At 40.3% G+C, this 60481-nt stretch overlaps 6 protein-coding genes across 10 annotated transcripts; 3 read left to right on the top strand and 3 right to left on the bottom strand.

Annotated features, from left to right (window-relative positions):
* Positions 1–3268: 3268 nt before the first annotated feature.
* wdr55 (WD repeat domain 55) lies at positions 3269–6274 on the top strand. Its single transcript, XM_059542142.1, has 8 exons — positions 3269–3349; positions 3484–3626; positions 4589–4689; positions 4778–4865; positions 4962–5141; positions 5224–5323; positions 5518–5687; positions 5821–6274. Exons 1-8 carry the CDS (start codon positions 3311–3313, stop codon positions 6152–6154), a joined length of 1155 nt encoding a protein of 384 aa, XP_059398125.1. The 5' UTR covers positions 3269–3310; the 3' UTR covers positions 6155–6274.
* Positions 6275–6912: 638 nt separating this feature from the next.
* LOC132130343 (15-hydroxyprostaglandin dehydrogenase [NAD(+)]-like) lies at positions 6913–12466 on the bottom strand. The gene is made up of 7 exons (XM_059542027.1): positions 12349–12466; positions 11686–11809; positions 11047–11153; positions 9411–9507; positions 7401–7477; positions 7157–7320; positions 6913–7067 (listed from the first exon to the last, which is right to left on the bottom strand). Exons 1-7 carry the CDS (start codon positions 12439–12441, stop codon positions 6917–6919), a joined length of 813 nt encoding a protein of 270 aa, XP_059398010.1. The 5' UTR covers positions 12442–12466; the 3' UTR covers positions 6913–6916.
* A 2535-nt stretch (positions 12467–15001) lies between these two features.
* Positions 15002–22899, bottom strand: kif20a (kinesin family member 20A). Its single transcript, XM_059542073.1, has 19 exons — positions 22735–22899; positions 22271–22455; positions 20845–20958; positions 20637–20756; positions 20420–20558; positions 20173–20348; positions 19494–19599; positions 19118–19330; positions 18929–19040; positions 18704–18778; positions 18474–18617; positions 18231–18399; positions 17983–18129; positions 17724–17863; positions 17548–17650; positions 16837–17086; positions 16677–16768; positions 16322–16459; positions 15002–15499 (listed from the first exon to the last, which is right to left on the bottom strand). The coding sequence occupies exons 2-19, from the start codon at positions 22442–22444 to the stop codon at positions 15173–15175; spliced, it is 2739 nt and encodes a 912-aa protein (XP_059398056.1). The 5' UTR covers positions 22445–22455; positions 22735–22899; the 3' UTR covers positions 15002–15172.
* Positions 22900–29799: 6900 nt separating this feature from the next.
* Positions 29800–34507, top strand: si:dkey-71d15.2 (SH3 domain-containing kinase-binding protein 1). Of its 4 annotated transcripts, none has more exons than XM_059542345.1 (6): positions 29800–30105; positions 30371–30457; positions 30779–30886; positions 33246–33421; positions 33485–33548; positions 33869–34507. In XM_059542345.1, exons 2-6 carry the CDS (start codon positions 30452–30454, stop codon positions 33905–33907), a joined length of 393 nt encoding a protein of 130 aa, XP_059398328.1. In that variant the 5' UTR covers positions 29800–30105; positions 30371–30451; the 3' UTR covers positions 33908–34507. The 4 variants fall into 4 exon arrangements, with proteins under 4 accessions (XP_059398328.1, XP_059398327.1, XP_059398325.1 ...); XM_059542344.1 differs by having other exon boundaries at positions 29801–30105; positions 30325–30457; XM_059542342.1 differs by having other exon boundaries at positions 29804–30105; positions 30371–30453.
* Positions 34442–47216, bottom strand: lipia (lipase, member Ia). The gene is made up of 11 exons (XM_059542341.1): positions 47083–47216; positions 45066–45114; positions 43537–43907; positions 37890–37998; positions 37700–37801; positions 37448–37537; positions 36406–36573; positions 36238–36327; positions 36034–36142; positions 35781–35954; positions 34442–35010 (listed from the first exon to the last, which is right to left on the bottom strand). The coding sequence occupies exons 1-11, from the start codon at positions 47083–47085 to the stop codon at positions 34923–34925; spliced, it is 1353 nt and encodes a 450-aa protein (XP_059398324.1). The 5' UTR covers positions 47086–47216; the 3' UTR covers positions 34442–34922.
* Positions 47217–48497: 1281 nt separating this feature from the next.
* Positions 48498–58428, top strand: rbm11 (RNA binding motif protein 11). 2 transcript variants are annotated; one of them, XM_059542633.1, is made up of 6 exons: positions 48498–48790; positions 54293–54449; positions 54536–54599; positions 57830–57926; positions 58066–58197; positions 58286–58428. In XM_059542633.1, exons 1-6 carry the CDS (start codon positions 48650–48652, stop codon positions 58382–58384), a joined length of 690 nt encoding a protein of 229 aa, XP_059398616.1. In that variant the 5' UTR covers positions 48498–48649; the 3' UTR covers positions 58385–58428. The 2 variants fall into 2 exon arrangements, with proteins under 2 accessions (XP_059398616.1, XP_059398617.1); XM_059542634.1 differs by lacking the exon at positions 54536–54599 and having other exon boundaries at positions 48499–48790; positions 57835–57926.
* The last annotated feature ends 2053 nt before the right edge of the window (positions 58429–60481 follow it).

Raw genomic sequence — 60481 nt, 5'->3', positions numbered from 1 at the left:
GTCAGATATGGATTGTATACTGCATGTTTGCTTAATTTATTTTCTTCGAGTTAGAGAAAGCTGTCCTTCTAAACACCGGTCCAGAGTTCAAGCACAACACCTCCAGTGCTGTTTATGAATGTTCATTCAAACTGTGCTTTCAAAACATTGGCTACTTTTGAACCTGAAATTTGCTCATGTCTGCTCCAGAGAAGACATATTCAACATACATGATGATTGAAACACAGTATTAGTGATTTAGTGAATGATAAGATGTAAACTTCTCAATTCTCAGTAAAACTTTAGCTGGATCTTCCATTGGAAGCTTTTATTATGGATGAATTATGGATCAAAAGGAAATGAAGTAGGAAACTGTGGAGTTTCTAATGATGGTGTGACTCTGCAGCTCTTCTCTGAAAGCTCTGTATTGTTGAAGCTCTTCAGCGGTGAATCGGCTCCCAGCTCCAGAATAAAAACTCAACTCAGCAGCTTGTCAGCAAATCACAGCCTGGCGCGTTTACCGTTGATTTGCTTGATAAGCAGTGCATGCTGGGAAGGGCAGCTTCAATCCATTCAGCCAACAAACACCAGCATGTCTCACTTCTCTTGAGTCTTATTGCTGTTTGTTTCAGACTCCCTGACATGTTTTTTCCTATAATTATGGCCTGAGCCCCGAGGGTGCTGTAACTCTGTTTTCTTCATTATTATTCTCCCTCTTGTCTTCCCGAAGGGGAGTCTACGGCAGCCCTCTATGAACGGACCATAGGAAAATGATGAAAATTGTCACACTTGGGTGTTTCTCAACAGAACCATGGCCACATTTGGGGTCTCTAGGACCAACTATATCGCGCCACTGCCAGTTCAACATTTCACATTTCCAACAGTTATAACTTTAAAGGGTTAGTTCACCCAAATATTAAAAGTATGTCATTAATGACACTCATGTCGTTCCAAACCCGTGAGACCTCCGTTTATCTTCAGAACACAGTTTAAGATATTTTAGATTTAGTCCGAGAGCTCTCAGTCCCTCCATTGAAGCTGTGTGTACGGTCTACTGTCCATGTCCAGAAAGGTCAGAAAAACATCATCAAAGTAGTCCATGTGACATCAGAGGGTCAGTTAGAATTTGCTGAAGCATCGAAAATACATTTTGCTCCAAAAATAGCAAAAACTACGACTTTATTCAGCATTGTCTTTTCTTCCGTGTCTGTTGTTAGACAGTTCAAAACACAACAGTTTGTGATATCTGGTTCGCGAACAAATCATTCGATGTAACCGGATCTTCTTGAACCAGGTCACCAAATCGAACTGAATCGAACGGTTCGCGTCTCCAATACGCATTAATCCACAAATGACTTAAGCTGTTAACTTGTTTAATGTGTCTGACACTCCCTCTGAGTTCAAACAAACCAATATCCCGGAGTAATTCATTTACTCAAACAGTACACTGACTGAACTGCTGTGAAGAGAGAACTGAAGATGAACACTGAGTTATTAATGACATAATTTTAATATTTGGGTGAACTAACCTTTTAAGTTAATCGTACGTCTGATTACTCTCATTACGATCAGTTTATATGCTTCATCAGCACCGTGATCTGAGGGCAAATTTAGAAGTTGGGAACAGTGTCACCTACAGGTCACGAGAAACCACAAACGGACATTTGCTCATGAGTTTTGACCAGTTTTTCGTATGATCTTGGTTTCTGTGGATTTCTTGGGATGCACTGGCTGTCCAACATTTTAAACTTTGTCATATACTGTAATATCTTTTGAACCATTTGATATTTTGGCAGAAAAATTGGTAGGGATCCTTGAAAATAGGTCCAGAAGGTACCTGAGAAGTTTGAACACAGCGCCACCTAGTGTTCCAACGATTTAAGGGTTTTTGCATAAAAGCTTACAGTGTTGAGGAACATAATGTAATTGCACAATAAATGTAACTGTAATCTGTTACAGTTACAGTTACTGAAAAAAAACGTATAATGAAATTACGGTTACTTATGAAAATGTTAACAATTACAAAGTTGGGTTAAATCTGAATATTTTAATCCAATCTTTTTTTCTATCTTTGTGAGGACATTGCTTCCATTGATTTTATATCAGGGTAATGCTATTTTATATCAGCTAACCCAACTCTTACCCCTAAACCCCTCACAGAATCATCTGCAGAGCACTAGATTCAAATAAAGACATATTTTGGCTGATTCAGAAGCCTTTTTAATCAGTCAAATGTCCTCACTGGTGGGTTGTAATGATCGTTTACTACGTAAGTGAGAACATTTGGTCCTCACAAGTATATTTAAACCAGTATACACAACGAGACTCTCTCACACACACACACACACACATATTCAAAAACTTTTTTATTTTCTATTTGGGTTTATGTATATGCTTTATTTAATTTTTTTAGATTGACTGTTTTTTTTTCAAGCTATTGTTTGATGGCAGTGTTCCGACATTTTTGCTATGCAAAGATTTGATTTCAAAAACAGAATCATTGTTATTAAACTACACCTGGTTATGATTTTAAATCCGTATTTAACCTCTTAAAGTAAAAGAGGTGCTAAAGACTGATTTTGTGGTGGCTGTGTTTTAAAATTAGATTATTATAATCTTAATTCAAGTGGATTCATGAGGATTTTTGATACTAATCAGTGCTGAGGTTTACTCTGCTGGGTTTAAATGTTTGAAAATGATTAACAGTTGAAAATATTCATTAGAAATTCAGAAAAGTAATCAAATGCAATACATTAATAAATGTAATAAAAGTAGTTTCACTACTTATTACATTTTAAATTGGGTAACTTGTACTCTGTGGCCTATCATATTTCCAAAGTGGCCTTCCCAACACTGAAAGCTTATAATTCAAACAGTTTTGGTTACGACTCATGGACTTGTCCATATGGACAAAAATACAGTGGAAGTCAACAGGAACCAAATCTGTTTGTTTACCATCATTCTTCAAAATATCTGTCATACAGGTTTTATGATTGAGTTCGGTATGCTGCATTGCATATCTTCTGTCTAAACTAAATGTATTATTATTATGACTAGTCTAAACATAGTGTTATATATTATTACACACACACAACACAATTATTATAATTCTTAAATATAGAAGCATAACTATATAAACCTCTAGAGTAGGTTCTGCATTTTAATAAATCATTTTGATTGTTAATGTCTTCTTGTAACCATATATTAGGGAAAACTACATTATTATTTGAAATATTTCATGTGTAAGAGCGACTCTCCTGCGGTTCGTGCACTCTCCAGTCTAGCAGCGACCAGAAGGCGGAAGTGTGACTTAACTCCGCCCACATCAAAGATGGCGTCTCCCACGGAACACGAGGATTCATGTGAACAAGTACGTTTTCTTTTTTATACAATATCGAGTGTTGAAGGTCCATCATTTATCTGAATCTGTCTTAAGATACATTTATGATAATCTGTGTAGAAGGCTAAAAGGCAGTGCTGTGTCGCTGTTTGTGTGGGTTACAGGAGGAGGCTGCAGATGAGCCCAAAACACCGAAGATCCGGGACACTCCTGAGGATATCAAACTAGAGGCCATCGCCAACACGATCGCCTTTCACCCGAGCCGAGACATCCTGGCAGCGGGAGACATCGACGGAGACATCTACCTGTGAGACTCTGAGATCCACTGTGTTCATGTTCTACAGACAAACACATTCATCTGATCTAATCTAAACACACTAGACAGATACTTACGTTATACAAAATAATACAAAATCTTCTTGTTTTTAAAGATGTTTTGCAAGACTCTTCTGCTTACCATTGGTACATTAATTTGATTAAAAAAAACAGCAACTGTAACAGCAAAATTTTAAAATATTATTCTAATGTAAAACAGCTGTTTTCTGTGTGAATCTGTGTTAAAGTGTAATGTATTTCTGTGATGCTCCGCTGTATTTTCAGCATCATTCCTCCAGTCTTCAGTGTCACATGATCTTCAGAAATCAGAATAATATGATGATTTACTGCTCAAGAAACATTTCTGATTATTATCACTGTTGAACACAGTTGTGCTGCACAATATTTTTGTGGAAACTGATTTGTTTTATATTTTTAAGAATCACAGATGAACAGAAAGTTCAAAAGAACAACATTTATTTGATCTTTTGTGAGATTATCAATGTCTTTACAGTCACTTTTGATCAATTTAATGCGTCCTTGATGAATAAAAGCATTATTGTTATTTTGTAAAAATCGCACTTAGCCAAAAGTTTTGATTGATAATAATAATAAATGTTTCTAGAGCAGTAAAGCATCATATTTTCATGATTTCTGAAGATCATGTGACACTGAAGACTGGAGGAATGATGCTGAAAATACAGCGGAGCATCACAGAAATACATTACACTTTAACAGAGAACCACACATAAAACAGCTGTTTTACGTTCTTAAAACATTTAACAATTTTACTGTATTTTTGAACAAATAAAAGCAGCGTTGATGAGCAGAAGAGACAAAAAAAATCAGAACTATTTGAAGCTTTTGACCAGTAGTGTGTGGAACTGAAATGTAGAAGGATTGGAGAGTGTTAATGCTCTCAGTCTGATCTGAGTCTGACTCTGTGGTTTCCAGATTCTCATACTCCTGCACCGAAGGAGAAAACAGAGAGCTGTGGTCATCAGGACATCACCTGAAGTCGTGCAGGAAAGTGCTGTTCTCCGCCGATGGACAGAGTCAGTGTTCGTCTCCTTTCATTGCTTCATCATCGTTCACTTCTCTACTGCAGCAGGTCGCACTGATTCTCTCCTCTGTGCTCCTCAGAGCTCTTCAGCGTGTCTAAAGACAAGTCCGTTCACATCCTGGACGTGGAGGCTGGGAAACTGCTGACACGCATCCCCAAAGCTCACAAGTACCTGACGCTCCACTTTATTTCTTAGAAAGTCAGGAGGAGTTATAAGAGGAGAGCTGATGAAACGTGACTGGTGTTTTTGATCTTTCTTTCCAGCGCCCCCATCAACGCCCTGCTGCTGGTGGATGAGAATGTCTTTGCGACGGGTGACGACGAGGGGACGCTGAAGGTCTGGGACGTGAGGAGAGGAACCTCGTTCATGGATCTGAAGCAGCATGAGGATTATATCAGTGATATCACCATCGACGAGAACAAACGCACCCTGCTCACCTCCAGGTCTCCAGCTCACGCTCTCCTTCTGTACTAGAAACGCTTGCGTTGACATCTTGTGATGTGATGTTTGTGACTGTATTTGCAGTGGCGATGGCACTATGGGTGTGTTCAACATAAAAAGACGGAGATTTGAGCTGCTTTCCGAGTTCCAGAATGGAGATCTCAACTCTGTTTGCATCATGAAAGTGAGTCTAAACATAGTCACCGAACCATTTCACACACAATCAGACTTCACAAGCGCTAACAATAAAGAGCAGTGAATGGTAAAGCATTGCTGCTACAAGCCATGTTTATGATAATGAGGTTATATAATACGATTAGACTGTTTTAGAGTAACTGGAAGGCTGATAATCATGAAAAACCTCTGTTTGTCACACAGAGAGGCCGTAAAGTCGTTTGTGGATCCGGCGAGGGCAAAATATACATTTTTAACTGGAATGGCTTTGGTGCCACGAGCGACAGGTTTGCGGTTCAGGCCGAGTCTGTGGACTGCATCGTGCCGATCACTGACAGCATTCTGTGTGCCGCGTCCACCGACGGCGTGATCAGGTGACACGCTCTCATTTTAATAAACCTTAAACTGTCATTTATTCCTGTGATGCACAGCTGTATTTTCAGCATCACTCCTCCAGTCTCTGAGTCTCTTCTCTCCGAGACTGACGCTTCAGTGGTGTGTCCACAGGGCTGTGAGTGTCCTGCCGAACCGTGTCCTGGGCAGCGTCGGGCAGCACGTGGGCGAGTCCATCGAGGAGATCGCTCGGTCCAGAGACACACGCTTCCTGGCCAGCTGCGCTCACGACCAGCTCGTCAAGTTCTGGGACATCTCCAGCTTACCGGACACCAGGGTCAGCGACTACCGGCGGAGAAAGAAGAAAGACAGACGCCTCAAAGCTCTGAGCAACAAAGCTTTCGACACTGGACAGGACTTCTTCTCTGGCCTTTTAGACTCGACTGAAGAGAACAGGAAAGAAGAAGAAGATGAAGAAGATGAAGATGAGGACAGTGGGAGCGACTGAAATACTCCTACAATACTGTGTTGTATAGTTCATGTATGTTTTCTGAATCGGGTTCATTAAATTATATGCTATTACACATGTATTTATGTAATTTTATAATACATGCAGTGCTGTCATGAACTTTGTTACATTCTTTGCCCAAGAAACAACAAATAATATGTTCAAAGTGTTTGAAACTGAAGTTTATATCATGTTTCGTTTTCTACTCGTCTAAGGAGCACAGCACTAGTCACTAAAATACTTTCTTCTGCAATTGAGGTGCGAGATTTCATTGTAATTGTATTTCAACACACAAATGTAGCTTGTTGTTGTTGAAAGCAAACCACGTATTCAGAATATTTTTGCACATGTAAATGTATAAATGCATGAATATAGAGTACAGAGTAGTCCTAGGATGTGATGTTTCCTTTTATATTTGAACATTACCGAACTATTTTCAGATGCTGCGCTGTTTCTGGAACAGTCTCGGATCGATCTGAATAACTGAAATGCTGAAATTCATAGTTGTTACAATTACAAAGAAATAATCTCAGATCTTTAATGTCTGTTTAATCTTTATTCTGTCTGATTTAGTCAAAGTTGTCTTTATATGAAGCCTTTCTTTGTGGAAGCTCTCTGGTTGACGTCGTGTCTAGATCTCCAGGGTTTGGTTGGATTTTCTTTAAAAACTTCTTTTAAGATCTCTGATGAAACCTTTAATCCCAAACTCATATCCATCCACATACACAGATGCTCAGACAGGAACGCCGGCCAGCGGATCGGCTACTGGAGACTGACCGGAGTACATGGCATGTTCTTGCCCTGTTCAGGGAAAGAGACAAAAGCTGCCCCCTCGGGATCAATCATCAGAACATCTCCATTCTTACTCTCATCTTTCACAAGAACAAGAAAGGCCTTGGCAACCACATCAGCCCTGCGATGAAAACACAATTAAATGACCGAACAAAGCTTCCTCAGTTTTGGTGTTCAACTCAGACGTGATATGAAGGATTGTTAACTCACTCCAGACAGCCGCGGCTCTCAATCATCATCTCTGCAAAACCCTTCAGTGGAAAGAAACTTCCAGTATGCTCTTCTGAACTCATGACGGACAGAAAACTGGTCTTCACAAACCACGGACAGAGAATGTTGATCCTCACCCCATAGTTAGCCAGCTTGGAAACGGCCTGTTGATGAGCAATTAAATCAAATCTAAGATTTTCTCTTTCACAAAAGAAACAAATGGCTTTAGATATGAGATACGTACTGCCATGGCACGACTGAATCCCACCACGCCGTGTTTAGTTGCTGTGTAGATGGGTGCCATCGGCAAAGGCCCCAGACCTGCGGCCGACAGGTGAAGATTCAGTCACATTTACCTCAAAAATGTTCTCAGTGTTTTTTGGGGATCAAAAACATCTTTGGACCCCATTGACTTACTTTGCAAGGACAAAAGCAGTGGAAACATTCTTTAAAGTATCTTCATTTGTGCACAACAGATAAAAGTCAGTCATATTGGTTGAATCATAGGTTTACGAAGGACTTTACCGTTTTTCTCAACTGCTTTGACTCAATTCTCGAATGAGAGGTTTTCTTCCTGATGTCTTCTTGTTCACATCAGATTTGAATTTCTAACAGATTTATGCAAATGTGTTTTTTTGCACGTGTGCAAAAAAAGTACAATTGTATACACCAACTAAATGCACATGGGTTGCTGATAAAAACTGATGAGCTGATTCTCAGTGGAATTGTCAAACTCTTCACAATTTCTAAACTTTTTTTTTTCATTGCGTGAGCCATCAGATGCAAACTGATCCATTCAGTTATCAATAACCAATTTTTGACAAGGGATGGTTGTAATGTCTGCTAATGGCATGCCACTAGGGTTACAAAAGGACAGAAATTTTCCAGAAACTTTGCAGGATCTTTTGGAAACATTTTCTGAAACTTTTCCACCCCTTTGCAAACCTACTTGCCATTGTAATGAAATAGGAATCACAATCTTGCCCATCACTCAAGTTTAGATGCATATACATGGAGCTTTGCACAATCACTACTATTTCAGAACAAGGAGGAACTTCACAACAGCACCACTGTATGAATACATTTATATTTGTACGGTACATTTATCTGTTTAAATGGTTCATGTAAACTGTGAAAATTCATCCTTGCTTGTCTTGAAAGAGGAAGACATGTAAGACCGTGCAGTGGAGCTCTTAGGGGAAGCAATGGTGAATTTTCAGTTTACATGTAACACATGATACACACAAAAATAAATGTACTGTATAATTAAAAATCTGGATGGGATGTAGATTTGATGGAGTGGAGGTAGGCAGGTGCTGTGGCTGTTCTTTCTTTATGCCATCATTAATGTCTTGAACTTTAAAGTGTTTGAAGTGTTCTTGTAGCTCAATTGGTAGAGCATTGCGCTTTGTTGGGGGTTCGATTCCCCGGGAACAAATGATAGGTAAAAATTGATAGCCTGAATGCACTGTAAGTCGCTTTGGATAAAAGTGTCTGATAAATGCATAAATGTAATTTAATTTAACTTGATGTGAGCCTCAACCAGCAGCTAGTGCAGGGAGATAAAGAGAGGTGTGACGTGGGCCCTTTTGGATTCAGTCCAGTCGTGCCGCTGCATTCTGACTCATTTGTAGAGGTTTGAATGTGCTTGATGGAAGTCAAGCCAGATGAGCATTGCAGTAGTCCAGCCTAGAAATGAACATGGCCTGGACAAGAAGTTGTGCAGCATACTCTGTTAGAAAGGACCTCATCTTTCTGATGGTGTGCAATGCAACCTGCGGTTTATGCAATGTGGTCTTTGAAGGTCAGCTGGTCATCAAAGATTACACCAAGATTTCTGACTGAACTTGATGGTGTAATTGTTGAGTAACACAGCTGTCTGGATGGTGAAATCATGCTGTAGAGTCAGAGTGGCACAGACAAAACTGACACTCTTGTATAGAATAGAAAGCAGTCTGTCAACAAATCAGTTTTAAAAAAAATGGACGTAACAAGATTGAATTTGCATATACCATGGAATGAAAGTTGTATGTAACAAATATGTCCATCCTGAAAAAAATCTGTGCCTCACCATGACAAAAATCATTAATCATGACCATTTAAATCATTAGGCGTGAATTAAACGTTTTGGGTGAGTTACTACATCTTGCAGGCATTCAATACGTTAAGACTGTTTCAAAAAATATATTGAGCGATTGAAAAAAAACAGTAATTGTTTAATCTATGTTTATTTTAAACAGAGACAGTATCAAACCTGCCATAGATGAGATGTTGACAATGACTCCTCCATTACGACTGTTTTCCTTCTTCATATGGTCTAGAGCGAGATACGTTCCTCTGACCACTCCACCCTGAAATGAGCACAAACACCTTCAGCTGAAAACACAGACCGACAGATGGAAGGACGGACGGACAGACAGAAAAACACAGAAAGATGGACAGAGAGACAGAAAAAGCCAGAGATGCACAGAGAGACAGAAAAAGACAGAAAGATGGACAGAGACAAAAAGATGGACACAGAGACAGACAGAGAGAGAGAGAGACAGACACAGACAGACGGACAGAGAGAGAGACAGACAGACAGATGGACAGACAGAGAGAGAGATAGACAGACAGACAGACAGAGGGAGAGACAAACAGACAGAAAGATAGACAGACAGACAGAGAGAGAGAGACATACAGAGGGACAGACAAACAGACAGAGAGACCGACAGAGAGAAAGACAGACAGAGGGACGGACAGAGAGACAGACAGACAGAGAGAGAGACGGACAGAGAGAGAGACAGAGACAGACAGAGAGAGAGAGACATACAGAGGGACAGACAAACAGACAGAGAGACAGAGGGAGAGACAGACAGACAGAGAGAGAGACAGGGACAGACAGAGAGAAAGACAGACAGAGGGACGGACAGAGAGACAGACGGAGGGACAGACAGAGAGAAAGACAGACAGAGAGAAAGACAGACAGAGGGACGGACAGAGAGACAGACAGACAGAGAGAGAGACAGACAGAGAGAGAGAGACATACAGAGGGACAGACAAACAGACAGAGGGAGAGACAGACAGACAGACAGAGAGACAGGGACAGACAGAGAGAAAGACAGACAGAGGGACGGACAGAGAGACAGACGGAGGGACAGACAGAGAGAAAGACAGACAGAGGGACGGACAGAGAGACAGACGGAGGGACAGACAGACAGAGAGAAAGACAGACAGAGGGACGGACAGAGAGACAGACGGAGGGACAGACAGAGAGAAAGACAGACAGAGGGACGGACAGAGAGACAGACGGAGGGACAGACAGACAGAGAGAAAGACAGACAGAGGGACGGACAGAGAGACAGACGGAGGGACAGACAGAGAGAAAGACAGACAGAGGGACGGACAGAGAGACAGACGGAGGGACAGACAGAGAGAAAGACAGACAGAGGGACGGACAGAGAGACAGACGGAGGGACAGACAGAGAGAAAGACAGACAAAGGGACGGACAGAGAGACAGACGGAGGGACAGACAGAGAGAAAGACAGACAGAGAGAAAGACAGACAGAGGGACGGACAGAGAGACAGACAGACAGAGAGAGAGACAGAGACAGACAGAGAGAGAGAGACATACAGAGGGACAGACAAACAGACAGAGAGACAGAGGGAGAGACAGACAGACAGAGAGAGAGACAGGGACAGACAGAGAGAAAGACAGACAGAGGGACGGACAGAGAGACAGACGGAGGGACAGACAGAGAGAAAGACAGACAGAGGGACGGACAGAGAGACAGACGGAGGGACAGACAGAGAGAAAGACAGACAGAGAGAAAGACAGACAGAGGGACGGACAGAGAGACAGACAGACAGAGAGAGAGACGGACAGAGAGACAAGCAGTCTCACTCATACCAGGTTGATTGCTATAGTCTTTTCCCAGTGCTTTTCATTGATGATCCCTGCGTTGTTGCAAAAAATGTCTATGCGGCCAAATGTTTCAATAATTTTTCCCATAACACCTGAAAGGAAAAACAAAAAACATTCAGACCATATCCACACTCTCTTTTCAAGCTCTTATAATTCACTTGAGTAATAGTTCGGACTCATGCACACTCCAAAAACGCATCGTGGTGCATCCCAAAGAGGCACAAAATCCCTCTCACAGACCTTTTTCTGGACTGTTCCCAGCTGGTGGAATGACCTGCCGATCTAAATTCCAGCAGCAGTCTTTAGCCATTTTCAAAAAACAACTAAAGACACATCGTCAGCACCTGACCAATTAATACTAGCACTATTCATTTCTATTCACTCTAATTTATTTTAGAAAATAATAATAATTAAAAACGTTTATGTGTAGTGTGCTAGACTAAACAAGACTCATCACATCACTTTGGTGTTGGTATGACTGCTTCTGTTGTTCTCCTAATTTGTAAGTCGCTTTGGATAAAAGTGAGTAATAGAGCATTGTGACACTGTAAGCCATATCAGTCAGAGGCACGTGTAATCATCCCCAGTCCCAGACAATAAAACATCTCTGAATTTTGTAAAGACCTTTGAAGTCTTCCTCTGATGAGACGTCAGCCGTGTAGAACTCAGTCCGGTCACATCCATGTTCCTGATCAAGTGTGCTCTTCAGTTCCTCTCCCAGAGATGTATTCACATCGATTAAAGCCACCTGTCATCACATGTATCAGTGTGAGCTAAGATAGTACAGGACTGCGAAATACACAACAGGTCCCTGACGCGTTTTTAAATTCCTCAATTAGGATGACTTTGAAATATCATTAATAAGCAACTAGTGTAAAGACTTCGTATTGACTAAATGAACTAAAACTAAAAAACACAATCAGATCTGAACAGTTCCGTTCTTCAAAACGTTCTTATCTCTGCCAGTTCTTCACTTATGTCTGAATTTTGATGAACAGAAATTATTTAGCCTGTTTACTTAATTTATTTTTCAGAATTTTGTATTTATTTATCTATTTTTATTTATGTCATCGCAACCAGACTTTTAAACGGTTAAACGTTTCGAAGATGCTTCACATTTTTAAATAATTTAATAACTTTTTCCAATTTTTCCTAGGATAGTATTAAACTATCCAGTTTTGCATATGTGGATAATTCTGTCTATAGATGCTTTTTTTTGTACGCTCGTTTATTTGTCATAATATAATATAATCGAAAGGGTTATTTGTTTAAATGTATTTACTTTACCTTCGCTCCGTTTTTCAGGAGTATTTCGACAAAGCTCCTGCCCAAACCCTGAGCTGCTCCGGTCACTACAGCCACTTTCTCCTTCAGATCCATCCCAGCACACACCTGTCACACAAACAGCGATACTCGGTGTTTACACCGGCAGCGTGACGAGCTCCGAGAGGGAGGAGCTACAGAGCTCTGTGCACGCGCCGAACTGCGTCATCAGGTGTCTGCATGTAGCGTTCTTATAAAAGCACACTAGACCAGGGTTCCTCAGTTAGTTTTCTCCGGGGGCCGAATTCCGCCAAGGGCCACTGACCTATATATATATAGACTATATATAATTATAATTATTTTTATTAAAATTATTATATTATTGTTGCTTTTGTTAAAATAATCAAAAGATGGACCCCCCCCCCCCCCCCGTAGTCTCTTTTTATCCAAACAATTATGAACACTTTTGCATTTAGATACAGAAGAGCTTTGCCTGTTAAATAGGCTATTAAAAACATATGAACAAACAAAAGATCTGGATCTTTTCACACACACACACATACACACACTCTCTCACAGCAGTTGGGGGTTCAGTGCCTTGCTCAAGAGCACCTCAGTCATGTTATTGCCAGCCCAAGACTCGAACCCACAACCTGGGTTAGGAGTCAAACTGTAACCACTAGGCCACAACTTCCCCCAGTGCTGACACACTACAGCAAAACATTGAAATAACTGACTTAAAACTATTTTTGTTGGTGAAAATACTAAGTCTTTTGCACAATACTGTATATTCATTTTGCTCTCGAGATCATCTGTCTGCTGCAAAGCCCTATGTAACGCATGGCCCTGTAATGATCATTTCACAATCTGGTAAACCATCATTTCCAAACAGATATGATCATGACATTTATAAAGTCTACAAGACCCTATAAGAACTTCTTCTGAAACTGAGCTCAAGCACATCTGATCCAGGAGGATGAAGCTGCTTGGAGTTTGGTTTGTAGGCTCTCTTTAAAGCCCAGATTTGAGGGATGTGTGCTGTATGAGCTGGACTATATTCACATCAAGTGCTTCTCATGATGTGACAGAAGCTGAGCAACAGTAATTATGCTCCACTTCCAGGAAAGAGAGCAAAACAAGGAGCTTGCTGCTGATGTTTAACCCTCTGTTCCTCTGCGTTCAGGAGTCACACTTGGCTCCTTCACCATCAAAAGGGATTCAAGCCTTGAAATGTAACTTCTTTTTTTTTAAATAAAAAATTAATACATTTTTATTCAGTAATATTTTCTGATTATTATTTAGAATTTTTGGGGATGATACTATGCAATATTGATACAATTTTAATAAATGGTGATCTTTGGATCTTTCTGTTCATCAAAGAACCCTGGAAAAATGCAGCACAACTGTGTTCAACACTGATAATAATCAGAAATGTGTCTTGAGCAGTAAATCATCATATTATTCTGATTTCTGAAGATCATGTGACACTGAAGACTGGAGGAATGATGCTGAAAATACAGCGGAGCATCACAGAAATAAATAAGTATACTGAAATGAGAGATATAGGTATATTGATATAGGAAACCATAATTTTATATTTGTTTTTCCATAAATTCTTAAAACTAAAAATGTTCAATAACAAAGTACCCTTCCAATCCTTTGAATGGTATTGTTTATAATTAAAACTAACATTAGTCATGAGTAACATTATTGTCTTTATTCCTAAAATTAAATCTTGTTCCTTTAATTATCGAGACATTAACCGTTACCTGACCATACATTTCTGTGTGTGTTTAGACACTAGTTTATTGGTAGATCGGTCCAGGAAGCTGTGGTTGGGATGTAACCTACAGCAAAGACTACAGACCCCACGTTCAGAGAAGGAAACGCTTTGGTTTCACGTTAAACAATTCTTCTTTGTAGTGGTTTGGTAGGATCTCTGCACTGTGGACCTAAACAGCAAGCTGAATTAAACCTGTAACACGTGTTTGCAAATGCTTGTGTTTCAGGCGCGAGAGGAAGGCAAGGCTTTGAGACAGATCTCTGTGGTTAGAGAGCAAGGAGAGCCGTCATCCACAGACCTGTCTTTACCTGTGTCTTAAACCCACTGAACACCAACACCACATCCATCAGGAGACAGTGTCCACTCGCCCTGTCCTCAGTCTCTCTCTCTCACACACACACACACGCCTTCCTGTAAGCACACTGTTAATAACCCTGTACAGACAATGGAGCCTGTCAAATAAACTGATGAAGCTTTAACAGTGGAGTGTTTTATTACATTCACACTCGTTTCAGTTGAGATTATACAGTGGAAAGACATTTAAAAGTGACAAACATACATCTCTAACCTTCCCAAACTAATGCAAAATGTGCAAAAGAGGAGCCAGAGCAAGAATGTAGTGATAAAATCTGCATTAGGAAACTTAAACACACGGCACAAAGACAAAAAAAAAGGCTAGCGAGTGCATTCGGTGACAGTAACACTGAACTCCTAAAGCATCACACACTCAAACTCTGAAACAAAGCAGCAACCCATGAAAGATTTACGGTCAGCTTCATGTACAACACACATTTGGAAGACAAGTTACGATTTGGAATCTATATTGCTTTTACATTTCGATTTGGTTTGCATAATATACCACATCAAAAAAAGAAAAACTCATGTATGAAAAAATAAAATGTGTAATAGTCTTTTAAAATGTTATCAAAATGACAAACATAAAATGAAACAAAAAAAGGGGGGAAATTCCCATTAAAATAAATCCCATTCATGCATCAAACGTCCACCTGATCATGTTAAAGACAGAAATATAAACCTGTCAGAGATGAAGCTGGTGTCTGTCTGCTAGTATTGGACTCGGCGCTGTAAGGGAGTGGACGGAGGGGACGGCTGGCGCGAGCGCAGCACACGCGTGTACGGCGTGCCCACCTCAGGACGCTGACGCGAGGGCGTGCGAGACGGGAAGAGCGAGCGGAAGAAGGGACGCTTCTCAGGAGGCTGGTTCTCCACATGAGTCACGGCCACACCACAGCCTCTCTTCTTACAGGAGCCGGACGCTGCAGGCGCTGGAGGAGGCTGGCTGCGCTGGAGCTGCGACAGAAGATCCTCCTTCTTACGCAGCTCTGCTTTGACCAGCTGCAGACTCGTGTGCAGCTCCACCAGCATCTGATCCTACAAACACAGCAGACGGGAGGCAGCCAGCAGGGTTAGAGCCCACAGCCAACCAGCACATGCTTCATTTAGTCCTTATGAAACCAGGGACGTCAAAACAGGGTTTAGAACGGACCAAATGTTAATAAAATTAATAAAAGCAAGTAGTTTAGAGGAAGGGATGCATGTGAATCTTGTGCATCATCATCATCTGGATTTTGCTAGTAAATGTATTTAATCTAAATTAGTGTGAAAGGAGTAAAAGAGAGAACAGGAAGAGACGTTGGTGTGGAACAAACCAGCTAGACACTGTTGAATATCAGTAATAGCTCAACTAAACGTGCTTATTACATAAAGGATAATCCACGGCTAGTTGTGCATTCAATGATTTTAATGTGGAGGCACAGAACCACCTGACGCGAAGCACGTTAAAATCATATAATGCACGGCTACCTGTGGATTATTCGGATTATACAATGGTCATTACCAGCATTAATGTTTGTAACGCAGTATTACACAGGAAGGGTAAAAATGACAGTTATTTTCATCAGTTAAGGCCCGTTCACACCAAGCACGATAACCATAAAGATATAGCTATAAAAATCTCTCTCGATATAAAATAGCAGAGTGCACACTACAACTAAATGAAATCATTGGAATCATTTTCGGAACAATCAGAACAATTAGACAGCCAATCAGAATCTGAGCTCGAGAATTTGAAGACGCAGACACGTGAATAAACACGATCTTGTTCTCGGTGTGAACGGGGCTTTAGAGCTGCATTCTGTATGTTAAGATCCCAGCTCAGACTGCAGTGTTGTAGTTCTGTTGAAGTGTGGTCACCTGTTTGGCGAGTTTGCCGTCTGCGGAGGACAGAGCGTTTCTGAGCTTCTCTCCGTCGGTGTTACGACAGCAAGCTCTTTCTCCAGACTGCAGCTTCACACCCAGCATCTGGAGCTCCATCCGCAGCTGCTTCAGGTTCTACAACACACACACGTCCCATGAGACACTGCAGATCCGCCTTCAGTGTGAGCCAGACACACATCAGCTCATACTGGAAATCACGTCAATCAGCGGAGGAGGATTAATCACACTGGTTCACATTCAAGACCTTGTGTCACGTTCATCTAAACCTTCACATTACAAGCCCTCCTCGTGTTCACTGGATGATCAGTCACTGTAAATGAGAAGCACTGACCCGCTGGCCCTCCTGCAGCTTGCGCTCGGCTGTAGAGGTCAGGGTTCCTGTGGTGCTCGTCACAGGCAGGTTCTCCTGGAGACGCTTCAGTTCTGAACGAGAGTGAGGCTTTAGTTGATGAACGATCTCTGGATCCTGAGACGGTTGTTTCTGCTCTTACCCAGAGTCTTCAGACGCAGCTCTGTGTGTGTGAGGTCCAGCTCCGCTCGGCACTGCTCCAGCTCAGCTTTACACTGCGTCAGCTCCACGCTCTCGTGGTCCGGGTCTCTCTTGTGTGTGGACGCCAGGCGCCGCGAGCGCCGAGGACCACTGACGTCACTCAGAGGAGGGAAGATGGGCGCTGGGGCGGCGTGACCCTCGTCCTTCTCCTTCAGAGCAGCAGCCAGCTCTCGGATCTCCTCGTCTCGCTCCTTCAAGACCAGAGAAAAACACTGAAACATCACATCCTCTAACAGAGATTACAGGAGCTCTGGACACAAGGGTTCACTCGTTCGGTTTATTATATTTTAATAATTATCTTTATAGAAAACGCTGTCCTTTTGAACTTTGTTCATCTGTGACTCCTGAAATACATCAATATTGAGCAGCACAAGTGTTTTCAACATTGATAATAATCAGAAATGTTTCTTGAGCAGTAAACCATCATATCAGAAAGATTTCTAAAGATCACGTGACACTGAAGATGCTGCAAATTCAGCTTTGATCACAGAAGTCAATGATATTTGAACAGACAATCACACAGAAAACAGCTGTTTTATATTGTAATATTTCACAGTTGTTACCATACTTTAATCAAATAAATCAAGCCTTGGTGAGAAGAAGAGACGTTTCAAACAGTGTTCAGAGCAGGTCGAATGGTCCGATGACTGACCTCCAGCTCCTGGCTGTAGTATTTCTTCAGGCTGCTCTTCAGGTTGTTGAGTTTGTTCTCACATCTCTTCTCCATCAGGTCCCTCTCGGTCTCCAGCGTCTCGCTGCACACAGAAGGAAGTTAAATCATGCACCACATCTCTCTCTTCTCCACACTCACACAGCAGTGGTCAGTACCTGAAGTCGTCCTGCATGCGGCTGATGACCTCCATCATCTCCGCACAGACCTGCTCTCGCACAGAAGCCTCCAGCTCCTCTTTCTCCTGCCGCTGACGCAGCACTTCACGCTTCAGAACATCGATGGCCTTCAGCAGCGCCTGCACAACACAGACATACAGAGGAAACCGCTTTAACCTTCAGAACAATCACATGAGAATATACAGCGGTCACATGTGAACTAGATGACAGTATCAGACTCAAGTGAAGCTGTATTTACTTCAGGATCAAACATGGTGATGTCTCCTTCCTCATCACTGTCGTCCTCCTCTTCCTCCTGCTCCAGTACAGTGGTGTTGGGATGCTGCTCTCGGAGCAGGGACAGGATGTAGGCCACTCGTGTCTTACTGCACGGCCCGTGCACCAGCTGACACACACACACACACACACACACACACACACAGAGAGAGATGTGTGAGTGGAGAACGTTCTCCAGAGAGGAGAGATTGAGCAGTGTGTCATATTTACCTGTGTGGCGATGGCAGAGAACTTGAGCGCCTGCAGCGTCTCGTCGTATGTGGAGGTGCAGGGGTTAATGTTGACCAGCATGCAGGAGCGGCCGTGACCACAGAAGAAGCTCTGCAGGACCCTGGTTAACTTGCTGTCTCTGAAGGGCACCACCAGCGGAGGCCGTGACCTGTGATGGTGACCGAGTCAGTGGATCAGGTCCCAGCGAGCCTCCTGCTCCTCGTATGGTGAAGCAGCACTCACCTATTGTTCTGGTTGTGTCTCAGAGCAGTGATGCAGCGGCCCAGCGTCAGCAGAGACGTGTTGATGTTGTTCGCCTCCTTCATTCTCTCGCCGTTCTGCTGGGCTTTACAGCGCTCAGATCCTGCCAAGTCACACACCGAGAGCCTGCCGGACCAAACAGGGGACAGCTCCACATTAAATCTACAATACCACAACTACAGAAGATACCACTAATGAAGCGAACGACTCACTCGCTGATTCTGGTCACCTGTCCCAGCTCCGCTTGAGGCTTGACATGTAGAACACGGATGGTAAAGATACTATGGCTAGAAATGTCAAGAACACACATCATTGTTATATTATAGTTTAAATGACTTTAAGCTCAAGTGTTACAATGCTTCATCCTATTGTAACGAGACGCATGATTGGATGAACTGCTCACAGTAAGACACGTGTAAAGAAGCAGTGTTTCGTACCTGCGGCTGGAGTTGTGGTTTAGGTGAGTGCTGGCAAAACTTTGGTTGCGTTGTCCAACTTTCAGCACTTTCCAGGCCTCTTCTGCACTTTGAACCTGGATCCAGGTCAGATCTGATGCAAGGACACACACAGTTCAGTCTCATGAAAACATATTTAAATGTCATTTCTGTTCGGTTTGTGATTCTCACCCTTCACGTAAGGGTTTCCATGTTTGTCGTCGCTGAGGCGTAGCGTGGCTCTCTTGTGGGACTGAAGTGAAGGTAACGTGTCCAGGAGATCGTAAAGAAACTCGTTGTAGATCTCATAAAACGAGACCCAGATGGAGAACTGCACACCCTCCTCAAGATCCTCTCCACCGCTGAGACACAAACCATTCGTCTCCAGACACACTCCGTCCGAGTCTGGAGGACAAACACACACCGCGCAGAAGCAGCGTCACGTTAGCATCTCAAACACATCTAGCAAGCAAAGCTGGAGTCTTTAAGTGGCCTAACATCAGCACTCATCAAACCCAAGTCTGTGCTGAGAGTGACGTAGCTCTGGGTGGATGTGAGAGCGGCTCACCCTCCAGCTGTGTTGTGATGTGACTGGTCACTGAGAGTCCACTGACGCCACTGTCCCAGGACAAACCCGCTCGCAGCCGGGACGGAGCTCCAGCGCTGCTCTCCACCTGAACAACACTCACACATTACATGTAGCTGCCATGTTTTCATTCCAATTTCTAGTTTTATCATAATATATGTTAGCGTGTGTCGTGGTACTCTCGTGAATGGCGGGGGAGACCGACACAAGAGAACAAACTGTTGAATAAAGTTATTTTGGTTTTATTTGCATACCATTACCGTTGAACCTCATGGACTGTGACCTTGAACACAGTCGGCAAGCTCTCAGATTTCATCAGAAATATCTTAATTTGTGAATCAAGAATGACATGAAGGTGAATTACTAATGACCGAATTTTCATTTTTGGGTGATGTGTCCCTTTAATAAAAAGCGGGGTACTGCAAACCATGCATGGAGTTGGGTTCTCAACTTTAAAATGTAAAAAGGCATGAGTCAATATTGTAAACTCCACTTGATCAAATCTGGTTTTAAGGGGGATTTAAAGTGTTCAGGATGGGTTTCATATCACTAATCGTTCATTCGCACATGTATCCCACAGTGAGGATTTGACACTCTTCGGAGGGTTGTTTAAACACACAGCTCTAGTTATGAGTGAAACAAGCCTGTAGATGTGTGTCACCTCTCTCAGCAGAGCGTCCCGCCGCATCTCCTCAGCGCGGACCTCTCGTGCGTCCAGTTTGCGCACCTCCTGGCTCAACACGGGCTTGAGGTCCATGGCGGAGTACAGCCGTCCAGACAGCTTCAGGAAGACGGAGACGAGCGCTCGCGGCAGCAGACCCACCTCTCCACCCGCACCTGCTCAAACACACACTCTTAACACCCGTCCAGCTGAACACATACACACACCGTGCTGGAGGCCGTCTCACCCTGTATGGTGTAGGTTTTGCCCGAGTTGGTCACGCCGTACGTGTAGAGGAGCCGGTTCTCTCCACGCAGAACGTCTCGCACCATCTCCCGTACGGTGTGATCGTAGACCTCCTGCTGAGAGCTCTGCGGCCCAAAGATCTGCACGAAGGAGGAGAGTCGTGTGATCCAGGGGGAAGCTTGCCTTTGTGAGGATTTCCTCAAGGGTGGATGCCTTACCTTGGTGAAGCTGAACTTGTGCAGGCTCTGAGCGACGCCTCTCTCGGCACTCTTCATGTTACGGGAGTCTTTCGGCGCTCGGAGAAGCAGACTGTCCTCAGACTGAACATTCACACAACCCTGAAGAGCACAACAAAGACTTCACTGTCAGCCAAACAAGCCCTTCCTCACTTCTAGTGCTTCAGAAGAGTGTGCCTCGCTCCTTCACCTGCTCCTCTCCTCGCTCCTTCTCTGCGTCAGTAAGAGGACGGATCCGCAGGAAAACCTTCAGCTTCTCGGAGCCGTCGTCAGCGCTGCCTTGTCTACTGACATCAGCCGTGATCTGCACAGACCAACAGATCCATCAACATCTGAGCCCCTGAGCTACTGACCATTAATACAGCAGGAAACATCTCTTACAGCGGTCTCTAATGAATACAATCACTGTGAGGGAGCTGCTTCTGGCAATCTGATAATGTGAGACACGAGAGCCCACTAAACAAACATTCAGAAATCAACAGTAGTGCAGTACAATACATCACATTATATACTAGACTGGTGTCTAGGAGTATTAAACTGAAAGAAAAAATGCTATTTTAATAGTATGTATTTCACAATTTCATTTGATAACTCTTGTCAAGTCATATACACACAGAAACTCAAAAGGTCTTCACAACACCCCACCAAAATAAAGTGAAGAAACCAAAATAGTAGTGATAACACAACTAAAACATTTTTTCATCCATGTTTTCATTTCAACAAACTTGTGTTGCACTTAAAAGAAACTGTTTAAGTTTTATGTGTTCATTAAATTACTTTAATTTTAGATAATACATATTAAATAATAAGATAACAAATATAAAACATTTTATAGGGCCCCATTATTGTTCATTTTAATGATGCTTTTGATTATTTAAACATAACAGAGTCATTAAAACATAATTCTGTAATAAAACTGAGTTCATAGCACTATTTTCTGTTTATAATACTATAAGGTGTAGTAAGCAGGTATTGTTTTGTGCTGTCTGTAGCTCGCTAGTGATCTGGAGGAGCTTGATCAACTGGTTCAGGTGTGTTGAAATAAAATAAACAGTTAATGCAAATAAACAGTTAGGTTTATTTGCAGTAAAACCAAGGTTAATTTCCAAAAGGGACTTCTACTTTTAATTAATTGTTAAATAATGTAAATCTAAATCTTGGATTGGTCAAAATAAAAACAAAAAAAGTAGTCAGAGTGTCTACCAGCAGAGGATAAGTCCAGCTAGTGAATGATGAACATTTGTATTTTTTAAAGAAAATTACCAGTGTTTTTTCTAGATAAGACTCTTATTCGTCGGCTGGGATCATGTAGTTAGAGCCCTTTAAAGCTGCACTAAAACTGTGATCTGAACCTTCAGCCCGTTGGTCCCCACTGAAGTCCATTATATAACGTTAGTGAAAAATCCTGGAATGTTTTCCTCAAAAACCTTCTTCATTTCTCTGCGCTGAAGACACGACATATTGGATGACATGTGGGTGAGTAAATTACCAGGAGATTTCTATTCTGTAAGTGAACTACTCCTTTAAGGGACAACACTATGGAAGTCACTGGGGACCAGCAGCTGAAGATGAAACATCCCTTTATAAACCCTAAAGAGTCCAGGAGTCAGTCGTACCTCTGTGGGGTGTGTACGGGGGTCTGCATCGGGGCTGATGACGGAGATCTCCGGGAGAACAGACACAAAGCGCTGAGATCTCATCACAGATCCCAGATCAGCAGCGGTGGACTCAAACACAGCCCCGCACTCTTCCTCATCAGACAGGAGCGCGCACGGAGAAGCCAGAGCCATGATGACACACACTAGACACGAGAACGCGCACAAAACAACTAACGTTAATATTAACGTCACTGTCAGGACGGTAATGCACGGGTAGATAAAGTTAACTAACGAAACACTAGTCACTCGGCTCAAAGACTGACTGGGGAACAATGATACATTATAGCTAACAACAAAATACAAGAATAACCGATAAACATTTCGACAGAGTAGCAGGATTTATTTTAGTAAGCTAACGCTGTGTTTGCTCTTAGCAGTTAGCATCGTATATTCGCAAATACTTGGCAAATACATTTTCGTACCTTGATTTATGACGTCCTCCGGATCCAACCGTAATTTTACAGTGATATAAGTGACTCCTACAGTTAAGCTAGGATCAGAACACCTAACCTGGACACAATTACTACTGTAAGTAAGCTAACCTAAACTCGTCCGTCCACCTGCACGGCTCACTAACGGCTGTCTAACAAATTCGAACGCCGCGGTAAGCGCGCTCCACCAATCACCGCGCACCGGGGGCAACTCCAACTGGCCAATCAGACACGCCGGAATAAAATCCTTTCCTTTTGATTGGTCAGTATTTCATAAAGCGCTTCCCCTCCCTTCGGAGCAGGCGTGGCAGCTAGCTTGAAAACGGAGTCTCTTATTTAAAATGTAATTATTTTTAATTGGGTAGAGTTACTACATGGTGAACGTATAAAGTGTGAAACGAAGCGCTGTTGCCAACTAATTTTCACTGGAAAATGCAGGTCGATTTGTTGCTAAAAGTCGTTAAATTACGTTGTGACGTCGTAGCGCGATGACGCTAAAACTGCCATTGCATAGAATTATACAAAATGTGGTATGTAATATGCTTCGACTTGCGTACTGATTAAAATATCCATTGCTAGCTGTGTATGAGCACATGCAAGTGGATGTATATGGATAGGTTTATTTATATAATAAGAATGTTTTTGTGTGTGTTTGTGTGCACTGGTTTGCAGAGGTGGAAAGTAACGAATTACATTTACTCGCGTTACTGTAATTGAGTAGCTTTTTTGTGTACTTCTACTTTTTTAAGTATTTTTTTTAATCTGTAATTTTACTTTTACTTAAGTATATTTTGTTTGAAGTATTGTACTTCGCTACATTTTAAAACACATTAATTACTGAGTAAAAAAAAAAATCGCTCCCTGGAAGGTATGGCAAACTGGCGCTAAAATCACAAGAAAGATGCAGACGGACAAAACAGGCGTTAGTGGTGCAGACACCGCTGAAAACGAAACCCCGTCATATTCTGAAGTTGAACTCAAGGAAATGAAGTGAACCCCTGGCCATATGTATGCTCTATTATGCTGTGTATGCTGTGCTTGCCTAGGGAGACCAAACTAGCAGTTTATAAAATCTCGACAAGACATCAACCCCACGTAAGCATATAGAGGTGAGCTAAATAATTGCGTCATTGCATTGGTGGTTAAAATGATGCTTTGACATTTTAGCAAGAGGTTTTGCACAAATTAGCCAAAAAGACTGGTGCGGAGTGTGCGATATATATTGTCTGCGATAATATCATAATTGTTGTTTTAATGATGTACGCGCGCATTTAGAGTGTTCTTTCACTGTGTGATTCAGTCTGTTGAAATGCATTTAGAATGAAATCAATCAAAATCATTTAGAATCAAAATCACACAAAGAATACTGTCTTTTCCTCTAAAAATCATAATCACACACACACACACACACACACACACACATATATATATATATATATATATATATATATATATATATATATATATATATATATATATATATATATATATATATATATATATATATATATATATATATATAGATCAGTGGGGATTTCTTTAAGACTGCAAGGGAAGCTCAGCTTCCCCTCTAATGTAAAAAAAAACCCAACGGTCAAATATGTACTATTGTGTATTATGTATTGTGTTAATCAGCTACATGTCGGCTGAGTCGATTTTCTTCTCATACATTCCCGTAGCGTCACAGTGCATTTCCCTGTTGAAGCCGAGCGTCCATTGACTTCGATGGGGCTGCTTTGAACAGTTTTTTTCAGTGCTCCGAAGCTAGACGGTCATTGGATAAATGCTGCGATTATGTCCCGCCCACGGACGCTCAGCGTCTCTGGAGGTGAATGAAGACTGGGCTTCCGCGTGATGATTGGAGGATCTGTCGATCTCCTTTTGACTGACAGCGGTCTGCACCATAAGAAGTCGGCGAAGCTGTTTCACGCTCAGTCCCATGATCGCGGATTTCTCAAGTGTATTCGAAAGACAAACTGCGGCAATATTTCTTGATATTTGTAAAATGCAGAACCACCACAAAATTAAATTGGTAACTAAGACAGATTGAAAATGTGCGCGCGCACACACACACACACACACACACACACACACACACACACACACACACACACACACACACACTATAGCCATCTAGTGGTTAAAGTGATTTATTACAATTTTTAAACTGAATTTCCCCAAAAATGGGCAAAAATCTTACATTAAACCTTATAAAATTATCCATGGTATCCCCATGTATGAAAGTTAGAAATCTGGGTCTTTTATGAAGTGAATTTTACCTGAAATGCTTTTTTCTTTTTTTGTAAAAAAAAAAAAGCCTATTTAAATAAATATTTATTTATTTATAGAAATGTAAAAGATTTAAATCCTCCAAAAACTGTACAAAGTTTAGTAAAAACACAAATGAACAGAGTAAAATTATATTTGTAAAAAATTTAAATATTTTACTATTACAAAATGAAATGTTATTGTCTGGGGTCAAAAAGACCCCGAGTGTCACTACAAATGAAGACCATCAGAGGGTTATAATGTAGGCCGAAAATGAGCTTCCCCTCTTTGAAAGACCAGCAGCCGCCACTGATATATATATATATATATATATATTTTTTTTTTTTTTTACAACAGGACAGTAAACTAAGAGACTTGCGTTTTAGACACCATATTGCCATTGTTTTTGCTCTATTTCTACAACAAAAATGTATTCCAAACACAGCCACCAAAGCAAAATTTTGCATCTCTGAGCAACATGACAGTGTTTCGTTTCTGAATGAATCAACTGTTTAAATGATTTGGTTCAATCGCAATGACTCACTTATTAACAGTGACTTGCTGACACATACTGGCCATTTTAATTTCACATTTAAAGTATCTTTTGATTTTTTTTTTTTTTTTTATAATTAAGTTTTTATAATTTCAAATGAGTATTCAACATTTTTTGTCTTGTATATCAAAACATTATTCATGCATTTGTAACTGCAGGTTAAATGTATTCTTGTCCTGCACTAAACAGTGTAATACATCTAAATGCCACTTCCAATGAAGCTTTTGCATTTCCTCTGCATTAAAAGATGAGTTTGTTGATACTGATTTGCCTGGTAACAGCCCAAATGTTTTATTATTCTAAATAACTGATTCCTTTAATTAAAAACAACTAGTTTGAGATTAATAGACCTATCCCAGGGGTGTCAAACTCAGTTCCTGGAGGGCCGTAGCCCTAACCCTGCTCCAGCACACATATCATGTAGTTTTCAAATAAACCTAAATGATTAGATTAGCTGGATCAGGTGTGTTTAATTAGGGTTATATCTAAACTGTGCAGGACTGTGGCCCTCCAGGAACTGAGTTTGACAACCTTGGCCTGTCCCATTTTGACTCCCTCCCACTGTTAAAATGTAACTAAGTAATTTTTACTCTGAGTAAATTTTAAATGAGCTACTTTTTACTTTTACTTGAGTGGATTTTTTAGACTGGTACTTTTACTTGTACTTAAGTAAAATTTCATTAATGTAATGGTACTTTTACTTGAGTAGAATATTTTTGTACTCTTTCCACCTCCGTTTGGGTGGTTTATAATCACATGGGTATGACAGGTATTAAAATATGAAGTCGCTTCCAGAGTCCCCATAATTCAAATGGCTTAAAACAAAACTAAATGGGGAAAATCTTAAATGCGTTAAGTTTTCTGTGAGAGGTACAGTCAGGGCCGTCGCAAGTGGGGTGAAAGGTGGTGACGATTATAGGGGTCCATGGCTGAGGGGGGGCCCCGGCGATCTCAACCGTCTGGCTGAGGCTTGCCTAAAAAGACGATCAGGACAGTTGACAGGCCACTGCTGCATGTCGTCACGAAAGGTTATCATTTTCATGTGTTTTTAAGCCTGACCACTTTCCAATTTAAACATTCAAAAGAGTTTAAATCATTCAAACACAAGACGCGGAAAATTTCAACTCGCGCGCAGTGTTCGGTGCGCACGCATCTTACAGTCTCAGAGCCGCGTCTCACAGACAACACCACTGAACCCAGCTCTCGTTTGCGAAGTTCTCCTCGAACTTCCTCCTGCATCTGAACGAACAAATATAAAAATCAAAGTTTAAACAAACAGAAAAGAATGTGAAAAAACCCATTTCAGCACCACGGCGTTCTGTTGTTCAGGGCTCACGCAGAGAGAGGCGTCTCAAAACACTTTTTAACACAGAATTTGCCTCTTTTTGCTCTTGTACCGACAAAAACATACAAAATATGTCAAAATACCCGTCTTGGAAAGTATGTTCGAAAAAACTGTCGGTTATGTCTTAAGTGAAAGTAAAAAAATATCAGATGTGTATTATATTTGATGTTTCATCGTCTCTTAAAGTGACCGCGCCTAATTTAGCTACTAGCTGCTGTAATGTTAATCCAAGAAAATGAAATAAATAATTTTTTAAAAAGTTTTAATAGTAGGTGCAGGACACTATGATTAATTTAGGTAAGAGAGTATAGCAAAATAAAGCAAGCTGTGACATATTATACCCAAAAAAATCTTCATACATTGGACTATAGTGAAATTGATAGAAAAAAAATGGGACCAAAAATTATTCAGACACTTTGACCTCACCATGTTTTGCTTATGTGTTTTCCCGAATTCCCGAATTGCTAATGCAACCTTTTCACACCGCAGACTGAACAAAATTATGCATTGCTTGGTAATTGTTCAACAAAGTATTGATAGTTGTGCAAATCTTGTCATACTAACAGTTGTCTGAAGTTTTGGTTGATTGTAATCCATTACATATCTTTCTATCAAAGTTATCTGATATTACCAAGATGAATTTGTTCTGACAGTTTAACTCTGAGTTCTTGTCATATTTTATTACCATTTTATAAACTAGAGCAAATAAACTGTGATAATGTAAGAAATGTTGGTGTCTGAATACATTTTGGTTTGACTGTTAATTTAATTTTTACAGTGAAGACTATGCAGTGCTATTTTATATTTAATTATTTGTTTTCTGTACCTGGACACCTACAAACATGAAACAACTTAAACATTGTGCAATTAGCACAAATAAATAAATAGAATGAACATATAAATTAAAGAATTTCAAACAGGGCCCACAGGTACAACCTTCACCGGGCCCCGCTGACCCCAGCTACGGCCCTGATTACAGTATGAAAAACATTATGCCTATGGAGAGCATTAACCACACACACACACACACACACATATATATATATATATATATATATGTATGTGTGTGTGTGTGTGTGTGTGTGTGCATAATGTTCAGGCAATATACAGGAAAGTTACTATTTCAAATATGTAAGTTTTCCCAGTTACTGACTGACAGCTCTCCACTCCTCACTGCTGACCTATTCAAACATAAGCACAAATGCCTTTAGATAAACTTAACATTTGTGTTTTATTGTTCTGTGATTGAGAAGAAAGTGTTGAAGTGTTTGAGTTCTTCAATCCAGCAGTTTGAGCATACATTTCCTTCAGTCTGCGTCTTATTCATTTCACTTTTAGTGTGAAAGGGCTTTTACATTTGCCAGAAATGGAACTTTAATTAAAAAAACAAGCAACCCCAATATCAGATGAGAAAATGTGATGCACAAGAAACGTAAAGCATTCCTTTCCATAAAAAGTAACTCAAATAATTACTTACCGTATTTTCGGACTATAAGTCGCACCTGAGTATAAGTCGCATAAGTCCAAAAATACGTCATGATGAGGAAAAAACATATATAAGTCGCATTGGACTATAAATCGCATTTATTTAGAACCAAGAGAAAACATTACCGTCTCCAGCCGCGAGAGGGCGCTCTATGTCTTCAGTGTAGACTACAGGAGAACTGAGCAGCACAGAGCGCCCTCCCGCGGCTGGAGACGGTAATGTTTTCTCTTGGTTCATTTCTCTCGGTTCATGTCAAATTAATTTTGATAAATAAGATGCAGGACCAGCCAAACTATGAACAAAAGTGCGACTTATAGTCCGGAAAATACGTTTTTTTTTTTTTTTTTTTTTTTTTACGGAATATTGTAATGCATTACATTTGAAAAATAACTTTCCCCAACACTGCTAACCATAGTTTAAAAGTAAAAAAAAACAAACACATGGTTACTACGGTTTACTATAATAAAACCATGGTTAATTTTCATAAGGGTAGCTACATGTTTAAATGTATAATGATCAAAAAAGAGAGTGAAATTAGTTTCAGTGTTATGTGTGAAAGTGATGACATGTTATAATGTCCAAAATGGTTGTTAATTCATTGCTAAAACTGAGTTGCTTGTGTATTTGCATATATTTGCATAGCTTGATGCCTGAGTGTCACATTACTCCAGTTTTGATGAATGATGAATGATGTTGTTTTCAAGCACAAATGTTTTCTTCTTTCTCATTTGGTCAGTTTGAATGTGTTACTAAACCACCTGTGAGCTTCTGAACTTCAGGACCTAGACGTCCCACAAAATATGAATGATGTGTGAAAGTCAGAGTCCAGATGCTCAGGAAGTTTAGACCGACCAGTCGTTTGCATTTGTCCAGTCTGATCAGCAGTTCTTTAGTCATTTAAGCTGATTAATCCAAAATACATAAATAAATGAATTTCCCCCATCATCATTAGAAGACAGACTGTGAGGATTTAGATATTGTTTTGCATGCTGCGTTGCCAGTAAGTGATAAAATCAGACATACACAAGTCAGGCAATTAGTGTTTTTGATCTAAAAGGCTTTAGGTTTAGGTTTTATTCTATAGGTCTGTTCACTCACACAGAGAGAGAATCTGTGGGACGAATCAGAGACAGATGTGTGGGACATGTGCATGGCTTCAGTCCCGTCTGATTGGTGTCTCGAGGGCTCCATAAAATGAGCAAGTATCAGGAGCCAAAGAGACTCGTGAGAAACAGAAACACCAGAGCGTCAGTACAGAAGCATCACGATGGAACCCCACAGTGTTTGGAAATACAATAATATGCTTTAGATGCATCTGTAACTCTAATATAATGTCTGATTTATCTTCTCTTCACTAGATTGTTTGTATTTCTCAGACTGGATGAGACGAATGAGTGAGAGGTTCTGGCTAAACTCTGTCTGGACAATAGTGTCTCTGTCATGAAGGTGTACAGTTACAGCACAGTTGGTGTGAGAAGTCACTATTTATAGATTGATGTAGTGACCACAGACTAGCAAGAAGCTGAATTTACAAAAACAAGAGTTACAAGTGCACAAGGATCTCTCCACAGGCTTGAGAAATACAGAAATGATTCCCCAAATGATTCTTCAGTGAAATCTTGTTTTATATTGTGCATTTAGATTATTATCTTTGTGCTTTTGGAGTTTGTCCTCGTCTCAGATCCATGGGCAACTACGCATTTACTGCTGGTAAGACATCTGTCTCTGTGTTTCTTCACTCATTTACAGAATACACTCCTGCATTTCACATTTAAACTTTTTGAGTAAGTGCTCTATTGTGCTTGGTATATTTGTTTTGTTTCTCATAAAATCATAATGTATTATGTTGCTCTTTTTATTATTACTTTTAATCTAGAATAATGAAGGACGGTCATTTATAAATGATAGATTGGCACCTTGTTTCCCCAGAACTGTGTGTCCATTATTTTCCACATTTTGCATCTCATCGTCACAGATGTTGAAGATTTCAAGAGCCTTGTGTCGACTCTAGAGAACCAGCGCCTTCTGACCGAACACAGCAGTCTCTCTCTTAATCATGTCAGTAAGTCAGTCATCACATATTAAATGACTGCATGTCATCCAAACCTGCTGTAGCTCCTCAGATACACAGAACCTGTGTCATGTTTTGTCCTTGAGTTATATTTAACTTCTCTGTCTTAATTGGTGTGTATGTCACATACTGCACACATCCTAACAGCTCACACACTGTATGACTGATACTGTACAAAACATTGTGATGGTTTCCTAATCCATTAAATTACAGTATTACTGGAATACAGTAGTTAAGATGAAACCATATGAATAAAGTCTCATGCTCTGTGAAGATATTGAGTGTTTTTGTGTTTATTACTTCTCTTTGCAGGCTGTTGAGGAAGAACCAGGACAGGAAATGAACGAAGTGAATCAGGAACCAGACTTGCTGGCCCTCAGGTTTCTATATAGTAACACAGAAGCCCCAAAAGACACCACAGTGAGTCTGTTTGGCAAGAAAAACATTCTTTTGCCAAACCTCTCTCTTATATCGCAATTGTGTCATATATCATGATTGCGATTTGAATTTAATTTCAGTGTCAATTATTAGCAATAGGAAATAGTTTAGACTATGTTAGTCTTAAAATGTTGATTAAAACAGTAGTCTTCATTAATAATCTTCAACAAAACTGGATTTTTTGGGCCTAATGCTCACCTTGAGGTCCCTATTACCAGTGTTGCTTGTAATGCATTACTTAGTAATTAATTAATGAATATAATTAATTATATATAATTATATTACATTTAAATTTAGTCATTTATCAGACGCTTTTATCCAAAGCGACTTACAAATGAGGACAGTGGAAGCAATCAAAATCAACAAAAGAGCAATGATATATAAGTGCTATAACAAGTCTCAGTTAGCTTAACACAGTACATGTAGCATGGGCTTTTAAATAATATAATAAATAAAAAGAAAACAGATAGAGTAGAAAAAGAATAGAGTAAGCTAGTGTTAGAGGTCTTTGCTTTAAAGGATAGAATTAGAATAGTGAGTGTTAAAGTTAGAGGGTCAAATAAAGATGGAAGAGATGTGTTTTAAGCCGATTCTTGAAGATGGTTAAGGACTCGGATTGAGTTAGGCAGGTCATTCCACCAGGAGGGAACATTTAATTTAAAAGTCTGTAAAAGTGACTTTGTGCTTCTTTGGGATGAACAATCAAGCGACGTTCACTTGCAGAACACAAGCTTCTAGAGGCACATAAGTCTGAAGTAACAAATTTAGGTAAATGGGTGCAGAGCCAGTGGTGGTTTTGTAGGCAAACATCAATGGTGTGATGTGTATTATTTTCGGCTCATTAAAAATTAATCTTGCTGCCGCGTTCTGAATTAATTGTAAAGGTTTGATAGAATTGGCTGAAAGACCTGCCAAGAGAGGATTGCAATAGTCCAGCCTGGACAGAACAAGAGCTTGAACAAGGAGTTGTGCAGCATGTTCCGAAAGAAAGGGCTTGATCTTTTTGATGTTGAATAAAGCAAATCTGCAGGATCAGACAGTTTTAGCAATGTGGTCTGAGAAAGTCAGCTGATCATCAATCATAACTCCAAGGCTTCTAGCTGTTTTTGAAGGAGTTATGATTGATGTGCCTAACTTGATGGTGAAATTGTGATGAAACGATGGGTTTGCTGGAATCACAAGCAGTTCTGTCTTGGCAAGGTTGAGTTGAAGGTGATGGTCCATCATCCAGGAAGAAATGTCTGTTAGACAAGCTGAGATGCGAATAGCTACCGTCGGATCATCAGGATGGAATGAGAGGTAGAGTTGAGTGTCATTAGCATAGCAGTGGTATGAAAAGCCATGTTTCTGAATGACAGAACCTAACGATGCCATGTAGACAGAAAAGAGAAGTGGTCCAAGAACTGAGCCCTGAGGCACTCCAGTAGTTAGATGTTGCAACTTGGACACCTCACCTCTCCAGGATACTTTGAAGGACCTATCTGATAGGTAAGACTCAAACCACTGGAGTGTGGTTCCTGAGACGCCCTTTGCCAGTAGGGTTGATAGGAGGATCTGGTGGTTAACCATTTCAAAAGCAGCGGACAGATCAAGCAGGATAAGGACTGAAGATTTGGATTCTGCTCTTGCCAGTCTTAGAGCTTCAACAATTGAGAGCAAGGCAGTCTCAGTTGAATGTCCACTTCTGAAGCCAGATTGGTTGCTGTCAAGGAGGTTGTTGTGTGTGAGAAATGTAGAGACTTGGTTGAACACAGCTCGTTCAAGTGTTTTTGCAATGAAAGGAAGAAGGGAAACTGGTCTGTAGTTCTCTAAAAGAGATGGGTTGAGGATGGGTTGAGTCTATAAATATTTTTAATTACATTTGGCTTGAAAAAGTAAAGTAAGGGATTTTACTCTTAATTTTTCTGTAAAATGTAATTGCATTAAATATTTTATAGAGTATAGAACAATTCTATACAGAATAATAGTGAATTTAACATTTAATGTTAGTTAATTAAATGCATGTTTTTAATTTAACCTTCTCCTTTAAATACTTTGGTCAGCTGAAAAAATAATTTATGCAGTTTTAGATTATTGAATTAAAAGAGCAGTTTCATGTCTATCCTTGTATTGATCGAGGCTGATATGGGATTTCAAGTAATTAGAAAGTAATTATTAGTTAAGACAATTTTATTTTTTTAGTTATGCATTACTTCTTAGAGAGAGTAATTAGTACAGTAATCTACTTACACTGTTGAACTCAGCACTAGGCTTTTGTGGCCCCTGACAGTTTGAGGCCCCTAGAGGACAAACTGCTCACAAATGAAACGTTTAGGATCGTCCCTTTGGTTTTATTTTTCAGGAGCCTGTCAGTGGCTCTTCTTCTGGCACGACTCAGCTCCCAGCGTTTCTCTCGCAGTTATTATCCACTAAATCCCAAGGGGCCCCGCAGGGCCCCGTCACTACGGAGCAGATGAGAGCAGAGCTACGAGAGCTACGAGATGAACTGGACACGCTGAAGACTCAGCATAAGTTTGTGTAATATGAATGCATGCTGTTGTGGGATTCTTACCCTTGTATTTCTGTAAACGTATGTTTCAGAAAAGAGATCAGACTGCTCATGAATGAACTGGATGAAGAAAAGAAGATGCGTTTGTCGCTGCAAGTAAGCATGAGGATGAGCCAAGAGCCTCTAGATGTTAAACATTACTTTTTGACATCTGGGCTGGGGGAAAAAAAAAAGCAAAGTTATATTTTTTCAATTGTAAAGGCATACATAGATTGAAAAAGAATAAAGTAACTTACATTAGAATTTTTTTGAAAATGAAGCTCAGATATTTTGTTGTAAATGTAAAGTAGTGCATCTCTTTACTAGTTACTTGAAAAATGTAATCTGATATCATAACTTGTAATGTGTTACCCCCAGCACTGTTCTTATTTCATAACCTGACTATGAACGCTCACTTGTGCTCTCTCACACTTCAGATTGATGTAGAACGTCTTAAGAAACGCATGTCGAAGTGACACCTCTGAGGTCAGCTCGAAGCCGTCAGACACGCCACAAACTCAACGAAGAACACAGACTGAGGAGAGCTCTTGTGTATCATGTCTCACTGAACACATATTGTGTTGCATTGTGTGTAAAACACCTTTGGGTTCTAAACCATCAAATGCATTGATTGGTTAGACTAATTAACACCTGACCTTACTTTTAATTTAATCTTTATAGATTTTCTTTTTCCATCTTGTGTGAAGGAGGATTCTGAAGCTCAATGAATACTGTTAAGCTTCAGGAAGACTTTTTCTCCAGGGCTGCATTTATTTGATAAAAAATACTGTAAAAATTGTGAAATATTATTAAAATGTAAAACAGCTGTTTTCTGTGTGAATCTGTGTTAAAGTGTAATGTATTTCTGTGATGCTCCGCTGTATTTTCAGCATCATTCCTCCAGTCTTCAGTGTCACATGATCTTCAGAAATCATGAAAATATGATGATTTACTTTATTTCTAATTATCACTATTGAAAACAGTTGCTGCTTAATGTTTGTGTGTGAAACTGTGATACATTTATTCAGAAGTCTGATGAACAGGAAGTTAAAAAAATAAATAAAAATAATATAAAAGTCTCTTTTGATCAATTAAAACAACAACAACAACAAAAAAGACAATCAAGCAAAAGTTACTTGACCCCCAAATTTGAAATGGTAGAGTGTTATGTATTAGCATTGCTATTATATTTATAGATGCATGGATATATCATGATTTCATTTTAAATGAAGTGCGCAGAAAGGCAAGAAGTGACGTGATGTAAAAAGGGGTTCTGTAGGAAAAACACCAGTAACAACTCAGACAATTAAAGTAATACCATAAATATCACTGACACAAAGAGGCAAAAACAAGAAAAATATATTTATAAAAAATGTTTACATAAAAACAAATAAACAAGTTCCTTCACGAAGAGGATAAAACACAGTAAATCACAATTCTGAAGGGCTGACCCGAGAGGAACCGCTTCAGATTGGACAGAGAGAGTCTGGATCAGAAGTTAGAGTCTTCACAGGGAATCGGTCTGAACGTCACGTCTTGATTTTCCTCCAGCAGAAGATCGTAGCGACACAGAGGACCGCTGAAACACAAGACAACCATTCAGTGACATTGAGAAACCATGAGTTTGTGGCTGTCAGGTGTAAAATGCTCCGTTTTGATTTTAATTCATATTGGCAGTGTGAGTCTGAGTCTAGTCCCATGTTCAAAGACAATCATGAACATTTCAGGAGACAAGAGCCATCAGAGTACAGTCTAAAAGTCTGGGGTTTATGTTTCTGAAAGAAGACTCGTCTGCTCAAGGTTGCATTTATTTAATCAAAAATACATTAAAAACTGAAATATTTGTATAATTCCAATCAGCTGTTTTCTATGTTAATATCTGTTAAAGTGTAGCTGTATTCCTCCAGTCTTCAGTGTCACATGATCTTCAGAAATCATGAAAATATGATGATTTACTGCTCAAGAAACATTTCTGATTATTATGAGTGTTGAACACAGTTTTTGTGGATGAATAGAGAGTTCAAAAGAACAGCATTTATTTGAAACAGAACTCGTTTGGAACATTATCCATTATTCTGATGAACTGAATGCAGCTTTGATGAATAAAAGTATTAAGTTTTGAGTATGTTTGGTGTCACTTCCATCATCAAACACACACTTTTATGACACCATGATGTCTCATGCTTGAATTAAATGAAGCACAAATAACTGAATTCACAGAGCTGTGGTTTGGCCTGAAGTCTTATAAGAGAGAACAGAGCAGCTCCAGTCTCTCGATGCACAACAACAGCTCAGACACTTTCTGCAAGAGTTCAGATGAACTGTTCCCTCAGATGAAGGCACACAGACCTGAGCTGGTTCTGGAGAGGAGTGAGCCGGATGCTCAGGAGCCGTAGTTTCGTCCGTGGGCGGAGTCCTTTCCCCGTACAGAACCGGAGCGTGATCTCTTTCACAGGCTGGACGTCCCACTCAAACTGAGCCAGAACACTGCTCTCCACAAACCTCTCGAACATCAGGGACTTACTGGAAGAGAGAGGACAAACATCAGCATCCAGAAAATCGATCTGGGAATACTCCTGATACGAGATGCTCACAGACTTACTGATTGAGCTCAACTTGCACCTCTTCCTTTCTGTTGCTTAATTTAATGGTTAAATGTCCCCAGTGTGTTTTCTGGTTCCATGTGACAATATCGAGCTTGTAACCGAACTCTGGTGGAGTCAAAAACTGTTACGTTATATCTATATCTCAATGCTGAACCTAGTCACATTTGATGGTAATAATGAAAGTAACAGAAGATGCTCACTGCAGAATGGAGATGCTTTATTAGTTTGGAAGTAAGTCCTGGTTTGTCCCAGCTGCAGCAGTGTGTCTCTCCAGCGCACAGCATCATAACCTGCACACAGCAGTGAAAACACGTCTGTCTCAGAGGACAGAGCTTCACTAAACTAAACTCAGAGTTTACTCGGTTTACCAAAAACAGGACATCCATCCGGCGCAAACCTCCCACAGTCCATGCACTTCCCGTCCTGGAAGAGTGTGTAGGAGTCACAGGGGTACGCAGTGATGGGACACGAGCCGATCAGTGAGCTCATGTAGAGGAACACGGACCTCTGATGGTCACACTTGAAATACTGCGAGCCTGTGGAACATCAGGAGTTTCCGAAGAATGAAAAATCTTTAAAAACGCCAGACTAAACACACACACACACACACACACACACACACACACACACACTATGATATAGGCTGCACAGAGCAACTTCTACAATATATTCAATATAGGAGAATGTGGAGTATCATGTTAAGTCTGGGACATGAAGATTTTCTTTCTTTCTTTTTTACTGATAATGTTATTTTTTACAATGGAAGCGACATCTTGTGAGTAATTATGATTTAATTCCTTACATTTTTATATGCTTTACATTTGAGAGTTCAGAGAGTTATAGTTAGAAAGCACGTAAAAAAATTAAATATTTAAAATCAAGGTTTCTTTTTATTTAATTTGACAAGCATTTTTAAGTGCAGAAAAATACAAACTGCTGTTCAAAAGTCAGTCAGTAAGATTATTTCTGAAAGAAGTCTCTTCTGCTCAACAAGCCTGCATTTATTTGATCAAAAACAGTAATATTGTGAATTATTATTAAAATTGTAATTTACAGTTTTCTGTTCAAAGGTTCAAAAGTGTAGGGTCAGTACTTTTTTTTGGAAAACAATTACTATTAAACTTAGAAAAAGTGATTTCTATTTTGAATAAATGCTGTTCTTTTACACCTTTTATTCTTAATTATATTTTAATCCTGAAAAAATTATTGCATAAATGTTAATGTTTCATAATATTAAATTTTTTTCTGTATTTTTAATCAAATAAATTCAGCCTTGGTGAGCAGAAGACAATTCTTTAAAAAAAAACATTAAAAATCGTATTGATCCCAGACTGTATGTGTGTGTGTTTGTGCAATACTATTTTTCATTGAGGTTACATTAAAATGCTGTTATAATGGTAAAAATCTGACCTGAAAAGATGCTTCTTGGGCATCCAGGCTGATCCGCTCCACCGTTTGCATAATAGTCGATATGACCCAAAAGATCACGATACCCCAGCGCTACAAAAAATGCCTACGATGAGTTAACTAGCTATAGATTTACATTTAGTATGCTGCTGGTGGTGTTGGGCAATGAAAGCATCAGTGTTAGACTGCTGTGAGAGCTCGTTTCCTGAAGAGCTTGATCTCGAGAAACGTCTCAGTGTTGTGTGAGAAACACACCGTCCGTGTCTGTGTGCAGGGCCTCCACGAACTGGGCATCAGTCGGGTCGAGACGTTTACTGGGAGGCTGACCGTTGAACTTCGGCCCTGCTGGATCCAGCGCTGAGTGAGACACGGAAACATCATAATCAATCGTACAGCAAAACTGAAGACGGCTCGAAGCTTCAGGAGGAGAACGGATGATTCTCACCTGTTATTCTGCCAATTCTTCCATTAAAATTGGCCCCAGTGAAACCTGAAATGTGGGCCCCTAAACTGACACCAATCATGTGTATAGAGCTGAGATTGGCCCCGTTGACCTGTAATGTCAAAACACACACACACACACACACACACACACACACGTTTAACTCTTTGTATTATTGTGTTTTTTGTTTGTTAATAAAAAAAAAGATTTATGCATGCTTTCATTCACTCATGCACACACACAATCGCACACTCACTCATACATGCTTACATTCACTCTCACACACACGCAGACGCACAGACTCACACAGCTCACAATCACTCGCTGACTACCCGCTCACGCACAAACTCTCTCACTCGCTCGATTACACTCATGCACACTCACTCACGCTCACACATGTACACTTGATCACTCACTTAGGCCCAATCCCAATTCTACCCCTTAGCCCTTCCCCTTTCCCCTACACCTCTGTTTCGCGCGTTCACGTGAATGGGTAGGGGTGTCTCGATTCTCTTTTGGTTGGAGGGGTAGGGGTAAGGGGAAGGGCCAGATAGCCCTTCAAACGAAGATTTTTCGGGACCACACTTCAAACTAAGGGGTATGAATTATCTCGGCAACATGGCTGCCTGAGCGAACAAAAAGACACATAAATGTAAGCTTTTTTGGCATAAATAAAGATTTAAACGAAAAGTAATCATTTGTATTATGTTACATTCAATTGTGAGTTCATATTAATGGTCATGTTACTCAAAGAAATGTTTGCAAAAAAAATCGCTAATATTTGCTAACGTCATATCATTACAGACTGCATGATAGTGTCTGATCAGGGCGATAACTGCCGTAGACATTGATGGGGGCTAATCCCCCCAATAATTAGAAATTGCTAAACCATTTTCTCAAATATTGCCTATTCGAGAGAGAGAGAGAGAGAGAGAGAGAGAGAGAGAGAGAGAGAGAGAGAGAGAGAGAGAGAGAGAGAGAGAGAGAGAGAGAGAGAGAGAGAAATGGAAGTTACGTGTATACCAGTATATGTGTGTATTGTAAGAGCTAGACGACGAATCATGGCGTGTGACGTCATGGTAGTGGTGTCCCAATCCTTAGGGGAATAGTGTCTCCCCTACCCCTTAACACTCTGTTTCAAGGGACAAGGAGAAGGGGTAGGCGGAGGGGTAGGAGAAGGGTAAGGGGGCGCACACACTGAAACTCACACACACACACACACACATGTACACTTGCTCATTCACACTCTTGCTCTCTCACCTCACACACACACACACACATACACGTACACTCGCTCCCTCTCTCGCTTACTCCCCTACTTGCTCACTCACTTATACTCTCGCACATACTCAAACACATATATGCTCGCTCGCTCACTCACACTCATGTACACTCGCTCACACACACACACACACACACACACACACACACACACACACACACACACACACACACACACACACTCACTCTATGGGTTTAATGGTTTTTATACTGTAAAGAACATTCTATCACCCTACACCATCCCTACACCTAAACCTAACCCTCACAGAAAACATTCTGTATTTTTACAAAAAAAAAAAAAAAAAAAAAAGATACTTTGTATTGTTTTACAAATGAGGACGTCCCCAAAGGGAAATCTTTTGAGATTTTGTCAGATTTAGCTCCGTTTTAGGTACAAATTTGTCCCCAAAATATGGTTAAGTATGTACGCACACACACACACACTCACACTTGCATACATACACTTGCTCACATACTCACTCGCACACTAACTTACACTGGCCTCTGCTTTCAGTTAATTTAAGGATAGTTGTACAAAAACTGTTTGTTGTTCTGCTTTATATTGAACAAGTGTATTCATTATTATATTATTTAATTTTATTATCATAATAAACACACTGGTTTGTACTGCAAATAGTTTTTGTTTATTTTTGCTCTTATCATCCGATCGTGTTTGTATCTCTCTATTAGTGCTATTGGATCTTAGTGCCGTGTTCAACACTATTGATCATAACATTCTCTTGAATAGACTAGAAAACTTTGCTGGCATTAATGGAAGTGCATTTTCATGGTTCAAATCGTACTTCTATGACTGCCATCAATTCATTGCACTGAATGAAGGGGTATCCTATCGATCACAAGTGCAGTATGGAGTAAGTCAAGGCTCCGTGCTAGGACCATTACTCTTCACACTTTACATGCTATCCTTGGGAGATATACACCAGGCCGTGCACCCCAGAACGGGCAACTTGAATAAGTCAGGGACCGGCCAGCCCAAGACTGGCCTACCTGGCAATGAACAGTGAGAGGGAGGGTGAGTGTCAACCAGTTAACCTGCCGTCTGTCTACCTCGTTGTGTTTTCGCAGGTCATGACCGGAGGCTCATTCGGCAGAGAGCAACAAGAGGACTGCTGGGAACAGGGGCACCAAGTTGATGAGGTAGACAGGGTTCCTGCCCACACCCCATCCCTCATTTTGAGGCAAGGTCTGCTGTACTGTGCCGCCCAGAGGTGGTGGGAGGAAATGTTATTTTGGTCATGCATAAAACCAAGAATGAGACACATACTAGCACATGCCCATCCGATGGCAGGGGACCTCAGAGCCGAAAATACCATCCAGTGCATCCGTGACCATTTCCACTGAACAGGGCTGGACGCGGAAGTGAAACGGTTCTGCCGTAGTTGCCCCACCTGCCAGAAGACGTCGCTTCGTCGACCTCCCCCCAGACTGCTCATTCTAGTCCTCGTCATCGATGTGCCCTTCGAGCGGATCGGGATGGATCTGGTGGGACTGCTGCCGAAGTCTGCTCTGCGTCACGAACACATCCTAGTCATCTTAGACTACGCCATCCGGTACCCAGAAGCCATTCCCATTAGTGCAGCCACCACCAAGAACATTGCATGAGAGCTATTTCACACTGCCCCTCCAGTAGTGGACATGGAGCTGTCAGGGACCCAGAAGACGGAACTCGAGGCCCTAGTCCGGCAGTTTAAGGATGTGTTCAGTAAAAGCCCAGGTAGAACCACCATCATCAAGCACGAGATCCGCTCGCCACCAGGAGTCATAGTCCGGCAGTGCCCCTACCGGATACCAGAAGCTCGCTGGCCGGCTATAGAGGAGGAGGTAAAAGAGATGCTCCAACTAGGAATCATTGAGCCCTCCTGTTGGTTCATTGCAGACTTCTGCTTCCAGGTGCAATATCGGGAATGCGGATGGACTCTCCTGGGCAGGTCTGGCAGGTAACATCTTACCCCCCCCCCCCCATAATGTCCCTCAAAAAATTTGTGTTTCCCCCCACAGAACCAGGGTGACGCCTGGGTGGAGGGAATGTGGCGAGTTTCCCAGTTCCAGATCAGTGCCACCCTGTAAATGCCACCCCAAATTGATCACACAAATCAAAACACCTGTGCGTGATGAGTGGCGCACCTGGAGCTCATTCTTGCTGGCTACAAAAGCCGGAGAAAGAGGCTTCCGTGGAGAGTTGCACCGAAGCTCCAGGATACACTAACGAATGTATTTCTGCATATACATAGACTCTGAAGGTGCCCCAGGAGAGCGAACTTCAGCACAGCACTGCACCCCACGAGCTCAGAGTGGAAGCCTGCACCAGTCACCCGAGCACGTGTCATCAGTTGTGTGTAAATCAATCACCCTCCGGGGCACTTACCAGCCGAACCGAGTCACTGTTCTCATTCACCCCGTGACAACACGAACACATTTCTAATATTCAAATCCTGTAAAGGATTTTTAGGGTGCATTAATTAGGAAAACCGGAACCGGGAACATTTCCTATAACACCCAATGTAATGTCTACATCATTAGAAGAATGGCATCTACGCTAACATTAATCTGTTTCTCTCTTATTCCGAGGTCACCGTAGCCACCAGATCCAGTCTGTGTCCAGATCAGAGGGTCACTGCAGTCACCCGGATCCAGTACGTATCCAGACCAGATGGTGGATCAGCACCTAGAAAGGACCTCTACATCCCTGAAAGACAGTGGAGACCAGGACAACTAGAGCCCCAGATACAGATCCCCTGTAAAGACCTTGTCTCAGAGGAGCACCAGGACAAGACCACAGGAAACAGATGATTCTTCTGCACAATCTGACTTTGCTGCAGCCTGGAATTGAACTACTGGTTTCGTCTGGTCAGAGGAGAACTGGCCCCCCAACTGAGCCTGGTTTCTCCCAAGGTTTTTCTCCATTCTGTCACCGATGGAGTTTCGGTTCCTTGCCGCTGTCGCCTCTGGCTTGCTTAGTTGGGGTCACCTTCATTTACAGTGATATCGTCGACTTGATTGCACAGATACTATATAAATTGAACTGACCTGGATGATGAAATCATTGAATTCAATGATGAACTGCCTTCTTGCGTTTTTGACACAATATTTTCCTATTTAATGCTGTTCAGTTGATTTGTCACAATCTGTGCTGTTAAAAGCATTATATAAATAAAGGTGACTTGACTTGACTCCAATTAAACAACTGCAGGAATTAGCAAACAATCCCATCAATTCCTGATTAACAAAATCAAGCTCTGCTTTATTTCTTTTCTTTATTCGATAACATCAAGTTTCACTCAAGTATACATCTTTATAGCAAAGAAAAGATGGCCAGTCACAGTTTCTGTTTCATGCAGACTTTAACAGTAGGCAGAGAGTATATGACAGGACAAAGTTACCTACATGAACATTATGTCAACATAAGACTGCATTAAAATAACACAGTCCCAAGCTGTTTATTCAAGTCTCCACCTGAATAAGTTAATGATTAACGCATGCTTCACCTGTGCACAGACAAACCTGCTGCCCGTGCTCAAGAACCAGCACAACTTTAAACAGCTCATAACTCATATTTATTTATTTATTTACCTTTCCCCCTAAGGAAGTATTTTGTTTCCATCCGAGGTTTCACAACCACTTTCCACCCTCTTTCTGAACCAGGGTTATCATTGTTAACTGAAACTAAAAACAATGGAATAATAATAAAAAAAAATTGCTTGAAAAAGTATCCATTAGGTTAAATGAGATAAAATAATAATAATAATAGAAAAACTAAATTTCAGCTAGTTTGTCATTTCTTATTTTCATCGAGTTTAAGTAAAAGTACTAAAATAACTCAAACTAAAAATTTTAACTTAATTTATTTTTGAATACGGATGGACAGAACCTTGTCCCAGCTATTTACTTTTCTTTTTCAATAATCCATTACACTTAGATGCAATTCACAACAAAGGAAATATCTTTTGAGAAGTTGTTTTCAATGCAGCTTTAAAAGTGAATGGCTGTTAAATGTTAATTTTATATTTTTATATTTCTAAAATCGACAAAATTTTTATTTCATGGCGAGTCAAACATTCGTCCAATAATAACAGAACATTTAGTATTATGCATTAGAAATTAGCACTGTGGGCTTCTGTAGTGCTAACATTTTGCAGTGAAAAAGATTTTGTAACAGAGTCCCAGATGTAAATAATAAACATTCAGGCCAAAAACAAAACCAATAAATAAATCCTGACAGCATCTAATTTCAATTTCAGTTAAATATACTATAATCATTGCAGAGTAGAACACTTGGTAATACTGAACTGATTTAAGCTCAATGATGACATTATTGTCTCATGAAGCTGGTGAGGAGCTTTTCTTTTACCTCCATTTTCTGGATGAGGTCTGTAAGGTTTGCAGCCACCTTGCGTGTGTTATCCACCACTTTCCAGTAGTTAATGTTGGTGGCTCCACGGTTCCAGTCCACCACGATGACGTTCATGTCGCGGCGCTGCAGAAGGAGCTGCACGAACTCTGTGAGCCAGAGGGGGGGCGAGCCGGTGGGCCGGTAGCCGTGGATGAGGAAGGTGCTCGGGGAGCTGAGGTTGAAGCGAGGGTTGCTGAATGGCTTTTGGTGGGACAGCAGATGACCGCAGGACACATTGACCCGAGTGTAGAGCAGTAATCTCACGCTCAGAGATGTCCCAGTCAGAGAGTGCTTCAGATCCAGGTCCGTCATCTCAGTACACTCCTCAGCTGCAGGGACAACACAAACAGTGTTTCTCATGAAGCACAAGTCTTCTGCTGCTTGCACACATCCATCAAAGCTTTATTTGAGTGATATGACGCTCCTTGACTTTCTGACCTTTTTAAGGCCAAGTAAAAAAAAAAGTCTCAGATATAAATTATTTTTCAAATGCCTGTATAGTTTTTAATAATTTTTATTTATTAATTTTAGTTTATTTACTTGTAGTTATTTTAGTACTTCAAGTTAAACTAAACAAAAGTGAGTAACGTTGCCATGGTAACTAGATGAAAAAGAAAACTTTAATTTTTTACTGTTCTAGTTATCTATATTAACCCCGCCACTAGAATATGGGAATACATTTTACTGTAACTTCTGATCAAAAAGTGCTGTTCTTCCTCTGGATTTTTTTAAAATATTGTTTTCCAGTGCAGATATTCATAAATCAAGATACATTTATATGAAAATCAAAGTAACTTGAGGAAATATCTGCCAGTGGACTGGCAACTTGAATCAACTGAAGCATAAACTCATTATAACTTAATTTTGCTAAATGTTCAGATGCTAAATGCAGAGGTTCATTCTGCATCTCAAGCTAATTTATTGCATAATACATTAAAAAAAAATAATTATGCATGATAAGAAATGAAAGAATAGGAATTTTTATAGTAAAAACAACAAGCGAGCCCAGCCCAGATGTGAAAAAGTAACACAAAAGTAACATAACGCATTACTTTCCATGAAAAGTTACTAAGTAACCCAATTAGTTACTATTTCAGGGAGTAACACAATATTGTAATGCACTGAAACATTTCCTAACAACACTAATGGCCTAACATACATTCTGTTTTCATCTACACTGCATGAAACTAAGGGGGAAAAAGGTGTGTGTGTGTTTTGGTATTTCCAAGGAAAAGTGTGAGTAATCCTACATCTGGGACCTTGTGTTGATATTCAAGAGAACTTCAGAAACACCCACCATATGAAACAGCACCCACTGTGAGTAATACAGAATCTCACAGCTCATTGCCTCATGCTGTTTCAGGCTGCGATGGTTAACCACAATGAAATTAGTGCATTTGCAAGAATGTCATGTGGTTTCTTTTAAACAGTTGATTACAAAGGCAGAAAGGGGACATGGAAGGCAAGTTGATGTGGATCAACATTACCTCTGAGAGCGTCAAACATCAGCAGCATCACATACACAAGCGTCAATGCCTGCTGAGAGAGAGACAGAGAGAGAGAGAGGGAGAGAGAGGTTTTTAAAAATAAATATACATATCTGTTCTAGATTCAATGTAAACACTATGCATTGGCAATACATTGTAACAACTGTCATGCCAATAAAGCACACATTGAACTGAATTGAAATGAATTGAGATAGAGACCGAGAGAAAAAGAGGGACAGACAGACAGAAAGACAGAAAGACAGAGAGAGGGACAGACAGACAGAAAGACAGACAGACGGACAGAGAGACAGACAGAGAGAGGGACAGACAGACAGACAGAGAGAGAGAGAGAGGGACAGACAGATGGACAGAGAGACAGACAGATAGAGGGACAGACAGACAGACAGACAGACAGACAGAGAGAGAGAGAGAGAGACAGACAGACAGACAGACAGACAGACAGAGAGAGAGAGGGACAGACAGACAGATAGAGGGACAGACAGACAGACAGACAGACAGACAGAGAGAGGGACAGACAGATGGACAGAGAGACAGACAGATAGAGGGACAGACAGACAGACAGACAGACAGACAGAGAGAGAGAGGGACAGACAGACAGATAGAGGGACAGACAGACAGACAGACAGACAGACAGACAGAGAGAGGGACAGACAGACAGACGGACAGAGAGACAGACAGAGAGAGGGACAGACAGACAGAAAGACAGAGAGAGGGACAGACAGACAGAAAGACAGAGAGAGGGACAGACAGACAGAAAGACAGACAGACGGACAGAGGAACCTCAGTCTACAGCAGATCTCACACACTTCTCATCTGTGCAGCATTTTCGCTCTTTTTTTGTATGGTTTTATAGAACAGCAGTGCAAATATCTTCTGCTTTCTCTTTCATTGCTAGCCAAATAAAACTATAAAAGCAGTGTTTGGAAAGCCACACATCACTTATTTTGCTCATTATGAAACTACAAGTTTCCACTGACCCCTGCTCACACACGCACACACACGCAGACACATATACAGACACATACACACACTCACTTTCTTACACACACACACACACACACACACACACACACACACACACACACACACACACACAGACCATGAAACTCATTACTGAACAAGAGGGTATGTGCTGTTTTGGTATCATTGATATACCATAATAGTTTTTGTTTATATTTTGAAATATATATATATATATATATTATCTTCAGTTTTGGGATTTATTTGAAAGCTGTAGTGATTGTGTTGTGTTTAGTCTATTATTTTGCATTTATACATGTCTGTATAGCTTTCATTAAGTTCACATTGTTTATTTTTTTATTTTAACTTAAATGTATTTGTTTGTTTGTTTATTTCTTTAATAAATTGCTCATTCATTTATTTTATTTCATTTATTTGTGAAGTTTCAGTTTTAGTTTCATCACCCTGATGTCAGTGATGTGTGCGTGTCAGGCTTTGCCTACATTTGGGACCAAAACTAAAAGCATTTCCCATGAGAAAAACAGCTTACTAAAGACAAATAACGTTTACTGCAAATATTGATAAATCATGTTTATATTAAAACTGAAAAAATGCCATGTCAAGGTCCATGACAAGGTCCATGTCAGTAACAGGAGTTGGCATACAAAACAAACTAAATATTTAAACCACAGAAGTCAATAGAAATTCACATTATTAAACAGTAACTCAAACAACCCGTCTGTATATTATATTGTTTTAAAGTGTCATTGTGTGGTTGAGTATATTTAGGGACTGCTGCATTAGAACTGCCTGAAGCTGAAAGAACACAAACTTGTTTGAAGTCGCAGTCACAGAGAGGGAATGAGATGTGCTTCATTCAGAACAAGCAGAAGAAATCCCACGAACATTTACATCAACCAGGTCCTCAGATCAAACACGAAACAGCACTGACTCCGACAGACACGAACTGACATCATAAACACTCCCTCAAACAACACATCATAACATATCATGTGTCACATGAAGCATGTCTTACCATGTCGGACGAGTGAGCAGCAGTTTCTGTTTAAACTCTCGGCTCTCTGACAATCATCTGAAGACTCCAGGAAATAGTAAGATGACAGACTTTTAAACAGCTCCTCCTTCACTCCAGCTCCACCCATGATTCCTGCAGACATCCACCTACAGGTGACACATTCCTCAAATCCCTCTGCTCCACCTGCTGCGAGGAACAGAGCAGACGAGCAGCTTGAGGAGATGGAGACCGGGGAGACTGGCTCATAACTCTTTGAAAACTAGTTTTTGTAATCTGCATTTAATTATATTTTCAAAATAACATTAAAAGAACATAAAAGTTAATTAAATATAAAATGCAATGTTTATTATTTTCGCAGCTGTTGCCAATATTTAGTGGATGTAGTCAGGTGATTTATCAGAACCACGACACAAATTATGAACGTTTGAAAACCTCTCCCAGTTCAGATGGAAATGTACATGTTATTTTTAAGCTGTATCTCAATATATTTCAATCCGCAGCTTTCAAGGAGATTTTTAGTGGACGACGTCACTCTACAGAGGTGATTTTTCTCGTATGGATGACGTCACTCCACATAGGCGATTTTTTTAAGTGGATGACGTCACTTGACAAAACCAAAATTAATTTTAAACGGACTTGAACTGATTGGTAAAAACATATTTGTACTGTTTAACAACTGTTTAACAACAACAACAACAACAACAAAAATTAAATAAATAATAAAAAATGATAAATAAATAAAAAAACATTACACCTAGAGTAAAATTTGTTGGAACTCTATTATTGATAATATTAATTGGAAAACTGCTTGGTTAATCCCCTTTAAATATTGTATCAATAAACAAAACTAAAGAAATACATTTAAAAATTTTGCATACCATCTACCCTATTAAATCAACAATTTCAAGATACTCTGATATTGATGGTGAGGTGGTAACACATTTATTAATTTTTTTATTGTAAAATAACCAAAAGGTTTTGGAAGGAATTGGCAGATTTCATTTTTAATTTAGTCAAGGATAAATGCTGTTTTTCTTTAAAGGACATTATTGTGTACTATGAAAATAATGTTAACAAAGGTCTTTAATACATTACTAATTTATTCATATTGCTGGCAAAATTTTATATACATAAACAAAAATGCTTAAACTCATCCCCAATATTTAAGGTATTTTCGCTGAATTTGATTGTTTTATATCTTCATTGAAATTGTTAAAAAACAAAGTCATTAATATGTTTAAAGTATTATGACATTATTTTTAGATCCCCTGTTACTAATTAATGTCACACATTGTATTACACTGACGGTCTTATGCTGTGCTCTGTATGTTATGTGTTCTCTGTTTAATAATAAAATAATCAAAATAAAAAAAGTGAATGACGTCACTCCACACAGGCGATTATCTGAGTGAAAAGTGGCTTCCAACAGCAACAGCACTTGTGAGCGGGATGTTTATCTCTCAGGAATGACGCGTGTTCTGTCGCCCTCTGGTGGCTGACTGCAGCACTGCGCTGTCGCAATCCTCTTCATCACGACAAAACAAAGCGCCCTTATTAACCGGGAAAAATGTCCCAGCGCTTCCGTTCCACAGCCTTTCAGTCGCTTCAGAGCATGTTTGATAGAGACCGAGATCTCGACAAGACGATCCTCGTGGGGAACATCCACAGCTGTGTGACAGAGGAGATTCTGTTCGAGCTGTTCCTGCAGGTGAGCTCATCATCATCATCATCATCATTCACCTGTTCAGAGACTCTTCCAGTGATTATTGATGTGCAGTGTCTGGTTTTCTTGACAAATCTGTTTTTGCAGCCCATATGTCTTTGGCTCATCTACTGGAGTTTACAGCATTAGCTTTTTAGTTATTATTATTGGTGTTATTTAAATTGTGATGGAGTTGGCGATGGGATATTTATTAAACAGAATGGATGAGTAATGAAACTGTAATGGAATATAAAGTCAATGAGGGAGAATGCACATAATTCATGTAAAGGGCTGGGGAGGTTACTTTTAAAATGTATTTCACTACAGATTACAAAATACAAGCTTTAAAAATTAATCAGTAACATATTTTGTTAGATTACTCAGGTTTAATACCTTAAATACCTTAGAATACTTAGAAAAACTTAAACTTTGAAACACAAAAGAACATATTAACTTGATGTCTTGTTTTTAATGCTTTCCGACATCTACCAGCTATAAGATTTGTGTTGTCTTTGCATTTTATTTTTAAGAACATCAATTTTCCACAGAATTTCTATGAACAACAACAAAAAAAAAAATGTTATGTCATTTAAATCTTCCAATTAATATGAATTCAATTTGAAAACAATTATTGGGATTCCGTCCTGTTTCAAGCTGCATTCCAAACTTCAAAGCGAATCCGGACACACCAAACACATAATAAAAGTACCCAGAACAACTGGCACAGTTGTCAAAGTTATACAACAGATTTGTTTAATGAATGGACCAAACTTTAAGTGAAAAAGAGTCGTAAAAGAATTGCGGAGTCAAAATTGACAGGGCTCGTTTCCCATGGTCGCAAGTAATGTTGTTTCAAAATCCCTGGTAGTCCAGGTTTTGGTTGCCCAAAATGAAATAGCCTGAAATAAAAAAAGACATCATCTGAACTTGACTGTGGACAAATCCGCATGATCCGCAAACACTAGCATATCTGGATGTCACGATTCTTTAAACTTACGATGCAATAAAATTCACATACACCATACAATTTTCTTACAATTTATTTATATATTTATTTTTTTACAAAAAGATTTAAGACATAAATGAAAATGTGTCCTTTTATTATTAGACAAAATGCTGCATATTTTGTTTGTGAAATTGAAATGTTAATAAAACTAACTTGAAATTTTAAAACAAATCCTAAATACATCATACAACTAAAAAAAATTCATACAACTAAAAGAAATATTTACATTTAAAAAAAAAATGTCTGTGCTCGATTTTAAATCAGAGGAAACCATTTGAATTACTATCCAAAAAAAAAAGATGCTAAATACATGTTATTTGGATTGTATAATTAAAAAATTTGAAGTAAAAACAAAATGGTCCGATTTTACCTTTGTGAATGAGACAAATGTTACTCTCTGACAGCAGGTGGCACTAATGGAACACCAGATATTTAAAGGCTGCTGCCCCTTTAAGACCGAGTGCACGGATCCAGTATAATAATGCACAGGAGATTTCTTTCTCCACTGTATACATTAATTTAAGACATAACCGACTGTTTATGAGAGTACTTGCAGAGACAATTATTCTGAGGATACGCGAAAGATAAATCAATCATGTTTAAGCACATTGTCGGAAACGCTGCTCTCAGCGTGTGCTTTGAATGAGTGCACGCAAGCTCCGAATGAACATTAAAACGCTTGAATCGGCAAGAGAAACATGTGCAACGATCAACTACGATCCGTTTCACCCTTCAAGCGAGCGAACAACGCAAATCAAATTAGGAATTTTATATCACTATTCAAGATAGCCCGTCGGTCAATGCGGTTATATATTTTGGAAGCCCGACTGGAAAACACAAAAGATTTTGCGAACCCTACACCTCAGATCTATCCAATTTGTGAACCATTGGTTTCCAAACTGGTTTTGGTAATCAAAAGAAATTATTCTTTTAAAAGATTGACTCAAAAGAATCATCTGTTCACGAATCGGATCATGAACTCGCATTACCGAGCCAAAGATGATCTATTATTGAACATTTCGAATGAATAAAGACTTCAAGTTCAACTGTAAAGCACATAAAGCTATCGTTTGACTTCATAAACTTTTATTTCATGCATGATTCATATGGATCTGAATACAAAGTGTGAATTCTAGCAGAATGTATGTGTCATGATGATGAGCATGTATGCATGCTCCCTAGGACTTGCTAAATGAACAGCCTCTCTGATAGAGCTCTGCACGTAGTTTTTTTTTTTTGTTTCAACAGAGAATCAGTCGCTGTATTGGTTGAAATCCCCAAACTGTTTACTTAAATATTAAATCCCTGGTAATCTAAAATACTTTTCAAATGTAACTGTAATCTGTTTACACCTCATTTAAAATGTAATTATAACTAAATACAGTTACTCATTTTGTATTTTAAATACTTAAAGCCGTTACATGTATTTCGTTACTCCCCAGCCATGTCCAGGTATAGTAGCAAGGGGAGACAATAAAGGGGAATTCACAGGAGGAAGGTGGGGATATCTGAGGGCAGAGAAAACACAAGTTTAGTGGAGAGGAGTCTGGCAACTGTTCAGCTGTGTGAACGGTAGATCGGACACCGGAGCACTGGCATGATGAGGGTTTATAGTTGTGGGTGATTGCTGGGTGCAGGTGATCAGTACTCCGGCGATTGAGATCGGGAGTGATTGGGACCAAGTGCAGGTGATGATTGAGGTGGGTGTGATGGTGAATCCCTGACACTACCCCCTCCTCCAGGGGCAGCTCCTGATGCCATGATGCGACTACGAGGGCGACCTCAGCCTCTGGGTGCGGAACGATTTGGATGAACTCGATGGAATTCCTTCAGTAGCATGGGATCCAGGATGTTGTCCCGGGCCACCCAGGAATGCTCCTCTGGTCCATACCCCTCCCAGTAAACCAGGTAATCAAGCAGGGCACCCAGTCACCGCGAGTCCAGCATGTCCTTGACTTGGTATATTGATGGCTGGTCGAGGATCTCCCGAGGACGGGGTTTCTCTGCGGTACCTGGAGTGGCAGGAGAGAAGGGGTAATGAAGGCCGTCTTCCACTTGTCACCTTTTCAGATGCCAATGAGGTTATAGACGCTCCGCAGGTCTAGCTTGGAGAAGATGTGGGCTCCACGCAGTTCCTCAAGGGTGGCAGGGACCAAGGGAAGTGGATAGGGGAGTTTGACTATCTGGGAGTTCGACTGTCTGGGAGTTCAGAGCTCTGTAGTCTATGCAGGGCCGCAAGCCCCCGTCCTTCTTTCCCACAAAGAAGAAGCTTGAGGCAGCAAGTGAGCTGGATGGCTGGATGAATCCCTGATTAAGAGCCGCCTGGATGTATTCCTCCATAGCCTTGCACTCCGGGATGGACAACGGGTACACTCTACCCTTGGGGAGTTTAGCTTCAGGCAGCAGGTTTATGGCACAGTCCCATATCCTATGAGGTGGTAAATTGGTGGCTGCCTGCTTGCTGACAACATCCTGGAACGCCACATAATCCGATGGCATCGTTGGAGCCACATTTGGCTTAGGGCTCACTATGAGCGAGGAAGAAACCTGACGGTGTCCCTCCACAAGCCTGCGATTGCGTTAATTTGCAGATAGTTAGGAAGACTCCATATGCATGGGCTCAGGTACTGGAGGGCAGCTGGCAGGAGAGCCAGATTGTTTAATGGCATCTTCGGTTTGGCAGGGAGCTAGGTGTTGTGAAATGTGGTTGGCTTTCAACATGAAGTTTTCCAGTCCTGTGGAATCCTCATAAAAATCAGCGATCGGCCCTCAAGAGAGCTGCCTCATTCCATCTGCCGCCAGAGTCCAAAATTGAATGTGTACTCACTTGTAGATGTCTCTCCTTGATGCAACCCCAGCAGTTGATCTGTGACTGAGATCTCACCAGTAGCGGAATCAAATACGGACTTCAAGTGATTAGTGAAAGCTTTGTAAGAGTTATTTATAACACTGGACACACCCAGACAGTAGTGAAAACAGAAATGCTACCATAACAAACTTGCAAAAGAAAGCCGCCACATCCAGCTGGTTTCCCCGCATAGGAAGCAGGCAGTGCCATGGGACTGGCGGAGGCATATTGAGGATTGGATGTTGACGCGAGTGTGACACGGAGAAGGTTACCCAGCTCCTGCAGAAGGACTGGGGATCCATAGAATTGTCTGTTGTAGGTCCAGTCTTCTGTCACAAACCAGGGTGGCGACAGAGAGTTGGGAACAAGATGGGATATTTAAACAGAATAGACGAGTAATGAAACCGGGGAATATAAAGTCACTGAGGGAGAAAGCTCAGAGTCCAGCTATAGTAGCAAGGGGAGACAATGAAGGGGAATTCACAGAAGTAAGGTCAAGATATCTGAGGGCAGAGAAAACACAAGTTTAGTAGAGAGGAGTCTGGCAACTGTTTAGCTGTGTGGACGGTAGACCAAACGTCGGAGTACTGGCGTGATGAGGGTTTATAGTTGAAGGTGATTGCTGGGTGTAGGTGCAGCTGATCAGTACTCCGGCGATTGAAATAAGAAGTGTAATAAAATATAATGAAAAATATAAATAAATAACTATGATTACAGTGCAGCATTACCAATCCCAGCTTGTAGACCTGCTCATATTAAAAAAAAAAATATATATATATATATATATAACTTTGCAGCAACAACAGTTTTGAGACCTGCTCAGATTTCGTTATTGTGTTGTCCTGATCTGAATTAAGAGCAAAGGTCTGTTTAAATGCCGACGGGAGCTGTGTTTGAATTACAATTGTTTTTTTCCTAGTTGTAGTGATGTTCACACTCACGTGATGCCTTTTGAAAACCTTAGGCCGGTGACACACTGGCATACTGCACCCGTCAAACATAGTCTATTTTGCCATCAATACTGTTGACGGTGTCCTTTATCAGTAGGCTTTATATTTATGCTCAACATGAAGTATAGATATTGTTGTCGTGAAGACAAGATCCTTGGTCTGTCGGCGGGCTCCCTCTATGTCACCTACAGCAGCAGCAGCGCGCCAGCGCCGCGTCAGGCACGGTTCTGGTGTGTAAAGACACAGAGAACGCGAAGCAGGTGTCACGCACCTGACACGCAGCAGAAACACCACGCTCACGCCACGCAGCCCTTAGAATCAGCTGCAGGGCGGGATTTGCGCTGAACGCGAAGACTTCCGCCACTTAATATGTTCGTTTGGAAACACGAAAATGTATATGTTCCGCAAACAAAATATTGCATTCGGTCATTTGGTACACACTTGCACCGTACGGAAAGCCCTGTACCGAAACGGTCCAATACGAATACACGTACCGTTACACCCCTAATTAGTAGTAGTAGTTTCATCAATGTTTTATTTATTTTTCACAATTTTAATGGTTATATATTTATTATTATTAATGATTTGAATATTTTTCTAATTATGTAGTGTCATTTATAACTGTAAAGGTAATTTACTTGTTTAGTAATTATTATAAAAATTTTAATGTGTGTGTGCTCCTTTTCTCAAACTCATGTTTTCAGGCCGGGCCGGTAGACGAGGTGTGTATCTTCAGAGATGGACAGCAGGCTCTGTATGGATGTGTTTATTATAAGCACGCTGAAGCTGTTCCCTACGCAGTCGAACTTCTCAATGGAATCTGGCTCTATGGGCAGCCAATCAAGTTACAGCGCAAAACCGGTGGGTAACTTCTCCTGTTGACTTGAGGGTGGACACGATATCTTGAACATCCACGATGACAGAATGCTTGTGCTGTGCTATTTTAGATGGACTTTATCATAGAAACGAGGTGTTTTCATACCACACGGGAAACGGACTTATAGCAGACAGGTGTGTCCCATTACAAAAACACTCAGAAGCTTCTGTTGATGGCTGGGTTTGACATGATGGTGATTCTAGTGATCATACGTAAACCCTAACTACAGACTGGAAGGATGTACTTCATTGCTGAGTGTGTAGTATGTTCGTATGCTTATACTCGGATATAAAAAGAAAATATAGCTTTGTGGGTAATATTTGCTCCAAGCATGAACAAATTAACACTTCAGTATATGATTTGGCACACATAAATTATAATATTTCAGACTAGTTAGAACAGAAAACATGATTTGGGCAAGTCTTCCCTTAATGTGGATTGTTTAATGAGGATTTTATCCCTAACGCTTCCTATAAATCACATTACATGTAAGTTACATTTACAACAGTTTAAATTAGTATTAAATGAATGCTGTTCTTTTAAACTTTATGCATCTGCGGATCCTGAAAAATCAAATGTATCACGGTTTCCACACAGATTTTGTGTGGCACAGCTGTTTTTAACATTGATAATAATCAGTGTTGGTCATCTTACTTTAAAAAAGTAATTAGTTACAGTTACAAATTACTTTTCCTAAAATGTAACTGAGTTAGTAACTCAGTTACCACATTGTAAGAGTAAGTTACTCAGCAAAGTAACTGTGACGTTATTTTTTATGTTCCATAATGCTCAGGGTCGCATATGCTCTGTGTTCGGTGCGCACGAGAGAGCCGCGTCTCACAGACAACAACACTGAACCGAGCTCTCCTTCAGGACGTTCGCATCCTCCTGCACCTGAATGAACAAATACAAATCGCAGTTTAAACAAACAGAAAAAGAACGAAAACCGAAAGAGCTCAATTCAGCACCGCGGTGTTCTGGTGTTCAGGGAGCAAGCAGAGACGCGTCTCAAAGTCTTCTTGCTATTGTACCGACAACAAATACAAAGTATGTCAAAATACCCGTCTTGGAAACTGTGTTCGAAAAAGTATGTGGTTATGTCTTAAGTGAAAGTAAAGGGTTGAGAAACAAATCGGATGTGTATCATCGGATACGTTCATTGTCTCATAAAGTGAACGCGCCTAATTTACTAGCTCTGCTGTCAGTGTCTTTAATGTATGAAAATGAAAGTAAATGACTGATCTGTGAAATATTGTACACAAAAATTCTTCATACTGGAGACTACCAGTGAAATTGTATATATACAAGTATAAACAGTATATATTTTATTAGGGACCTGACCATGTTTTGCATGTGTTTCTTTCTTTAATTGCTAATGCAACCTTTTCACACCACAGACTGAACCAAATTAAGCATTGCTTGCTTGGTAACGGTTCAACAAAGTATTGATATTTGTGTAAATATTGTCATACTGACAGTTGTCTGAAGTTTTTGTTGATTCCATTACATATCTTTTTATCAAAGTTATCTGCAATTATCAAGAGGAATTTGTTCTGACACAGTTTAACTCTGAGTTCTTGTCATATTTTATTACCAATTTCTAAACTATAGCAAATAAACTGTGATAATGTGAGAAATGTTGGTTGAATACATTTTGGTTTGACTGTATTTTATTTTACAGTGAAGACTATGCAATGCTATTTTAAATTAGTTTCTGAATTAGACACCTACAAACTTAAAAAACGTAACCATTGGGTAAATAGCACAAATAAATAAATGAATGAATGAACATACAGTACAAATTAAACAATTTCAGACAGGGCCCACTGTACGACCTGCACCAGGGCCATTCTAACCCCAGCTACAAGACGGAGCAATGCACTGTGTGTACTGTAAGAAATAGAACAAGGCATGTGGTTTAAAAGAAGGCAAGTAAAATAAAAAGCACATCTGTATGCAATACAGTTTCATTATTGTTCATTATTATCCAGAGCGGCTTACTATAAATAATTTGTGTGACCAAATCATGTTTTGCGCCAGTAACTGAAAAAGTTAGTAGCGCAAGTGCCACCAGTGGAAAAGGTTAGTTTATATTAACTGATTGAAGAATAAAAACACTATAAGTATTTTAGAAAATGTTGTATTTACTTGAACTCAATAGATTGCAGCCTGCCATATGATATGCATAGAAATAAAACATATAAAAAATAAATATTGAAAATGAAATTCAAATGCAAAAAACCTGGCCATTAGTGCAAATCTCTGTAACTATATATTAGGCCTAACGTTACTGCACAATAAACAGAACACTATCCAACTCTTATGGTGCGAATAGAGCGTCTGGCGCGAGAGATTTCAATGTTAAATCAATGCAAAGACGCGAATAGACAACCTCCGAAAATCAGCGAAACACATTCTTAAATAGACGCTATTTGAGTTTAAAACTTCTACATTCTCGCATGAAATACTTTTAAAACTAGATTTATTCGCGCAAGTCGCGTCTGGTTTGAACCCAGCATTAAATATTCAGTACAGTAACATGTTAGCATGTGTTGATGTGAGGTGGTTCATAAGATTTGAGTTGCTTGAGGCAGACGTGGATAAAGTCTTTTTTCCTGGGCATAGCGTGCATGTTACAGAAACATTCTTGCCTTTAATTCCCGGTACTTCCAGTTCGAGAACGCGATTATCGCTGACTCCGTCTTGTGTTTAGTGGTTGTCAGAGCGTGAGCAGGGCACCGCACACCCAGCCAATCATCATCGGATTTACAACGGTGTCCGGCAGCTGATGTGCAGCCACTAGCCAAAGCATGACACCTCGCACTTTATTCAACCAAATTGTAGAAACGCGACACTACATTCTCAGTAAAGATAACGGCGATGCAATGATGGGAAAAGTAATTAATTAGATTACTCCGTTACTGAAAATTTAACTCCGTTAGTAACGCCGTTATACTTGAACGCCGTTACTCCCAACACTGATAATAATGTTCAGAAATGTTTCTTGAGCAGCAAATCATCATATTAGAATTATTTCTGAAGATCATGAGACACTGAAGACTTGAGTAATGATGCTGAAAATACAGCTGCAGATAGTCACATAAAAAACAGCTGTTTTAGATCATAATAATATATATTTTTTAATTACTGTATTTTTTAACAAATAAATGCAGCCTTGATGAACAAAGGAGACTTCTTTCAGAAACCGACCCCAAACTTTTGAATGGTATTCTTTTTGTAAGAATAGAGATATTTAGCTTGTTGTAATGTCATGTGTCATGTTTTCATTGTTTTTTTTTTTTATATGTGATATTTATTTTGATCTTGTGCACTCCGTTATTTCCTGTCATTGTTTCTCCTACAGTGCAGATGCTGTACAACGGGATGATGTGGTTTTGAATTTAAATCGCAGTCGAGTTGTGGAGATCCAATCTAATGAAGCATACAGCTGGAGTGACATGGTAACATACTAAAAAATAGAATAATAATAACAATAAATAAAAAATATTAATGTATATAAAATATAAATATATATATAATAAAAACTTTATTGTCCTGCATAATAAGTACAGCTCCAGATGTGTGTGTGTGTGTGGTCAGGTGTACAGCAGACGTCTGCAGGTGTGTCCTCCAGCTGTGTGGTTCTTTCCTCCTCTCCAGTTGTGTCCTGGCTCTGGTCACTCATCTGGGACGTCTCTCCACAGGTCAGCCAGCAGCGCAGTGGGTTGTAATGTAAGTGTAGAGAGAAAACATTGAGGAAAAACACCTCATGCAATCCTTACTTAATTTATTGAATATAAACTCTGGATACATGTTTCAGTTTCAGAAGGTGCTGTACGGAGAGCGCTGTATGAGCATCCTGACACCATCTGTTCCTGTGAGCGCTTTTATCAGCTCTGATTCAGACTGCAAGCTCTAAACCAGTCATATCTGTGCATGCTCTAATAAAGCCATCTGAATGCACCCTACTGTCTCTGGAAGTGTTGAAGCACTAGTCCCATTATCTGAAACGTCTTGCACAGAATCTGCTCAGTGATTACAACTTTAATGACTAAATGATTGATTGATGTATTTATCATCTCCAATGACATTTTTATAGAAGTATAAAAGCTCAATGTCACACAAAATGTCACATTTATGTTGGATGATAATTTATAACATCATGCGTTCACTCTTATTTTTCCTGGAATAGCCTTCAGCCAAAGCCCTTCCCTCTCTTGAATTGTAACGAGTATGATAAGATGCTATAACTATTAACCTCAGACTTTAGACTTAAAAGGAATTCACCAAGTACAAGAGTATTTCAGTTAGTGCTGGTGTATAAAAACATGTTTTATTTCAAATAAATACTGAACTTTCTATTCATCTGTTTCCACACCAATATTGTGCAGCACAACTGTTTTCAACATTGACAACAATCAGAACTGTTTCTTAAGCAGCAAATCTATGTTTCAGAATGATTACTAAAGATCATATGACACTGAACGCTAGAGTAATAATGCTAAAAAATACAGCTGCACATCACAGATATTCACATAGACAACAGTTTTACATTATAATAATATTTCACTTTTTTACTGTATTTTTAAACAAATAAATCATCTCAGGTTATGAATGTAACCATGGCTCCCGGAGTAGGAAACGAGACACTGTGTCCTCTAGGGGTCGCTATGGGGAAAGCCTTGTCATGACCCGTGTCTGAAGCATATAATGAAAAAACACCAACATGTTGGCCGGTGACGGCCCCTGACGTCACTACTGGTGCGACTATAGATAAATAGGTGCCGGGAGAACACGTCATTCACTTCTTTGTCTAAAGCATGGTAGGAAGCTAGAGGATGCAGTGCCTCATTCCCTGTTAAGGGAACTATGGTTAGATTTGTATCCTGGGACAATCCCTTTCAAGGGAACTTCAAACTGCGTCCTCTAGGGGTCGCTATGGGGAACAGTATACCCATGTCGCCATGCTGAGGGGAGTGCTAAGGTGAGCGCTAAGTACCAAGTCTACCATTTCCATGGGAGTTACTCCTGGGATGTTAGGCCTAGGCTACATACCCAACCTACCTGTTAGGGCCTTGGCCCGGGGAAGAGCTCAAGGCTTGGAATCAAGAAAAAATCCTTTAAAGGGATATGGCAAAGAGCCTAACATTTAAATACTAAGTCTTACTACATATAGGATTTTTAGAAAGAACAGAGTACTAGCGTGCAAACTTACCACAGTGTGGATTTTAGAAAGTGAGCAAAGAAAGTGTGCAAAGGAAAGTAAAAAAAAAGAAAAAAAGCACCAGGCCCAGATTGTGTTACACCAGCCTGTCTGAAATCCTGTGCTGACCAGCTGGCCCCAATCTTCACACAGAACTTCTACAGATCACTGGAGCTGTGTGAAGTCCCTTCATTTTGTCATTTGAAAAACTGGTGCTGGCCCACCTGAAGGACATTACTGGACCCTTGCTGGATCTTTTTCAGTTTGCCTACAGAGAAAACAGGTCTGTGGACTATGCAGTAAACATTGGATTGCATCATGTTCTGCAACACCTAGACAGACTGGGGACTTACATGAGGATCCTTTTTGTGGACTTCATCTCAGACCCCTCGGTCAAGCTCCTGAAGTTTGGTGACGAGTCCGTTTACAGACAGGAGGTTAAAGACCTGGCTGTCTGGTGCACTATCAACAACCTGGAGCTTAACACGCTCAAAACAGTAGAGATGATCGTGGACTTCAGAAGAAACCCCCCTGCACTCCCCTTACTCACTATCATGAACAGCACTTGTGACTGCAGTGGAGTCATTCAGATTCCTGGGCACCACTATCTCTCAGGACCTGAAGTGAGACATTCACATTGACTCCAGGGGGGCCCCACCAGAGGTTGTATATCCTTTGCCAGCTGAGGAAGTTTAACCTGCCACAGGAGCTGCTGAAACAGTTCTACTTCGCCATCATTGAATCCATTTTCTGCACAGTTTGGTTCAGCTCAGCTTCTAAATCTGACCTCAAAAGACTACAGAGAGTAGTCCG

Source organism: Carassius carassius, chromosome 47 (assembly GCF_963082965.1).
Source record: "Carassius carassius chromosome 47, fCarCar2.1, whole genome shotgun sequence".
NCBI lineage: Eukaryota > Metazoa > Chordata > Actinopteri > Cypriniformes > Cyprinidae > Carassius > Carassius carassius.
Note: the sequence above shows the minus strand (reverse complement) of the source record. Positions and strands in the feature narration are given on the sequence as shown.

Bases quoted from the DNA above. Each gene is read 5' to 3' on its own strand.
- wdr55 (XM_059542142.1), top strand. From the start codon at position 3,311: ATGGCGTCTCCCACGGAACACGAGGATTCATGTGAACAA. The intron at 3,627-4,588 runs GTGAGACTCTGA...TGTGGTTTCCAG, and splicing joins ATCGACGGAGACATCTACCT to ATTCTCATACTCCTGCACCG. The intron at 5,324-5,517 runs GTGAGTCTAAAC...TTTGTCACACAG, and splicing joins ACTCTGTTTGCATCATGAAA to AGAGGCCGTAAAGTCGTTTG.
- LOC132130343 (XM_059542027.1), bottom strand. From the start codon at position 12,441: ATGGATCTGAAGGAGAAAGTGGCTGTAGTGACCGGAGCAGCTCAGGGT. The intron at 9,508-11,046 runs GTATGAGTGAGA...TGCTCATTTCAG, and splicing joins AGACTATAGCAATCAACCTG to GGTGGAGTGGTCAGAGGAAC. The intron at 7,321-7,400 runs GTACGTATCTCA...GCTCATCAACAG, and splicing joins GATTCAGTCGTGCCATGGCA to GCCGTTTCCAAGCTGGCTAA.
- rbm11 (XM_059542633.1), top strand. From the start codon at position 48,650: ATGTCCCAGCGCTTCCGTTCCACAGCCTTTCAGTCGCTTCAGAGCATG. The intron at 57,927-58,065 runs GTAACATACTAA...GTGTGTGGTCAG, and splicing joins CATACAGCTGGAGTGACATG to GTGTACAGCAGACGTCTGCA. The intron at 58,198-58,285 runs GTAAGTGTAGAG...TACATGTTTCAG, and splicing joins GCAGCGCAGTGGGTTGTAAT to TTTCAGAAGGTGCTGTACGG.
- lipia (XM_059542341.1), bottom strand. The intron at 36,574-37,447 runs GTCAGATTTTTA...GATGTTCCACAG, and splicing joins CCCAAGAAGCATCTTTTCAG to GCTCGCAGTATTTCAAGTGT. The intron at 36,143-36,237 runs GTGAGCATCTTC...TGACTCCACCAG, and splicing joins TAAAGCATCTCCATTCTGCA to AGTTCGGTTACAAGCTCGAT.
- si:dkey-71d15.2 (XM_059542342.1), top strand. From the start codon at position 30,081: ATGGGCAACTACGCATTTACTGCTG. The intron at 30,887-33,245 runs GTGAGTCTGTTT...TTTATTTTTCAG, and splicing joins AAGCCCCAAAAGACACCACA to GAGCCTGTCAGTGGCTCTTC. The intron at 33,422-33,484 runs GTAATATGAATG...CGTATGTTTCAG, and splicing joins AAGACTCAGCATAAGTTTGT to AAAAGAGATCAGACTGCTCA.
- kif20a (XM_059542073.1), bottom strand. From the start codon at position 22,444: ATGGCTCTGGCTTCTCCGTGCGCGCTCCTGTCTGATGAGGAAGAGTGC. The intron at 19,331-19,493 runs GTGAGCCGCTCT...TTTGTCCTCCAG, and splicing joins CATCACAACACAGCTGGAGG to ACTCGGACGGAGTGTGTCTG. The intron at 16,769-16,836 runs GTAAGAGCAGAA...ACTCTCGTTCAG, and splicing joins GCTGCGTCTGAAGACTCTGG to AACTGAAGCGTCTCCAGGAG.